Raw genomic sequence first — 71,038 nt, 5'->3', positions numbered from 1 at the left:
TTGATTGCCTATTAAATATCAATGGCTAATCCATCGCTTTTTGTTTTGAGACAAGAGAGCAATTTATCAGCTTTGACAGCTAATCCATAACTGCATGTGCTCAAAACCCATAGAGCTAGGAATTTATCAGTTAGTTTTAGGAATTTATCAAAAGCAGTGGCGAGTAAAGAACTTAGGTATGAAATTTTCTTCCTAAAATAGCCAGTATTTCCAATGAAATTTCTTCATATATTTAGACTAATAGCAAAAGCATACACTCAGAATATGTCCAAAACAGATGCAGCATCTGCAAAGGGGCACTCATATGTAGCTGTCGTGCTATCATACATCTAATATCCTCTTTTGAGAACTAGTCTTAAGGGGGGAGCCTGCATTAGAGGCTTCAAAAAATCGATTTTTGTTTTTTGCATAAATGTCTTCCCAAACTATCCAAGAATGTGTCCTCAAAATTTCAGAAGCAAATTCAAAATATTTTCGGAGTTACAGAAGAAATTGTGAGCAAGCGTCGAACAGGAATACGAGCGTATATATTCCCTGGCTGCGTCGGTTTGAGCAAAGCTATATTTAGCATTTAAGTTCAGTTTTAATTTGTTTTTCGACACGTGCATATCTTGAAATCATGCAGAGCTATCCAAAAGGGAACAAATCTTCAAGTGAACGGACTGGAAAACCACGGAAGCGCAGATTCCACGGCAATCAGTTTCATAATAATTCGTCATCGGACGATGGAGAAGCTAATGCTAGCCGATTTCTCGGTTTTTTATTTTTACGATTTTTCCTAATTGGCGGGAAAGATAGGGAAAAATTTAAACGTCCTATCGAAACGAAATAACATTGATTGTATTCGGAATTAAATTCTCTTCTAGTTGAATCTAAAAAACCTTAAGAAAGTTATGATAAACCCAATTTTTAAACAATCTAAAGTGAATTTGTTTTTTTCAAAAAAAATGAATTTTTTTTTGGTTAGCGAAAAATTGTTGAATTTCTCACTTTTTGTCTAATTTTCTTGGTTTAACTAGAAGCTATACTATACTCAATTAAAAATTTTTTTGGGTTTTTGGTTTCAGATGAAAAGTGCGACCTGCATCTTTCACGCCGCACGACTTATGCACACTCGAGGCGCCTCGGCAAAATGCTTGTACCAGGCATAATATGACATATGTTTTAATGAAAAAAGTTGAGAAGACTGCTGAAATATATAACAATAAAACCTGGAAGTTTCGCTTCAATCGAATATTTCTTTCCTTCCCAAAAAAATTCGCGAAAAAATCGATTTTTTTAATCCTTAAAGTAGGCTCCCCCCTTAAATAAAGCAATAAACGATAATTGAGTTACGCACCCTGATTAAGTAGCTCAGCAAGCAAGGAAAAACTTCACAAATTATTATGAGGGACTCTTAAGTGGCAGAGTATTATATAAGTACCAGTATCTTCACGTAAGATAGAGAGTCAATTGAAGGCGCTCTATGAACAAGTAGATCGATATCGCCTTATATCCTAGACATTGTTGGAAAATCAAGAAACTTTTTCCGGAAGGTCCAGATATAAAACACAAATAAATCACTGAGCTTGTTGGCGTAACATATACGGCTGTTCTGAAGACTTTCCATGCTAAGCTGTCTATGGCTATGGTCCAAGAATGATAGAAACAAGATTGCGCTCTGACGTCATGTTTGCCAAGTTGTGTAGTGTTGCCAACCACTTGCTCTTCACAATAAATTTAGTGCTTTTTTATAACCAAAATGCAAAAACTTTTAAGTTTGGTAGTTGTTTCTTTTTGTTTTTAATTTAAAGCTACTGAAACTGTAAGTTAAAAAAAACTGTATTATTAAGCAAAAGAATGTTAAAAAAGGTCACTCTGAGAAGATTTTAGTGCTAATGCAAATTTGTTTATTTATATAAAGTTTGATAGGTTGAAAGTGGAAATTTAATATTTTGCTCCTTTTCTTCTTTTAAGTTAATGCAAGAATATTAAATGTTCTTCTCACAACTCTTCTTAACATTGAAAGCCTTTTTACACATTTTAAAAAGCGTTTGAATTTACTGAATGCGAATTAAAGCCATAGTGGTGTAATCATTTCTTCCGGTCCTCATTCCTTTTAGAGACATTGGGCATCAAGAGGTGTATTCATAGTAAAAATAAACAAAAAAATACTAGAAAATACTGAAAAACCATAACTTGCATAACCTGAAATATAGTAAGAAAGTCGTTATCTTAACAAAAGCGTTCCACTTAACAAAAAACCCATAAATTAAATTGTACATAAGCATAACACATTTATTTAAAGAAGGGGACATTTTAAAAACAATTGGTCACGCATACAAAGTTCTTTAAGTAATTCAATAAAATCTTGGTATTTTATTTTCTTTAAATGGTGATTTTAGTGCATTTTTATATCCAAAGCTAGGCAACACTGCATTAGCGAGAGAGAGAATTGACTGCTGGATGCAGAAGAACACCAACAACAACTGCAATCGCGGGCAATGCCACCAGATGTTAAAAAAAAGTAAAACTAAATAAAACTGAGTAAATTATTCAACTAATTTTAAAAAAATGCATATTTTATAAAATTATAAAAATTTCTTTTAATTAGAACAGGCTAGAAAAATGACATGAAGAGAGAACTAAAACTCCAAGACTAAATAACAGAAAAAAATATGCTAAATCAAGTTACGAAAATGGTAATCTGGCCAAACTGGTGCTAAAACCACGTAACTCTTTGTCAAATTCGCTGAGAGCAAAGTAACGGTACCACGATAGGCGTCATCTCATTATTCTTTCCATTATGGCTATGGTCAGTATAGGATGAGTGTTGAGCCAAGAATGCTAACATCAGTTGAGAACCAACAGCATGGCAAATGTTCTGGCATGATTTTACACCTGTATAGCAAAAAAGGCGTGCATTTACGAACCGAATTATTATTGAAAATAAGACTGAAAATCATATCTAAGATATAAATTGAACCAGAAGTATACGAAGTAGAAAAAAGTTGTCTTAGAAGTTCAAAGGGTCAGAATTAGCTGAAATAAATAGCTAGTTTTTTCCTCTTTTTTTATTTTATTTTATTTTTTGATGCGATAAAGAAAGGATATCCATATTATGGTAGGCCTCTGGAGACAATCTCTCAAGGGACATGGAAGCATTTTCGGGCAGATATCGCCGTATTTCTCCGAACTTCGAACAGATCTCTCTATCCGCAAACTAGAGTTTGAGGGTCGTGCTAGAGCAATCTTTCCAAATAGGCAGGATTGGATCGAGGGGAAAATCTGCACCGAAGCTTGCACCTCTGTCTTCACTGACGGTTTCAAGATGGAATTGGGGGTCGGAGAAGGGGTTTTCTCTAAATCAGCCAATTTATCTATCTCCTTTAAACTGCCGAACACTGCTAGTGTTTTTCAATCAGAAGTCTTTGCGGTCCTGTAGGCATGCAAAATGCTAAGGAACGCGGGAGTGAGGGAGATATTAACATTTTCTCCGAGTCAAGTCAAGTCAAGGACTGGCCTCAGAGGCCTCCTACCCGGTCATCGGCATCCCCTTGACAGTTGTTAAAGGGGAACTGCACAAATTATTTCTCAGGAAAGCGCAGAAAAGATGGAGCTCCATTTCTTCATGTGCTATTTCGAAAACCCTTTGGCTCCAATACGATATACGAAGAACTCAGAAAGTTCTTTGGACTCCTCGCCATTCAATTTCCAAACTCGTAGCTGTGTTTACCGGTCACTGTACGATCGGCACACACGCAGGAGCTCCCAGTGACCTTAGTCTTCTAGCTGCCACACCCGGACACTTACAGAGAAAATATGCTCAACAGTCTCCTTCTCTCAAAGGTCCCCACAGCTTTTGCAATGAGGATTAAATGGTAACCCTAGCTTTTCCGAGTGTGTGCCGATCGTCCAGTGAGCGGTAAACATAGCTAAGAGTATGGAAATTGAATGGCGAGGAGTCTAAAGAACTTTCTGAGCCCTTCGTATATTCTACTGGGGCCAAAGGGTTTTCGAAATAGCACATGAAGAAATGGAGCTTCATCTTTTCTGCGCTTTCCTGAGAAATAATTTGTGCAGTTCTCCTTTCAAAACTGTCAAGGAGATGCCGATGACCGATTAGGAGGTCTCTGAGGCCAATTCAATCCCCTTCCTAGCAAGGTCATCAGCAATTTCATTTCCTTCTATGTTCCTATGTCCTGGAATCATGATCAGAGAAGTGTTACCTGCACACCCAGAGATTTGATCTCTTCTTTACAGGAGTTTACTAATTTCGTTCTGCGTCCTCAGAGCCTTAGTCGCGGCTTGCCTATCGGAAAAAATGTTAATATCTCCCTCGCTCCCGCGTTCCCTAAGCACCCTCCCCAGTTTAGTTATATTGTAGCCCTTCCGAAAAGCTTCCCACCAAACCACGCATCCATACGTTAAAATTGGCAAAGTCACTGCGTTGTACATCCACGACCTGTGGCTTGAGTCCCCATTTTTACCGAACATAGATTTGCAGTAGTAGAAAGCTATACGGTCTTCTTTACTTGATTTTCAATGTGCAGCTTCCAATAGAGTTCGGAGTCAAGCATCATTCCAAGATACCTAACTTCCGTGAAAGGGGGAGAACGTGAATATTTAGTCTGGTAAGTCCAAAGTGGGGAGGTGGTAAATAGCACCAGCTCCGTTTTATCAGAGTTGACTCGGAGGCCACAAGTGGCAGCCCAGCGACTGAGTACAGCCAGTGACTTTTCCAAAATCTCAGCCATGACTGAGGGAAACGGTCCCGTCTAGTCCCTAGTGACTTTAGCTCCTCTGGCGACCGCATTAATTTCCCTGCAGGCAAGCAGGAACGAGACCCAGAAACAGATAGGTCTTTCGACCTCTAGTCTATCTAGCGCAGTGATAATTGATTCCGCTCTGATGTTATTAAAAGCACCTTCTATATCTATGAAGGTCGCTAAAGAGAATTGTTTGCCTTCCAGAGATTTTTCCATAGTCCCTACGACCTCGTGTAAGGCTGATTCCGTGGATTTCCCTTTCAGCGTACTGCGCTGGAGATAATTTGGTTTGGATGTGCTGTCGAATATGATAATCAATGAATCTTTCAAACACTGTGAGGATAAATGAGGTAAGACTTAAAGGCCTAAAGTCCTTGGTCGAGTCGTGACCCCCTCTCCCTGCCTTGGGTATGAAAACCACCCTCGTTTTCTTCCAGTCGGTGGGAACGTGATTAAGAGCGATACACGCCAAGTAGATTTCTTGCTGAACAGGAACCACCGAGGTACTTGTTTTCTGAAGCATCGCAGGCAAGATAAAGGAGACTGTTTTGCTAAAAACCTCTCTCAAGATTTTGTTATCAAATCAAAATCTCCTGGTTACGTTTTAATAACAGCAAAAAAGAGAGTTTGCTGTAAAAAACTGAAATTTTTCTCACCCAACTCTCCAATACAATCATACTGAAAGGATTTGGGACTCTCAAATAGTCAAGATTTTAAAACCAAGGAAGAACTCAAATGATTCCATGTCATACCCCCGATAAGTTTACTCGCGATTATCTCCGAACTAAGGGAAGTCTTATTTCTTAAAATATTATCCCTCTTAATTAAGAAAAGTCAGTTGATTTAGTTTTTGTAAGCTCCAGCGTAGTATTGTATCATTACTATGTATACTCCGGATGCCATTCAACCTCCAGTCTTAATTAGTATTTGCGGTGATAACGTTTGGACTCCACTTTTTCTTATTTTCTAGTAGGGTTTATATAGCAAATTTAAGTAAAAACTTAATGAGTCAGAATATGTCTCCAAATCATCACTCACAACCCATTCTTGCATAACAGATATTTCTCTGGCAGTTTCTGTAGACGATCGATTAGCTACCCCTGCCTCCTTTCCTGAAGCCACTAATTACGTAAAAGGAAACTCAGAAAACTAATTTTCACCGGAAACCACTTATTATTTCCCCTGCTACCACCTACGTTACCAACGGTTGCCATTGTTGCCAGGGAACTAAGTATTTCTTGTCGCTTATTCGCACTCAACACAACAAACGTGCGCTCTGTGCTCTCGAGTGGTCAAATTACAGGCTTTTCTGCACAAAAATGGAAAATTCAAAGTGCCATTTAATTAGTTTTTTGCTATTATTTCATTGGAAACACTTTAAAGCATAGACAGGCGCATTTTTTATGCAAAGTATAAGTTACCTCTACACAGCACTTAACTAAAGCCATTTGATCCAATTCTTGATACAAAAGTGCGGTGGTGTGAGTTCAGTATTGCTGGCTCTACTTTAAATGCGTGCTTGTTGGTAATAATCTAAAGGCATAAAATTCAAAACTACTTAAATAGATAAGCAGCTATGTTTTTAATGTGTTGCTATAATTAAAAAAAAATTAGCTTACATAACTTCAAACAGATTCGATTGGTTAGAATACAACTTCAAACTGTAATTTTTGAATGTTTCTATTTTTTTACAATTTTTACTCAGTTGACGGCTTTACCATAGGTTAGGTTAGGTGAAGTGGCTGTCCTACGACGCACCTAGGCCAGTTAGAGGCCCCTTGTGATACCACCGGAACTGTCCTATCCTACTTAACTTGGTCCTCTCTAAACCATTGTGTGGCCTTTAAAAAGCTAGCTATACTAGATAGTTTGAGATTTGCAACATCTGCAATGCTGTCCAGAAAAGCGAAACCGAGCAATCTCCACCGCCTTCTACACAGAGCCATGCACCCGCATAGAAGGTGTTCGATTGTCTCTACCTCCTCTATATCTTGACAGCTTCTACAGTAGTCATTAGATGGTGCCCCTAATCTACTGGCATGTCTTCCTATTAGACAGTGCCCAGATAGGACACCTACTACAATCCTTAGATCCCTCCTGCCTAACTTAAGTAGACTCTTAGTGCGACCCATGTTCCATTCGGGCCACGCTAGCCTACTTATAGCGCAGGTGTTTAACTGCCTCCAGTTGGAGTTAGCAGCACTAATGGTGTATCTGTCTATCAAAAGTTTACATGTTGCCAAGGGCATAGGTATGTCAAGCCTGTCCTGACTAATTTGGAGCGAGGAGCCTAATCTAGCTAACTCATCTGCCTTACAGTTACCTATAATGTTACTGTGTCCTGGCACCCAGAGTAGATTAATATAAAAGTACTGTGCAAGTGTTGTTAATAATTTGTAACACTCCTTTACTGTCTTAGACGAGTGTTTGCTTGATAGAAGCGATTTCAGAGCTGCCTGACTATCGGAATAAATGAAGATATCTCTAACAGTGACTACGCTTTTATTTAGCATTAAAAGGCTTTCTGAGATTGCCAGGATTTCGGCCTGGAATACGCTACAATGATCAGGTAAGCGAAAGGATAAATTGGCGAAAATAGTTTCCGAATATACACCACCTCCCACTTGATCATTGAGTTTTGAGCCGTCCGTATATATACTAACCCCGTTTTCGTTGTTTGTTAACCCATTCACCCATTCCTCTCTGGATGGAAAATGGACTGTATAAGGCCTGTCTAGGTATGTATTCACCGAGTCACAAAAGTCGGTGGTATTAGGAATACCTGAAAACATCCCAAGTATGCGCGAGTGTCCCCATTTGTTTGTCTTGAGCATCGATGATTCCCTCAATCTTAGAGCCGCTTTGGCGGCCAGTTGTCTACAATATAGGTCAATTGGTAATAGATGCAACATAACGCTTAGAGACGAAGTTGGCGTTGTTTTGAGCGCCCCAGTAATACTGAGGCTTGCCGCCCTCTGAATACTATCTAGTTTCTTAATGGAAGTTTTCTTATCAAGGGATGGCCACCAGACCAGGACTCCGTAGGTCATAATTGGTCTGGCAATGGCCGTATATAGCCAGTGAACTATTTTGGGGGCTAATCCCCATTTTAAGCCTACAGTTCTCTTACAGGAATAAAGCGCCGTAGCAGCCTTCTTTATTCTTTCCTGAACATTCAGCTTCCATGAAAGTTTCCTGTCAAGGGTTAAACCTAAGTACCTGGCCTTTTCACCGACCAGCAAAAGAGTTCCGTTGAGTGTCAGAGGCCGACAGTCGGGAATTTTATATTTCCTTGTAAACAACACTAGTTCCGTTTTGGCCGCATTCAGGCTCAAACCACATGTTTTGGCCCAAGTATCCACATATTTTAAGGTTCTATGCATTAGACTGCAGAGGGTGTCTGGAAACTTCCCCCTTATTAATATAGCTACATCGTCCGCGTAGGCCACAACCTTAATTCTCCTCTCCTCCAGATCCAACAACAACTTGTTCATTGCTAGATTCCACAGAAGAGGAGAAAGTACCCCGCCTTGAGGAGTACCTCTACAGACAGATCTGCGCATCACCGAAGAGCCCAACGTCGAGTTCACGAACCTGCTCGTAAGCAACTGCTCAATGAAATTCACAAAGGTTCCGGAAATGCGCAGGTCTGACAGCGTGTTCGTTATGACCTTAGGCAGGATATTGTTAAAAGCTCCTTCGATATCTAAAAAGGCTGCCAGTGTATAATCTTTAACTTCAAATGAGCTTTCAATTGATGTGACCAGTGAGTTTAGGGCCGTCTCTGTAGATTTTCCTTTACAGTAGGCATGTTGCGATTTGGACAGACGTGAGTGGGGTATGCTGTTCCTGATAACCGAGTCAATCAGCTTTTCTAATGTTTTCAGTAGAAAAGATGATAGACTAATCGGTCTGAAGTCCTTAGGTTTGGTATGCGAGCTTCTACCTGCCTTCGGGATAAAAATGACCTTAACCTCCCTCCATGCTGAGGGAGTGTGATTTAACGGAAGAGTACTTTTGAAAATGGTTACTAACCACCTTGTGATATGAGCCAGAGGCTGCTGAAGTTGTGCCGGTATTATCCCATCAGGGCCTGGCGATTTATACGGCTTAAAATTTCCTATAGCCCAAGTAATATTAGTTCCATTGATTATGTCTGAGATATCTGAGCTAATCACAAATTCTGATACTCTGGGGTTGCAAGTTCGGGTAGGACCCGAGTTATAGACTTCAGAGCTCCCCGGAAAGTGGGTATCTAATAGTAAACTTAGCGACTCCTTGGTAGAAGTCGTCCAGCCGTTGTCTGGCTTCTGTAAAAAGCCAATAGATGTCGTTGATCTATCCAAGACCTTTCTTAAGCGAGAAGCTTCCGCTGTAGTTTCTATATCCTCACAGAACGACCTCCATGAAGATCTTTTTGCTTTCCTCAACTCTTTTTTATAGACTTTGAGTTGCTCATAACAGAAGTCCCAATCGTCTTCCAAATTAGAGTATTTCGCCTTATTAAATAGTGTTCTACATACACTCTTATGAAGGCTAAGTTCTGAGGACCACCATGGGGGTTTTGTCTTCCCCTTGTGCCTGACAAGAGGGCAAGACTTATTTAGCGCTTTACAACATGTTCCGGTAAACAAATTGACTAGCTTATCTAATTCTTCCTCGTTTTCTGGATAATAAGGGGGAATTTCGGGAAGATTTCTCTCCAACTCGTAATTATACACCTGCCAGTTGGTCCTCCTGTAATTCCTAAAACTAGTTGGTTGAGGGATTTCTTCTTCTAATATTAATTCAATATAGCGATGGTCTGAGAAGGAGTGCTTCTCTAATACTCTCCATTGAACCACCTTATCTATTAAACAATCTGAGACTAGGGTGATGTCAAGAACTTCCTGACGATTCCTGATTATAAAAGTAGGATCGTTCCCACGATTACATAACAGCAATTTAGTACATAAAATGTAATTGAAAAGTAACTCACCACGTTCGTTGATATCCGAACTTCCCCATACAGAGTGGTGTGCATTCACGTCACCACCCAGTATTAATCTGCATTTGGAGGCTTCGCTGTCCGATATTAAATCCACCAACAGTTGTGGTGGAACGGGTTCTTCGTGGGCCAAGTACATCGATGCCATACGAAATTCGATGTCAACTGCTTCCCAGCTTACCGTCGTGAAGTCTTCATTGCTATATTTTGGGATTAAGAAAACGTTAAGTTTAGATTTAGCTAATACGCATGTCCTACTTTTACCTGCACAGCTGGCAGCGTAAAGCTTATAGTGCGGAGCCCTCAATCCGCATATGCGCCCTTGTCTCACCCATGGCTCCTGAATGAGGACAATATCAGGATTTTCTGCCGCCATTAGTTCAACAAGGGCTGCTGTAGCTGCTTTACTGTGGTGCAGATTTATTTGAAGGAGCCTCATTGGTTACATCTGCGTCTACCTCCCCCAGGAGCTCTTTCTCCGATAATAGGTTGGCAAAGTCTTCTGTCAAATCCGCCCCAGAAGAAGCGTGTCCAATACTGTCGACATCGCCTATAGACTCTTTTTCGTGCACGCCCATCTCGCTAGACAAATCTTCATCATCAGCAAGCTGGCCTAACGTGTCGCTTCTGTATGTCCTGATTTTAATCTTACAGAAGCCATAATTGACTTCGCCATCGCTCTTCGCCAATGGCTCTAGTGAGTCCTCAGTCAGCAGTAACATGACTTGCATAGTGGCTCTTTTCGACTCCACCTCGGTGGTTGACTTCTCCTCAAAAGACTTGACAAATTTCCATTTGTCAGCTGGAAGATTAGGATTGCATGCTCTTAACAGCTGCATGATATCCTCAGGCTCTGATGGAGTAGTTGGTAACCAAACTCTTGCTCTTGGGCGAGACGGAATTTCCTTCTTCTCGACCACCGCCAGCTTGGCACCGGGATATACTTCGCCAACTTTAGAGATGGCAATCTTGTAAAGCTGCACCGACCTTTCGTCGTCGCAAGCAACTATCTTTATTTGACCCTGATACCACCCTGCATCTGTACAGGAAGGAGGAGGCCCAGGGTTGCTGGTCATAACCTCCATCGCTACTTTCGTCAGCGCAGCATTCACCCATTTCCACTGGTTCTTGGGGATTTTTCCTTCAGGGTCGTTTTCGTCTACAACGCCTATTATGATGCGGTTTTTTGCAACCTCCGCAAAAGACTTGTGTGGCGTGACATTGTGCAACCTTATTTTCTTTGCCTGCGAGCTGTCCCCCTCGGCTGACCTCTGACGCTTAGATATGTCCGGATGCACCGGACGCTCAATTTGGAAATTGGGTAGTACCGCCTTCGCCCACTCGATCGCCTCTTGCAACTCCTTAGTGAGTTCTTCCCCAGCTGGTGGCGTTGAGTGTATCCTAGTGAGTAACCTGGCCGCATTGCGCCTTTCCTGGTACCCAGCTTTTGCGGGTCGGAAATTTTTATTGTAGGCCATTTCTGGACCTGAGAACTGCTTTTAGCGCTGACTGAGGTCGCAGTCACCTCAGCTTGACGACCAACTTTCGGTTGTCGCAACAGTTGCTTGTTTGGCTGGACCAAATTACCAGCCGTAGATTTGTTAGCCACCAAATTTTGACTAGGCTTGGCCTCAGTCGCAACTGGGGCTGAAGAGAGGCTCGTCAAGGACGCTGCCCTTTTTGCAGAGCTGGAAGCTCCTTCCGGTCCTTTAGCGGAGGAACCGGTCTCCATAGAGTTTTTATTTTTAATTTTGCCAATATTCATTTTGGACCCACGAGTGTTGGAGAAGGAGAAGTCCGCCTACGCATAGCTCCAGGTACGTAGGTAAGGCTAGCTATTACGGAGGGCGCCAGGTATCCGTAAGCTCCGTTTACGACTGAGTTATTTTTGAAAAGGGCCCCCAGCCTGACAGATCCTCGGCACGGGTCGCATTACACCTTGATCCAGCCCTTTACCCCTCGACCATGCTAAAGATACTCCGAATGATGTTGTACTATTGAGGAGTAGCGAACACCAAACTTTGTATATTTAGCTTAGCTAAGTACCTCCTATTTCAGGACTACTGTGGTACCTATTATCAGCCGGCAAAATAAAAATATTATGAAATGTTGTTATTTTTTGTTACAGTCGCATAAACATGTCCCATACATGCACGTGGAACGCTACTGGAGTGACTGTCCTTGGCCGGATATAAATCCGTGTCGTTCCGGTAACGTAGAAACGACTGTCGTGGAAACAAATGAGATCGCTTCATTTTATTTTAAAGTGCGATTTGTTGCATTTAGGAATAAAGTATAAATACAAAAAATACTGATCAGGTGAAAATAGTCGTAACAAAAAAATTTATATAAGCTCTCAAAACAATTTTTATCTTATTTTCTTCTTTATTAAGCGCACTATGTTAAACGAAAACTTTATATCAATTCCCTTTGTTATAAACAAAATGGCGCTATTAAGAGTTGGTCCTCAGAAACTGCCGGCCGTTTTTAATTTCTTCTTAAAGTTCTAGCAATTGCCCAATATTTTTCAATGGTTGGCGATTGTGGACAGTTTGGTGAGTTACGGTCCTTTTGAACAACATTTACATCGTGGCTTTCATACCAGTTCATGGCAAGATGACTAAATTGGACCAGAACAGAACTGAACTTTATGTTGTTTTATGAATGCCTGCAAACATTTTTACCCCCACTCCTTCAAATAAATTTCTTGATTTATAGTCGTCATAGTAATGAACGTTTAGCTTTTCATACCATACTGGCAGATGGCTTGCCGAACCAAATATTTTTAACAGAACTTGGCCAACATTTTTAGCTGAAAGGCATCTGGGACTCCTCCTCTCTTCGTTGGAGTATAAAACTCAGCTCCCTGAATCTGCTTAAAGTCGGCTTTGCCATATGTTTCATCGTCCATAACCACACAGCCATACTTATGGATGCCTTGACTGTATAATTTTCGCGCACGTGTTTTATCACTCTTATTTTGTTTGTCATTTCGACTGGGTGCTACAATATTTTTACATGATCGTAAATCTTCACTTTTGCACTTCTTCTTGGGCGTATCCTTGCGACATACGGGCTTGTTTTGCAGCATCTTACCCGTTACCGAGTTATGGCCGACCTCACTAGCTCTCTCCAGGCGCCTCTGCTCCGCGCGCGCCTTCTCCAATTCTGTACACCAAGCGAGCATAGGATTTCCTCCTCCTGGTCTTTCCACCGAAGCAATGGTCTTCCTCTGCGTCGGCTCCCTTGGACTTCGCCCTCGAACACCTTCTTCATCCATACGCACGACATGCCCTAGCCAACGCAGGCGTTGGATGGCGATACGTTGAATTACGTCAATGTCGGCGTAGAGCTCATACAGCTTGTGGTTCATTCTCAACTTTTCTCTCGAACACCCCAAGAGCGGCTGCATCGCTTTGTGACACTACCCATGCCTCTGCACCATAAAGCAACAGGGGTATGATGAGCGTCTTGTAAAGTGTCAGTTTGGTCCTGCGAGAGAGGGCTCGGCTACTCAATTGCTTACTTAGCCCATAGTAACACCTATTAGCAAGAGTGATTCTCCGTTTGATCTCCAGGCTGATATCGTTGATGCTGTTAACGGTGGTATCAAGATAAATTAATTCTGGCACAACTTCGAAGGTATACTTGTCCGCAATGGCGTGCGCTCGTCGATAGCAGAAAACGCAGCGGTGACATCTCGTTTACAGCGGCCGATAATGTCAATGCCATCGGCGTACGCAAGGAGCTGGACACATTTGTAGAAAATAGTGTCATTACGATGAACACCTGCTTTTCGGAGCACCCCTTCCATTACGAAGTTGAAGAGGTTGCATGACAGTGCATCGCCTTGACTGAAACCTCGAACGGTATTGAATGGCTCGGAGAGTTTATTTCCTACCTTAACGGCGCTGGTTGTGTTGCTCAACGTCAATCTGGAAATCCGTATGAGCTTCGCTGGTATACCGAACTCAGACATGGTGGCGTACAGGACTATCGAACGCAGCCTTATAGTCGACGAAGAGATGATGGGTGTCGACTTACCACGTCTATCGATGGTGGACTTACCACGTCTGAAGCTGCACTGATAATGCCCGATCAGTGTGTTGGCAAACGGCTTAAGTCTTCCACATAGGACGCAAGACAGCTCCTTATAAGCGATGGTTAGAAACCTGATGCCCCGGTAGTTGGTGCAGATCGTCGGGTCACCCTTCTTCAGTACAGGACAAAGAACACTAAGATTCCAATCGTCGGGCATGCTTTCTGCTAGCCATATTCTGCAGATGAGCTGATGCATGCTCCCTATCAGCACATCGCCACCAGTCTTCAACAATTTAGCGGGCAAGTTTTGCAGCATCACAAAGTGAAATTTCAGCTTTTTTCGAAACAATGACACCACTCTTTGGATTTTGTATCCGACGTAAACCCTTTTTTTCTTCCATTGCCAGGCCTTCGTAACACCGACAAGGTTTCATTGAACTTTTTTAACACATAAGTTACCGTACTTGTTGGACATTTTCTTGCTTTTTGCATATAATTTTATCCGCAAGCTCACACTTAACCGAAGACATTTTGAAGAATACCTAGAAGTTTCAAAAAGTGAATACGCCAAATTATTAATGACAACAAACACTAGGAATGTGCATACTGAAATATTTTTTAGTTACAATAACTTTTACGCAAATGCTGAGTAAACACAATCGATTAGTTTTTTTCGTGTCCATTCTTTAGGACCCCTTTATCTAGTTTCCAAAGAAAGCAAATTGTTCGAATTTATTTGGAAAAACGCACAAAGGAATAAAAATTTAAGGACGCAATAAAATTGGCGGCCGCTGCAGCCGAATGGGTTGGTGTGTGACTACCATTCGGCTGTAGCGGCCGCGAATTCAGAGAGAACGTAGATTCGAATCTCGGTGAAGAAAATGTTTTTTCTAATAGCGGTCGCCCCTCGGCAGGCAATGGCAAACCTTCGAGTGTATTTCTGCCATGAAAAAGCTCCTCATAAAAACCATTTTCCGTTCGGAATCCGCTTGAAACTGTAGGTCCCTCTATTTAGGGAACAACATCAAGACGCACACCACAAATTAGAGGAAGAGCTCGGCCTAACACCCAAAAAGGGTGTACGCGCCAATTATATATTTATATATATTAATAAAATTTACATATCTATGTCCTGAAATCGTTCGTATTTCTTGGTTAGTTTCCCTTTTTTGCTATCGCAAATCGCATAGTTTCTAGTTGTATGCTTTTGTAGCCGAAAAATGAGTCATTTGACTTGGCGCATAGCCTCAAAACTCACTAAAGTAGGTATTTGGTGAAGAAGTTTAAACTGAACTCTATTAAGCACTTAGTTTTTTTTGTTTCAACTAACATCTTAGCTTAATAAACTCAAACTTAACAAATCATTTCAAACCTGAGTTGATGCAAATAATGACATTTTCTGTCAGAGCCTCTTCTCTAAAATTTTCAATTAATATTTACTTTACCTTCAATATTTACTTCACATATTCTATTATCAAGCTTCCATTTGTGCTTTTTCGTTGAATTATGTTCGCAATTAACAATTATTAAAAAACTCTCAATTAAGCCTGCGAAAGTGAAAATACATCTGGTTTGAAAATGCGACTCACAACAACTCCGCTATGAGTAATACACTCTAACAGGCAATTGTCAAACTTACTTACTCTATGAATTATATGAGAGAACTGCAAATTAAATTCTTCTCAGCTGTTAAGTAGCAAATTAAATATCAATATTGAGGTTTACGTGGTCCCTTACAAGGTGCATAAGTGACTTGCTAATGCAGTGGTTGGACACAAAAGTAGTTTGTGCATACATATACAAACATATATGGTATATAAACTCCATTGTGACTTGCAATTCACAGAGTAATGTGAAATTTTGTTTGTAAGTATGTTATGTTTCTAGAATACGTCGTTTAAGCGATTCTTAATTTAGTTACTCATACACACTGGCATGCGAATATAGGCAGTTAAGAAGGTGTAAATTGGAAATCTCTTCGTATTACTAATAAGTGATAATATAAATATATATATATATATTCCCCTCGTTCCTAGATAAAACATAGGGCCTCAATAAACATTTTAAAACTAGATTTATTTAACGCTAGGAAATTTACTGCTTGCAGCGCTTCTGCTTCCACTAGTCGCCTCCACGTGTTCGATGCTCTGCCGCATTAAGTAGTAATAATAATGGTTTATCAAAATTGGTGTGAAATAGTTTTTTAAAAGGCTATTATTCATTTATTTTAAAGAAGCAGAGGTATATTTACATAGCATAAGTACCCCCTATTCGGCAAAAAGAATTATTTTTCAACATCCTTTGCTTTCACCACAATAAACTTCATGCACAGTAAACTTTTTAATCTCATTCAAATATCAGCTCAGTCCATAAGTTCGTGCGTTTTTAAATATGGTTTTAAAATTAATAAAAAAGATGTTTAAAGTATTTATTAATCAATAATACATATATTTTCCTTCGTTATTTACAATGTCTTCCCAACGTTTAGGCAAATTTTTAATTACCTGCTCAAAAAATGTGTTGTCCTTGGAGCCAAAATACGCTTCGATATCCCTTTTTATAGCTTTTTTGAGGAGTAGTTCTTGTTACTCATATGGGATTGAAGTCCACGGGAAAGGTGATAATCACAAGGTGCAATATCCGGAGAGTATGGTGAATGCGGCATTAGCACCCATCCGAGCTCGTTCAGCTTGCCTTGCGGTATGAGGTCTTGCTTTGTCGTGGAGAAACAAAACTTTGGGTCTATTCACTAAAAACGGTCGATTTTTTTAAGTGCCTCATTCAGGTGGGATAGCTGATGGGAATAATAATCAGCAGTTATCGTCTGGTTAGGTTTCAGAAGTTCATAATAAGCAATACCGACCATATCCCACCGAATAGGCAGGAGAATTTTCTTGGGGTGAAGGCCATCTCTAGGGGTCGGTTCTGCTGTTTCATCTTTATCTAACCATTGGCGTTTGCAAACAGGACTAGTGTAAAGGACCCATTTTTCATCACCATCATTACGGTTCAAAAAACTTTCATTTTCAAGCCGTTGCAGCAGCTGCGAGCACACATTCACTCTCTGCTGAAGGACGGCGACGGAAAGTCTATGCGGAACCCATTCTCCCAGCTTTGAAACCTTTTCCCACTGAACCAGGTGCCTGTGAACTGTTCCATGCGTTGAATTTAACCTCTGAGCTATCATATCGACTGTCAAATTTGGCTCAGCTTCCACGAGTTCGAGCAAGGCGTCGGAGTTACAGACTTCAGGACGACCAGCGCGGGGGGCATCCTCCATGTCGCAGTTACCACATCGGAATTTTGAAAACCACTTTGGCGCAGTCCTTACACTCACGGTATCCTCTCCGCGAACAGTGTTTATTGCTGCAGTTGCAGTTGTTGCATTTTTATCACTTTTATAAAAAATAATTCATCTCGAAACCTTGAAAAGCAGAACTGGTTTCTGGATCATACATTTCAATATTCCGATATTTAATCTTGGGCACTTGTCAATGTTTTATATGGAAATCTTGTCAGGGAGAAGCAAATGCTCGGTTGACTGTAATAATAACAAATATATCTTGTACTTTGAGTTCGATTAAGTAAAGTTAAAAGGCCGTGCATGTAAGAGCCTATCTTCTTCCAAGCATACGTTTACAGGCATATAAAAGCAATTTCAGCTTTCCTTACCCGTTCTTCGACGTTTAATTTGGAGTCCAGAATTACCCCTAAGTCCTTTGCACTGGGTGAAAGTGAGAAGGTTTGTCCGTTAATGTTTGGTAGAGTAAAAGTTGGTACCTTATATCTAGTCGTAAATAGCATGAGTTTTGTTTTACGCGCGTTTAAATTTAGGCCACAGCCTTTAGCCCAAGAGTTAAGCTCGCCTAACGCCCTTTGGATGATCCCACTGATCGTATTGGGACACAGTCCTGATGCCATTAACACCACATCATCAGCGTACGCCACCACTTTTATCCCACCTCCATTAAATTTTATTAAGATTTTACTAATAACACATAACCAGAGGAGTAGAGATAATACTCCCCCTGTGGAGTGCCTTGTGGACTCTTTTTGTTATGTTGATATTACCCAAATAAGCTCTAATTATCCTGGTTTCTAGCATAGAAATGATCCAATTGCTAATACAATTTTCCACCCACAAGTCTATTAACGCCCGTTGGATAGCATCAGTGCTAACGTTATTAAATGCGCCTTCTATGTTAAGAAATGCTGTCATTGTGTACTATTTGCTTTCTAGAGACACTTCTATTGTTCGGATTACCTCGTGAAGCGCTGTATCCACCGATTTGCCTTTGAGGTAAGCATGTTGTGCAATTAATATACTCGCGCTCTCCAGCGAGCTTTTAATGTGTATGTCTTAAACGCCGTTCAAATGTTTTTAAAAGGAAGGACGATAGACTAATTGGCCTAAAGTTTTTCGCTGATTTATGTCCCCTTCTGCCTACCTTTGGTATGAATATGACTCTAACAGGTTTCCAGCTATTTAGACACGCTTTGAAAATTTTCATGCCTGTATTTTGGCGATTCGTCTAGATGGCAAGAAAGTATCGCCACTAAAGTTAAAAAGAGCAGATTCGACGTGTTTCAGGAATTCATATCATTGAAAGTGAAAAAGCCTGGTGAACCCAAGCAGTTAGAAGAAAGTGTGTTGATTTTATGCTGCCACCACTGTTGATGGGTCAGAATAGAGGTTTACTAGTTTGGGATTCAGCCAGTACTCACCGCGCTAAAGACATGCAAACCTTGCTGGGAGGAAGACTGATCAAATAATGATTCCAGCAGAAATGACTGGTTACCTCCAGACACTTGACATTGCAATAAATAAGCCATTCAAGGATCATTTGCGGATAGAAATCAATGAATATATTGAAAACCTAATAGTGAGAAATCATCGAGGTAATTTTGTGAAACCAGGCTTACAAGAAGTTGTGCTTTGGGTAAAAAAACAATTGGAAAAAAAAACTGATAATGATGTTTCCAATGCACTACGAATAGGCTACTTGGACAAGAAGTATTCATTTAACGATAGCTATATCGTAAGACATGAGAGATTCGGAACAATGATTCAACAAGAAATGGATTTGGAAGAAAATCAGAATATAATTCAGACGATGTTCCAGAAGAAGTTGACATGACTGTAATTGAATAAATTTAAATTTCTGTATACTGTGTAAATGGATATTAAATAAAGATACGTATATAAATATAAAGGGTGGTTAAGTTTTAAGGGCCGATGTTGATTGTGAATAAAATACATTTTTTTAGGAAATGATTGTCATTTCTCTTTATTATGATAATATTGGTATGGCTCAATTACGTATAGAACAAAATATCGGTCAACTGAACACCGTGGCCTCGACGGCACCCCTCCATCCGATGGTCCAAATTTTCAATGACGCTGAGCCATAATTGAGGTTCTATGCCGTTAATATGCCGAATTATCTCATTTTTTAACTCTTGAATTGTTGCTGGCTTATCGACGTACACCTTTGCTTTCAAATAACTCCAAAGAAAGAAGTCGAACGGTGTCAAATCACATGATCTTGGCGGCCAATTGACATCGCCGCGACGTGAGATTATTCGGTCATCAAATTTTTCGCGCAAAGGAGCCATTGTTTCGTTAGCTGTGTGACAAGTGGTACCGTCCTGTTGAAACCACATATCGTCCACATCCATATCTTCCAATTCGGGCCATAAAAAGTTCGTTATCATCTCACGATAGCGAACACTATTCACGCTAGCGAACACTATTCACGCTAACTGCCTGACCGGCCTCATTTTGGAAAAAATACGGCCTAATGCTGCCGCCGGCTCATAAACCGCACCAAATAGTCACTATTTGTGGGTGCATTGGTTTTTCGGCAATCACTCTTGGATTATCATTCGTCTCAAATGCGGCAATTCTGCTTATTGACGAATCCACTGAGGGGAAAATGTGCGTCCTCACTGAAGATGAAGTGAGCGATATGCATTTTGATTTGAACGCCCGTTTTCATAATAAGCCTGAACAACTTTAACGCTTTGCTCATGTATCTTTCCATGGTTGAAATTGAATTAGTCTGAAGTTAAAGAATGTCAAATAAAATGAAGAAAAAGCTTGATGTTTAGGTGTGGTTTACATTCAACATCGGCCCTTGAAATTTAACCACCTTTTAACTACTTTTATTTTTGCCCTTCCTGAAAATAAGCCCTGGCGCGTTTTTTGTACCCAAAAAGAAAGTAAGACAGTGTTTTATTTTCGGAAAAAGACAGTAACTACTTGATTAGAAAACTGGCTGACGATAAATGTCAAAAAAGAAATCAAGGTTAGCACTTTAGCTGTTTCAATAAGCAGCGTATCAAGGAGACATTTTTTGTATTTTTTTTTTTTTTGCTTATTTTAAGTATCTGATACAAAGACACAATTTTGAACTGTATGTTGTAAATGTTTTCATTGTTTTTCAAATGAATTTATTCTCGTAGGAAAACAAAATTTCTAATCTGATTTCTTTTCCACTTCCAGATCACTTCACAACGAGCTTGTGAGCCATAAATTTCCGAAAAAGTTCACATGCAATATGGCTTCAATGTGCGCGTGCAATCAACTAATGTCAATAAAACTCAGAAATAAAAAAAAGTCTACCAGTGTCAACGCGAAGATTGCGCTTTCCTTGCGAATGTTGAAATGTGATCAAATGAAATTGGGAAAACTCTCAACAAGGAAAGAAAAAAGTGTATGCGCAAAACACTTACAGACACCTCGCTGCAACGACTTATTTGTCAGTGTTAAGCCAACAACAAAAAATTCTGCCAAAACAAATATAGTAAAAATCGCATCAACAACACTAAGACAGTGCAGTTCACATTTTACGAGCTGTGAAAAACATGACACCGCGATAATACATGAAAAAGTGCACAGGTCCAAGTGAAGAAAACCAAAAAAACAAAGAAAAGGAAAAAGTGTAGGTGAAAGTAAAAGTAAAAGTAAAAGAGTGCGCGAAAAGTGTACTAACGAGCATCATTAAAACAGATTTTATATCACTTGAGTGGAAGAAAGAGTGACTATTAAAAGCGGGTGTGCGTGTATGTGTGTGCATCAACGACTTTTGATAGAGTATCCTTTCAACATACGTAAACAACAACTCAGCGGTGCTGAACATGCCGCAGTATCGTGCCAACCGAAATTCTTGTAGAAATTAATTGCGAAACCCACGCGCTTCCGTTCACTTCAGTGAAACGAATAATTGCTGAAAGCTACAAAACTAGCGTCGCCAGGTGACCAAAAGGGCAAACGCAGCCATAAGAAAAAATAAGGATATCAACAGAAATTAGTCACTAAATAAAAGAGTCAATAACAAAAACAACTAACAACTGAACCAAAAAAAAGTCACGAACAAAAATAAAGATTTTAACTACCACAAAAATAATTGTCAAATACAACCGACAGCACAGCACATTCCAATATCTGACGGCATTCTACACACAACTTCTACATTCGTCTTTCATATTTACTCGAAATCTTTACGCCAAAAATGTCCGAGTTTCGTTTCTTCTCGTTCACCGATTTCCAGTACCGTGCCAATGACTCAACTCTCTTCACCTTGCCCATAACGCTCTCGACGAAGAGCACACCTGCCGACAGCAATGAGATGTCCGATGACCTGAACGTTCCGTATATGGTTTTCGAGATATTGGTTGCCATTTTCGCTGTTGTCGGTAATTTGATGGTGATTGTTGTTTTCCGACGTGAACGCAAACTGCGACGACGTACAAATTATTATATTGTTTCGTTGGCTATAGCAGACTTACTCGTTGGCTCTTTGGGTGTGCCATTTGCAATATTGGCTTCGGTAGGATTGCCAAGAGATTTGTATACCTGTCTCTTCACTGTCTCTTTGTTGGTGGTGTTGTGCACAATTTCGATTTTCTGCTTGGTAGCCGTATCGGTGGATCGTTATTGGGCCATACTCTACCCAATGGCCTACTCGCGAAATGTACGGACGCGCACGGCAATTGGTGAGTGTTGATAACACAAATTTTATTTAAATTTGTTTCCAGCTAAATTTTTCTAATGCAATTACTAAAATTTGTATCTGATGAATGATGAAGGTGAAGGCTAGATAACCATGTAATATGTATGATAAGCAACTGCATGCCTGAGGAGCTGGCATGTCTGCTGAGGAACCAATTAGGGAGTTTCTCAGTGCAAGACGAGTATAGTAGTTCTCTTGCCTACTGGCGGCCTGCTCTCCGAAAGGTGGGCTACATGGCGAAGGCTTTTACATTCTATGTTGTAAGGTCGCAAGGTCCATCTGAATGTGGGTAAATCAGAGCTTCTACCGGGTATTTCATATTATATATTTATATTTTGAGACTTATCATAAAGTCTAGAAAAGAACAGTTGCCAGAGGAACCCCACAGGAGTCTTACAGTTACCGTGTAACCTAGACTTAAATGAATTGCATATTACCATGAACCAGAAAAGAATCAAGACAATTGCTTATGCGGACGATGTAGTCATCCTGATGGGAAGTTTCTCGCGACTATCAGCGGGATCATGCAATCAGTGTTAAGGAAACTATAAGTGGGCGATCTCAAAAGGTCGAATGGTTAACCCAGCCAAGACCGCACTAATTCTATTAACTAGAAGATACCGGGTGCGCTGAATAACTTTGCCATTTACCAACCGATCGACTTCAACATACATGTTTTCGATACGTCAATTCAGTACAATTTTAGGCATGGATCGCTTTACACCGAAAATAGTGACACTATTCATCGAAAATAGTCGTTCTATTGTTCTAACTCAACGCGCATATCGCAAAAAGTATCGCGGCAAACAGGCACCGTCTGACAATACTATTCGTCGTTTGGTGTCGAATTTTTTTGAGCACGGGACAGTCAACGACCAAGACGTTCCAATTAACTTGTTGAAGCAGTGAGGGAGATCGTTGCCCAGGAGCTACCAGTGTCGTATCCTCGTCCCGCTCAGCATTTTGGCGTCAGTGAAAACACAATGCGGCACATTTTAAAGGATGATTTAAATTTGTTTCCGTATAAAGTGCAATTAACACAAAGAATATTGCCGACAGACCATTCACGTCCCTTGGAATACGGCCAAACATTCGCTCGAATGGTTGACACTGAACCCAATTTTTGGAAGCAAATTTTAATGACTGACGAGGCTCATTTTAACCTCTGTGGCAGCGTGAATAAACAAAATAGCCGCATTTTGGGGAACAGAGAATCAACACGAGATCCATGAAACGCCATTGCAAGACCGGAAAGTAACTATTTGGGTCGGCATTTGTGCCAAAACCCTCATTGGGCCGAGAAAACGAAACGGTCGATGGAAACCGATATCAATGGATGTTGGCTCATTATGTCTGCCCGCAAAAGCGTAACAAAGGTTTAGACGGTTACTGGTTTCAACAAGACAGTGCGCCATGCCACACAGCGAATGCAACAATTGAATTTCTGCAACGAATATTTCCGGGACGTGTAGTGTCAAAAAGAGGCGACATCGTCTGGCCCCCCAGATCGCCTGACTTCGCTCTCACGACATCACAACACTACACTTTTCTGGCTCCGCGGCTACTCTGGAGGGGAAGGAAATGAAAGAGTGGATGAGTGTGCAAGGAAATGCTCTGAACTTGACCTTCAGCGAGTGGTAGAGGACATAAGTATTCCACTAAACGAACTGTATACTGCGACTAACTTGAGCAGAAACCAATAAAAGGCGGTCTCTGACTACTAACTGCATAATCTCCAAATCGCTCTGGCCAAAACTGAATCTTTAAAAGACAAAATGTTTGTTTCGATTCAACAGATCAACTATCAGCGTCCTCACAAGTGTTTTGGCAGATCACTGCCAGGAAACTTGCAAAATGTCTCATTGGAGAGGCTAGGTACCTTCTTAGAAAGATCTACTAATCTAAACACATCCTTCCCTTAGATATGTACAATACTTCACACTCCCTGTGACCTTTTGAAATTGCAAGTGTTTTTGCATGAATGAAATGAAAGGTAAGCTTTTAATTACGTAAAAGTAGCTATGCCCAAACTTTATATTACAGCGCGTAAAAATATGAAAAGAACTATTGTATTTTACCTTATCACCAAAAGAAACATATTTCGGGTGTCCAATGTCCTAAAAGGATTCACTCATTCATTCAGCAAGTTTATTTTCAGCACAACATCCATTTAGTTAATTAACAACAAATTTCGAGCAACAATTACAACGATTAGTTCCCTAGCTAATGTCGCGGCCACCATGCGAACACCCAACTCTCGCCATTCCCACACAAATGAGAATCATTTGTTTACTTAATTGAATTAAAGTAGATATTTTTACGTATGTTTGCGTGAGTTCGCGCGCGAAAATATTCATTTATCACGCTTTTCTTGTCCCATACGACTACGCTTTTATATATTTTGACACAAAACGCACGCGTCTTTCTTCCTGTTGTAGCACTGCAATACCAGCACCCTAAATATAGTGCATGTACAACAACAATAACGTGACGTGACAATAAACGTGACGCATATCATTTGTCTTTAGAAAATTTCAACGTCTTCATCGCGAAAACAAATAGTGAATGACAGAGTTGAGTGTGACAACAATTGAAAGGTCAATATGGCCTCTGGAGACGGTCAATCATTGTTGACAAGAACTTTATATGTGTGCGTGTCGGCCAAGGCGAATTTATTACAGGTGACAGCAAACACATATAAGTAAAACCCTACATGTATTTGTTGTTGCGTTTGGTGCAAGCATCATGTCAAAATCAGCAAGCAAATGTAAACATACGAATGTAAACATACCAATACATACAAACAAAGCATAACATTTTGACGTAAGCCATACCTACGGCGAAAAATTCAGCTGGGAGAATGCTGTCACCTTATTAATTCCACCTTGGTGTCGGCTGATTGACGCTAATATCTAAAATTTTTGATTTTCATCATTCAAAAGCCGACAACAAGTATGTGTGACACGACGACACCCGACTGCACTAACACACACAAAGCTCAGTCAAGCATGCTGTATCGTCTCCAGAGGCCAATAGATTTAGAATTCATGCAGAAAAAAATTGCTATACAAAGTAAGGCGCAAGGCGAATTGAATACTGGAGGTGGCGCTTTCCAAAATAGGTACTTTGTTTTTCGCGATTTTCACAAGTCTGACGTCAGGCTCCTTTCCAATATAAAACAAATGAACCGAACAAACAGAAGAAAGAGAAATTACGTGCTCGAAAAAATTCAGTGAATGGCTTAGTAATATTGTGATTTGTGAAATTTAAACTAAATAAACTAAGGAAAATGAAGTGCCGCGTGTTAAAGTGTGAGCGCACAAATTAATATAAAACCTCAAAATGCAGTTTGTTTGCGCTTTTATGTGGAAGACGACGTGGCAAGAAAGTGTATGTGGGTGCGTGTAATTTCCTCTTCACAAAGAATTAATTCCCCTTCTTTTTGTTTGTGTTTTCATGGAGCCCCTGACAACACAGCGAATTCGGCAGACGCAACCTTGTATTCTATCAGCCTTGCCTATTTTATAATATTTATTCAATAGGAAAAAGTGTACAACAGTTATCAAAAATCTTTTACTTAACCCCACAAACTATTTACAACATAAAAATAAAAATAGGCTGGAACCAAAATCTGCAAGTGAAGGACTACGGAAAATATCTCGCCGAGCCGAATGGCTTTTGTTAAGTAGCCGCAAACCCGCAGATTTCGACAAGAAATCTTGCTAGTGAACTTAGAGATGAGTGTGGGTGTGCAATTTTTCATAGAAAAGTCCACCAAGTTTTGTAAAAGTATAATTATAAAAGGCGATCAGTTTAGAGGTATCGGATTTTAAATTCAAATAAAACGACGAAAATTCAAATTCATTTGGCAATCTTTATTTTTTTTTATTTATTTATTTTTGTTTTGTGTAGAATCATTCATTTCTTTCAAATATTGGCCGAAACTGCACCCTAATTCAGGCATCCGTAAACACCAAATTTGAATGACTCGCTGGAGGACTTAGGTAGGTATTTCGTGAATAACTTTAGTTGTGAAGATTACGGGCTTTAATTTTCGGTATGAAAAAGTTTTGTTTGTTTGTTAACAGTAATAGAAGTCCCGCCAGTGTAGGGCATATCGCCGGTCATATTCGTCTAGCTCATCTAAAGGTAGGCGCAGGAAACATGCTGTTTCGACGGGTTAGGTCCAGAGTGAGAGGGGTGTTAGATGAGTCCGTTTTAGAGGGCTTGTGAAAAGGTGGTTAGTGTCGAGCGAGTCAAAAAGTCGTTTATCATGGTGCGATAGCGCTTGCCATTCACTGTTATATTAGAGCCAGCCTCGCCTTGGAAAAAATATGTGCCGATGAATCCTCCAGCCCATAGGCCGTACCAAACGGTTGTTTTCAATGGATGTAATGGCTGTTATTGTAGGGTTTCAGGTTGCTCTTCAGCCCAAATACGGAGAATTCCGCTTATTATGTAGCCATTAAGTCAAAAATGGGCCTCGTCGCTGAACGCCATAAGTTGGCCTGAGCGTGCGATGAAGACTTTTCACAGAGCGTCAATTTTCGTAATACAATTGTACGATTTGTAAACGTTGTTGGGGCGTAAGATTTTCCATGACGAAGTGTGAAGAATGAATACTGAAAAAACTACGTATTTAGTTTCACAGTAGTCACACGTGATCTGGAAAATGTACCTCCAATCTGATCACACCTTACTTCACGAGTTACTCGAAAGAAGTCTTTGCCCTCTGCACAGCATATTGAAAATCAGATATCTTTCGCTAGAACGTAAAATTTTACGAAGAGACTAAAACCATACTATACTACAACGATGGACCCAATAGGGGGTGAGGAAGCCATTAAAAGCACTGGAAAGACGGAATATTATACCGACAGTGAAATATGGCAAACTTTCAGTCATGGAGTGGAGAAGCTTGACTGTTGACAACGAACCTCAGTTTAAATTCCACCAGATCAATGATCCAAAACACAAACCATGTGGTCAGAATATAGCTTCTTTTTATTACAGTAAAGTACTAGATATACCAACCCAAAGCCCGGTAATTAATCCAATTGAAAAAGCTCGAATAGAGCTCAAAAGCATTATTTTCGGCTATCATGCTCAAAAATTGATTAATTCTGCTGCTTTGCTTGCACGTGCTTCGGCTCGTTTTCGATTTTTACCTATTCACAAAGATGGATCAAAGAACCTGTATCAAATTTTGTGTGAAAAACGAAATTAAGTGCGCAGATGCATTCCGAATGTTGACTGAGAATGTTGACGGAGAAACTACTTTGGACCAAAGCAACGTTTATCGGTGGTACAAAATGTTCTCAGAAGGCCGAGAAGATGTGAACGACGAAAAGCGTGCCGACGTGCCGGACGCCCGAGCACTTCAACAACAGACGAAAAAATCGATGAAGTGAAGAAAATGGTATTGGTCAATCTTCGAACCACTATTAGAGAAGTTGCTAAGGACCTAAACATATCGACTGGCTCGTGCCATTCGATTTTTTTCAATGATTTGGGCATGAGACGGGTCGCCGCAAAATTCGTACCAAAACTGCTTAATTTCGACCAAAAGCAGAATCGCATGAACATTGCTAATGAGATGTTGGACTCTGTCCGCGACGACCCAAATTTGCTCTAGAGGATCATAGCAGGTGCCGAATCGTGGGTTTATGGTTATCACGTGGAAACCAAAGCTCAATCATCTCAATTGAAGCTGCCGCACGAATCAAGACCGAAAAAAGCGCGCAAAGTTCGGTCGAATGTAAAAGTTTTGCTTACCGTTTTCTTCGTTTGCAGGGGCGTTGTGCATCATGAGTTTTTGCCACAGGGTAAAACGGTCAATAAGGAATATTACTTGCAAGATATGTGCAATTTGCGCGAAGCAATCCGCTAGAAACGCCCGGATTTGTGGAAAAACAAAAATTGGCTCTTGCATCACGATAACGCCCCTGCCCCTGCTCACACATCGTTGCTTGTGCGCGACTTTTTGGCGAAAAACAACACACTAATGATGCCACAGCCACCCTATTTCCCAGATCTGGCCCCCTGTGAATTTTTCTTGTTCCCAAAACTGAAGAGGCCCATGAAAGGACAACGCTACGCTGCGATTGCCGAGAGATGGAATCGAAGGAGGAGCTGAGCAAGATAAAAAAAAAATGATTTTTTGAAGAGCTTCGAAGATGGGAAAAAACGTTAGCACAAGTGCATAATAACTCATGGGGATTACTTTTACTTACATATTAAGGAATAAATAAATAATTTTTGAAAAAACACAAAATTCGTGATACTTTTTGAACACACCGCGGAAGTCAAATAAAACCAAAGATTGAAAGAAAACCATAAAAAAATATTGTATATTACATATTTTCCTAAGTAATGTGTGAATAAGTGAAAGAAAAGTTGATCAGTGACCGAAAATTAACCATCAAAGAGCTGGCAGAGGACTTCAACATTGCTTAAGGATTTCTTCAAGATATTATAGTTAATGAGCTGCAATGTTTCTCCCAAAGGACCTGAATTTCACGTAAAAAAGGGGCCGCGTTAATAGCGCCAAGAAAATGATTTCCAATACTGAATCTCGTCAAACGCATCATTGCTAGAGACGAGACATGCGTTTATGAAGGTAGATGCAATCCTGTCATCAGGCGATTGAGTGAAGAGCTCCGTATGAACCAAGACCAAAAGAAATACACCATTTTCAATCAAAAAGGAAAGCGATGCTCACGGCTTTTATGGATTACAAAGTTATTGTACACCACGAATTTTCGCTAGAATCTCCGACAGTTAATAACGACTATTATTTGTGCGTTAGAAGACGTTTACGTGAAGCAATTCGCCAAAAAAGAAAAGATTTGTAGGAAAACAACCCGAGGATTTTGCAACAAGATAGCGCACCGTCGCATAGCGCCATCATTATTCGTGAATGTTTGACCAAGAACGAAACCAATAACATCACATCCAACAGCCATCGGGTTCACTTGATATGGCTCCCTGTAATTTTTTTTTGCTCGAGTGGTCGAGCCAATAAACCGCTACGGGGAACGCGTTTTAACAGACGAAACGAAGTAATGAAAAAATCGAAAACGACACTGATGGCTATACCGAATATATAGTTTTAGAAAATGCTGGATTAATTGCAGGAATAAGTGCATTGCAGTTGATGAGGAGTACTTTGAAGAATTTTTATTTTGATTTTTCTGAATATATACCGAAAATCTTGGTCAAGCTGGTATTAACAAATTTAGGAAAAAATTGTGTAAAATTTGCTAGAAACAGGAGGCTTCTTTATAGGTGAAGCAACAGGTACAAAAAATATATCTTGGTAACACCGGAAAAGAGCTGCCAAAAATTACATTTGTTTGTGAAAATAGTGAGTTATACCAGTTTTATGAAGCTTAAGCCTGTGTTGTAGCCGGGAAATTGCCAGTTGATATTCACGCAAGAGAGCTTCGCCGCCTCTATAGCGAGCAAGGAGCTAAACCAACGGCAACAGAAAAAGCCGTCGAACGAGAGCGATCTATGTATGAGTGGCAAAGAAGATGGGAAGAGTCACTTAAAGGGCGCTGGACGTACAAGTTAATGCCACATCTCGAGCAGTGGGTAAAAAGAAAGCATGGTGAAACTGATTATTACCTTACGCAGATACTCACCGGTCATGGCTGCTTTATGGAATATCTCCACTGTTTTCAGCTGGGAGAAAACCCACTCTGCCCAAGCTGTCCTAATGCAATCGAAAGCACGGAACACGTGGCTTTTCATTGTGATCGCTTCGCACGAGAACGTGCAATACTTGAAAGGGTTTTGGGACACTCAGCTAGTCCTAATGACATCGTACAGGACATGTGCTCATCCAGTGCTAAATGGGTAGCGGTTCGAGCGTTTGCTGGAAAAATTATGATACGACTCCAATTCATGGAATGGGAGCGCAAGACCCAGCAACAGCAACTACAGTTGCAATTGCGAAATGGAGATGAACTATTTCCGGACAGAATGACGACAAACACAGACACTTGAGTGAATCACTCACAATAATATCAGACAGAAGACAAGACGATAGTTCGTAAAAACTGCGCTATCGCAAATTTTCCGATGTTCCATTTCCTCCAGAACCACGTATGAAAACAGTGGGGGGAGTGGATACCATCGCTGACGTAAGATCTCCATACGTCCACAAGAGAAGGACCTGGACCCAGGAACCTGGTTGTGTCAATAGACATAAACGCGGCTCCACCTTGATGAAATGTTTACAGCAGTCCCAGGGTGGAAATCAGCCGAGGAGGAGGAATGTTATAGTGTTAGTGGGAGCATGCCCCACATACCACTGGTGCGACGGCGCCTTTGATGATGTTTCTGACATTTTGATTTAAACCTGCTAAAAAAAAAAAAAAATAAAAAAAAGCCTGGTTTGTTGGTTGGTTGGTTGAAGTGAGGATTCAATCGGAATCCAACTAGCGCTTCCGCACCAACTTGTTTAATGTTATTTACAGCATGACCATATCCAAGTGTATACCTATGAAATGAGACTTTTTTTATTTTCAAACGTTTATTAACAGAAAATGGTTACAAATTTAATCTTCAAAATAATATCCCTAGCGATGGATTTTTCCCATCTCTCAGGCAATTTGTGGATGCCGCGCCATAAAAATTGGCGTCTTTGACCGCAAACCAATCATCGTGTCATTTTTGGGCCTCTTCAATGCAAACAAATGATAATCAGATAATCCACCAAGTCCCGGGACGCTCTTGTTCGATGTGGCGGTGCATTGTCATCAACAAAAATTACTTTGTGACGCCGATCGGCATATTCTGGGCTTTTTCGGTGTATAGCACTGTTCAAATCGGCCAATTGTCGTTGGTAGCGTGCACCGTCAACTGTTTCACCGTTGTTTTTGGCTTGTGGCCGGGCGGACCAAACGATCGTTTACGCTTGGGATTGAAGAAATACACCAACTTTTCATCACCCGTAACGATTCGATGCAAAAAAGACTTCCTTTTGAACAGGGAGGGCAGCATTTCACAAGTGGTTTTGCGATGTCCGCAAATCGTAGGTTGAAGACACGAAATTCGAAATTTTTACGAGCGACAAAAATGCATTGTTGTATGAAACGTAACAAACAATGAACTGAATATTGTTGACAGATGGAAAAAAAACAAGACATTTGGGAAGGTTTAAAAATACTCCTAGCGACATCTATGCACTAATAGCTAAAAGTCTCACTTCAAGATATATATCTAAACAAGACAGTTGTTCGAGACTCTCGAACAGTGGTTTGCCCAGGATTGATATTCTCTTCTTCCATAGGGTAGAGCAATTACAGAGGTCGCTAGCAGCCAATCGCACTCGATAACTCTATTGCTGCATTCACATGCAAAACCGTCAAGTGAGCAGAGCCCACAGATAGCGAGCAGAGAAGTGGCGTATCGAAGGCGCCTACTATTACCCTCAATGAATATTTAATTCAACATTTGCTAAAACTATTCCATTTACATATTTTTCGCTTTTGCTATAATTATTGGAAAAAAATGTTCTTGCTGAATTCTGAAAAAATTGTATGCTAAGCAACACTACAGTCTTTAAAAATTCATTTGCTAAGTGTTATTATTTGATCATAACTACATATATAACTGCTACTATCATTACGTTTCATAAAAAACAGAAACAGCAACAACACTGCTGTTAAGCCTATATAAATACATGTGAAATTGCTCTCAGGCAACGTTGGGGTCGAATGCGTTGCATGTAAATTCGCCGACTACTTACACATGCGATCTGAAGTGACTGGCACCAGTTCGACTGCTACGGCCCATTGAATGAATCAAGTGAACTAAAAATAGTTATTTCAATTAACACAAGCTCAATAATCTTTTCATAGCGCACGAACACTTTTACAAGCCCATGCGGCAGATGATTGTCCGTATGAGTTCGTATTGAAGTGGTGAACGCGCGCATTTACTTAATTTATGCAACTGTGGCAGCCATTAAATAGCATTGCGAAGCCACAATACAGAGACAGGGAGATATAATAAGTAGATGGAAATTTATGTGGATCAAATGGACAGGCGATAGTGGGCTCGTCTACGCAAGCAATGCTTTTATATACTAGTACTAGTACGCATGCACGAGTGTGTGTGTGTAAGACGTTTTGCTACCATATAATTTAGGGGGCTCGGTCGAATGCTGCCTTCTATGCCTTTTGCAGGAAGTACGCGCGCGTATTTATTAGCTATGCGTAAGAAACTGACACTTGTTGGGTGTATACATAGAACGTAGATGCCAGTTTAAGTTGCTTTTTACGTAATAGTCGCCCAGTAGTCCCTGAGTCGCTTAAGGGTCGCGGCTGTAATGCTGTATTTGTGCATTGGCTCACGTGATCTGCTGGCCAATTAGCGTACAGAACATCATTTATGGCTAGTTTATAGATTTACTACGAGGGTAGTTTGATAAATGCATAACTAATGAAAAAAAATAATAATTTTGCGGTTAAACTTGATTTATGCAATTTAATAGCTGGTTTCTTTTAAGCTCAGTAAAATGCTAAAAATCAGAAAAAGTACTCATTATCCTAGTTTACATCGTTTGGGGCGGCAGCCTAATCACCTACCCTGTCAGAAATCAAAAACAGATTAACGAAACCAAGGCAAGACTGAGTCTTGTCGAGGCCCTATGCTCCGGAGAGGTGTGAACAAGGGAAAAAATATCGTTTGGGGAAAAAGAAAGCCAATATTTTTGAGTAAAATTCAAAACTTTACTGAAACCTCTGTTGAACGCCTTTTTCTGTTGAGCATCCTGATCTGGCCTTTTTTCGTCGTGTTCGAGGATCCTTCTTAAAAAGTTATATCCCTAAATCAATAGAAAATTAAATTTTAGAAAGCTACCTGGAAGCTCAACTCGTTAACTACTATATATATTATATTAATAAAAATATGTTAAACTCAGAGCCAAATCCGAAAAAACCAGTCTGGCCGCATCTGGGTGCCCATCGGAGGGTTAAGATATTTCAGATTGTCCGATTTTGGTAAAATATTCACCGTTTTGTTTTATAATGTGTTGCAATTTAAAAAGGGTAGCTCAATATTACGTCAATCATAGAAATCTTGGCGAAAAACTCTAATAATCGATTTTCATAATCTCCTCTGAATAAAAAATTTATTATCACTCAGAAAGTTTTGCAATGAGAAAAAAGGTGGTAATCGCTTGGGACCAGGTCCGAATTATATGGTGGATGCATTAAAATGTCTCAACCAAGTTTTCGAAGGTTTTAACGAGTCGTTACAGACGTTCGTAGCCTTGCGTTGACCTGATGGAACACAACACCTCTTCTGCTGGCCAATGCTGGCCGTTTCAGGTCAAACGCTAGCCTCAAACGGTCCAGTTGTTGGCAGTAGAGATCTGAATCTTCTGTTTGGCTATACGAAAGCAACTCAAGTCCTATCAAATACACAGTAGAACCTTCCTAGCCATTAGTCCTGGTGTGACCACCGTTTGTATACTTCATTGAGCTACTTGACCACTATCGTTTACACACAATTTTGTCGTATGTGACCCATTTCTCAGTCCAAGTCACCATCCGTTTAAGAAATGGGTCAGTTTAATTCCGTCTGGCCAAGGCTCGCAGATGGTTATTCGATCCATCAGAAGCAATCCCTGTGGATTACCGTTCATACCTTGACTATCTTTTCCTAATACCAGATTTAGTTATTTTTAACTAAAAAACCTTTGAGATAAGTCAAGTGGTTTTGCTTTAAGTTAACTCAGGCATTCTGCTGTTAACCATAACTAGAATTAGAGATAGACTGGAGCTGAAATTACGAACATCCCACAGTTTTTAACGGACGTTGGCTAATACTGCGGAAGACGAGGCGATTAGTTGTATAAATCTTACTTTGGTATAGACATAGCGCAGCGAAGTGAAATACAGGTATCCAGGAAAGTACCAGTAATGGGATTTATGGATTCTTCAACATCCACCTGTCAAGCCCGAACATTTACAGAGAAAGTGCTCAACAGTCTCCTTCTTTGAAAAGTCCCAACCGGGATTAAATAGTAACTTTTCTACATGTGTGCCGATCGTCCAATGACCACAGCTACGTGTTTGGAAATTGAATAGCTTGGAGCCCCAGCACTTTCTGAATCTTGCGTCTAATGTACTGTGGCCAAAGGGTTTTCGAAATAACACATGAATAAATATAACTCCATATCTTCTGCGCTATCCTGAGAAATAAGTTGAGTAATTCTCCTTTAACAACAGTCAGGGGTATACCGATGACCTTATAGCCCATCAGAAGAGCTTTTGACCAAACTAGGCATCCATACGTTAAAATTGACAGAACCACTACGTTGTACCTCCAAAGAACGGCTGTCCCCAGTGGCTTAGATCCCCATGTTTTTCCGAACATAGATTTGCTGGAATCGAACGCTATACTGGCCCTCTTTACTTGATTTTCAAAGTGAAGGTTCCAATAGAGTTGGAAGTCAAACATCACTCGAAGATACCTAACTTTCGATGAAAACGATAGAACATTACTATTTAGGCTGGGAATTCTAAAGTGTGGAGGTTTATATTTTCTGGTAAATAACACCAGCTCCGTTCTATCAGAGTTTAGTCCGAAGCGGCAACTGGCCGCCAAGGGATTGGGTACAGCTAGTAACTTTTCCAAAATCTCAGCCATGACTTAGGGATACGGTTAAGATACTAGAGTTAAGATAAGATAAGATACCAGAGTTGACGGTTAAGATAAGAGTTGACTCTGAATCCGCAGCAAGCAGCCCAGCGACTGAGCACAGCCAGTGACTTTTCAAAATCTCAGACTGAAGGAAACGGTTAAGATACCATTAGGATCAAGTCATTGACATGCTACTACCTTAACACCACATTTATTTAACATTGTCAGAACTGCGTCAATAGCAACTAGCTAAAGGAAACGCGAAAAGATACCCCCCAGCGGCGTCTCCCTGTGCACAAATCTAGTGACTTTAGCGCCTGCTGCCACTGCATTAACTTCTTTAAAGCCAAGCAGGGACGAGATCCAGAGTCAGGGATGTTTTTCCACCTCGAGTTTATCTAACGCTCAATATACCTATATACAGGGTTGCCCATATTCGCCGGACCCATCTGGCAACCCTGTATCTTTTGACAGAGACGTCAGATCGCTTAATGACATACCGCGTTGGAAGCGTCAGTCCAAGCCGATTTTTACCATGGAACAGTACACGCCACGCGAGTGCTCCCAAATTGTTCATTGTTACATTCAACAAAAGAAGTCAAAAGAAGAAGAACAAAATCATCATGTCCGATGAGGCTCACTTCTTAATGAATGGGACGGTAAACAAGCAAAATTGCCGTATTTACGCCACTGAAAACCCTCACGAAATTCAAGAGGTACCTCTTTACGACGAAAAAGTCACTGTTTGGTGCGGCGTTAGTGCGAAAACGATTATTGGGCCGTTTTTCTTCGAAAATGAAGATGGTCAAGCTGTTACCGTCAATCAGGAGCGTTATTGCGATATGATAACCACTTTTGTGATACCAATTATTCGTCGAAAGCGTATGGCAATTCTGGTTTCAACAAGACGGCGCTCCACCACACACAGCTCGCACCACAATCGATTTTTTGAAGAAATTGTTTCCTCGTCGTTTGATGTCGAAAAATGGCGATTTTGACTGGCCACCGCGTTCGCCCGATTTAACGCCACCTGACTTCTTTTTGTGGGGATATGTAAAATCAAAGGTTTATATTAATAAGCCAAAGACCATAGAAGAGCTCAAGAATAACATCCGTGAGGAAATAGCCGCTATTCCAACCGAAATGTTAGCTAAAACTATGGAAAATGCTGCAAAACGGGCACAATACCCCGTACAGGCTCAAGGCGGCATTTGAGAGATATCATATTCAGAAAGTGATGTCAACAAATCTACTTGAACCAAATAAAATGATTATTATCGTCAACATCAAAAAAATTGTGTTTTTCTTTGATTTAAAAAAAAACACATGGGTCCGTCGAATATGGGCAACCCAGTATAGGTATATAATTGGCGCATGCACCCTTTTTGGGTGTTTGGCCGAGCTCCTCCTCCTATTTGTGGTGTGCGTCTTGATGTCGTTCCTCAACTGGAGAGACCTACAGTTTCAAGCCGACTCCGAACGACACATATTTTTTTATAAGGAGCTTTTTCATGGCAGAATTACACTCGGAGGTTTGCCATTGCCTACTGAGGGGCGACCACTATTGGAAAAAATGATTTTGTTCTTTCACCGAGATTCGAACCTACGTTCCGAATGGTAGTCACGCACCAACCCATTCGGCTACGGCGGCCGCAATAGGAATAGAAATAATTCGATTCGTTCAACAGTGATCTGATGTGTGTGCGTTTTACCACACTTATCTAATTGCCCTCGTCTGAAGAAATAATTTAGTTTTTACTTATTTACCTCATCTACGGCTTCATCCATGACGTTGTTGATTTCCTTGAGGAGGTCTTTCGTTCATTATTTCTTCCGTTATTTTGTGATATTCACCATTTTTTTGTTTTTTTATTTCTCATTATTCATGGAGTAATTGTTTTTCTTCACTTTTCACTTTCTTTGCAGTCATTATATCGATGTGTTGGGTCGCTGGCACAATTGTGGGCTTCCTGCCACTGTTTGGCTGGCACGTAAAGCCAGAAAATGAAGCGGATATGAGCTGCCATTTTGTCAAAGTAATGGACTACAATTATTTGGTATTTCTGTACTTTGCGACCATAATTACACCCGCGTTGCTAATGTTGGCCTTCTATACGCACATATATCGCGTCATCGTCAAACAGGTGGGTACTGAATGAAATTATAATATCAAATAAAAGTACAGTTATTTCAATAAACACGACTTTGAACGAACAATCTTTCGAAAAAGAAAAAACAAATATATTAGTTACTTAACAGTTTTTTGGGTTACTCTTTTACAGGTACGCCAAATAGTCACAATGAATCCGATGAGCGATAGTAGTCGTCGTAACTCCAACACGCAAGTTCAAATTGCGCACGGGCGCCCTTGTCATGGCGGCACAATGCTGCGCGTTTTAGGTGCTTCACGCAAGCGTGATGTGAAAGCTACACAGAATCTCTCCATTATTGTGCTATTCTTCATGATCTGCTGGTTTCCGCTCTACACCATCAATTGCATCAAAGCATTCTGCCCCGACTGTCAAGTGCCCGGCAAATTGACACTTTTCTGCATTATACTCTCACACCTGAACTCCGCCGGCAACCCGGTGTTGTATGCATATCACTTGAAGGATTTCAGATTGGCGTTAAAGAATTTATTACTGAAGATAATGGGCATTGAAATCGAACCACCAGTGGATCCAATGCATCGCTTCTCGCTGGCCAGTCAGCATCGGCTACAATCCATCGATGCTAGCATGAGGCATACACTGCAGCCACGTATTTATATTGGTAGGTAACTGTAAAAAAAGTGAAGAATACTTCGCCATTACTAGAGCAATTTATTATTTGCAATTTTTCCTTAGATTCGCCCATTTGGCTGCGTCAACAACAACAGTCACTGAAGAGCTCACAATTAGCGCCTAAATGCGGTGTTATAACGCCCTGTCTGAACAACATACACCACACGGTGGCCGCTGTAGCCTCCGTGCCCACCGATATTGGACGCGATATGTGGAACATAATGGAGGCTTCCAGTGGCGCCGAATTAGAGGATGTCAATTACGAATTTCCCATAGAAAGAAGCTCGAATACACCGCCCACCCCCGCGTCACAGCAACAGCGGCGCGGCTCTTCACTGGATCATGTCAGCATACCTGTCTACTCCTACAACAATAGCAACTACTACACTAATCCCGACGAATCCGAATTGGATGAAGTCTTCCTGCCAAGCATACAAAATAGCAGCGGCAACAATAGTGTGGAGAACGTGCGACCAAATGGCCACTTGATGAACGCTCAAACAAGTGAAGTTATCGCTTGCCCGTTACGGCAAAAATTACGCTCGGATGACACAGACTATCAAGGCAATGTTGGCGTGTTAGGCAATCAGTGCACACTCACCGACTCTTCATATAGCGATTATGATATACAAAAGCAAAGCGCTGGTCACACGCCACCAGCCAAGGGTAAATTGCTGACAACAACGCAGCTACGGCGGCTATCCCAACTAGATGCTGCTGAGCTAGGGCATATCTGCAACACAGCTGGTCGAATAGTTAATAGCATTGGCGAGACAAGCGTCACTGGCATAGGTTCCTGCTCGCGATCTACTTCCAGTTTATCGGGGCTCAGTAATTCGGGCGCTTATGTCGTTGAAAAGGACACTAGCCCGCTCTCGCCACGCCGGAAGCGTAAATTCAAAAAAGCTCAACGTATGTCCATGAACTTCAATAAGGCGGCTGGTTCCACCAGCAGCAATAAGATGGTGAGCGTAAATAAAAATAGTCGGTCATTTTCCTGCACCAGCGAGTCATCGTCGACGCCCACCACCACAGAGGTGGCGAAGAGCACGCAAACAGAATGCGCGCCAACAAACACACATTCCAACAGCAGCGCCAGCAATGGCAAAACTGCGTTGAAAACCCATAACCATCATAGTAAGTCACACAATAAAAATAATAATAATTATAATAGTAGTAATAATAAAAGCAGTAAGAATAATAATAACGAGCAAAAATTAAATTGTCATGCGACAGAGCGGCAGCCACATACAATACACAGTTGTGGGCACGACACGTTCAGTCGGTTGCGCGCTGTCAGTCAACTCATCCTCCCGCCCATCGTCAAGCATTCGAGCCTCTTTCAATTATTCCAACCAAGCGTATCCAGTGCGGATAATGCAATGGCAAACACTACGAATACAACTACAACGCCAACAACGTTGACTGAAGTATTGTCGCAAGCGTCCAGCAACACCACTACAATAGTCAGTGCAAGCGCTACAACAACGACAGCAATATCAACGGCTCCAAATGCAATCTCTTCCAGCATGGTCAACACTGCAACCACGCCCACAGCTACGGCCGACGCTGCAACGCCACATTCGACTGCCGCGTCGCGGATCGCATCCGTTGACGAGTCAATTAAGACAACAGTTACCGATTTAACCGATCCAACGCCAACGCCGCAGTCAAAAGCACAGCCACCGCCTCCAGCGCTAGATACGAGATTGGGTTGAAGCGAGGCGAGTAGTAGAGGAGAAGAGGAGGAGGACTGACAAGCCAGTTGCGCTGGCGTTTGTTTTCATTTTTTCTACTTTATTTTTATGATTTTTTATCGATAAGTGATTATTACATAGTTGGAGTTAAACAGTAGTTAGATATTTATGGTAGTATGTGTATCGTATTTATGTATGTTTATGTGTATGTACGACTAATTGCATTATTATTTTTAGTTGCAAACGAATACTCATTCTAAGTGTACCAGCAATTTTTGTACATATTTACCTACTTATATACTAAAAATATATTAAATGTATTTGTATGCATGTCTTTAGTTTGAGTTTGATTGCAAAGGGCACTTGATTCCAAACTAAACAAAAGGCTTTTAAATGACATTCACTTTCAAACGATGTCTGTCTGTGTGTTAATATTCTACTTTTAAATGTAAAAATAAAAAATAAAAAATATTATATAAAATGCTTTTGCCGCCCAATCTGAAATAGGAATTGAATGCAGCTCAGCAAAAGTTGGAAAACATATCCGCAAGCAAAAATGGCAAAGTTTAGCAGTATATGGAGCTAATGTTTTAAATCCAATAACTGTCAATTTAAAAATTAAAAATAAATATTTTTGAAAACATTAAACTTATGTTTTATTATTATTATTGATTCTTCTTCTTCTTAATTGGCGCGATAACCGCTTACGCGATTTTGGCTGAGTTTAACAAAGCGCGCCAGTCGTTTCGCTAACCGGCGCCAATTGGACACACCAAGTGAAGCCAAGTCCTCCACCCGGTCTTTCCACCACAGAGGAGGCCTTCCTTTTCCTCTGCTACCACCAACTGGTACCGCATCGAATACTTTCAAAGCCGGAACGTTTGTATCCATTCGGACAACATGACCCAGCCAACTTAGCCGCTGGAGCTTTATTCGCTGCGCTATGTCTATGTTATCGTAAAGCTCATACAGCTCATCGTTCCATCGCCTGCGATATTCGCCGTTGCCAACGTGCAAAGGTCCAGATATCTTACGCAGAATCTTTCTCTCAAACACTCCAAGCGTCGCTTCATCGGATGTTGTCATCGTCCAAGCTTCTGCGCCATACGTTAGGACGGGCATGATTAGAGCCTTGTAGAGTGTTATATTAGTTTCGTTCGTCGAGAGAGGACTTTACTGCTCAGTTGCCTACTTAGTCCAAAGTAGCACTTGTTGGCAAGAGAGATTCTACGTTGGATTGCAAGGCTGACATTGTTATCGGTGTTAATGCTGGTTCCCAAAATATATGAAGTCTTTTACAACCTCGAAATTATAACTGTCTACAGTGACGTGGGTGCCGATACGCGAGTGCGCCGACTGTTTGTTTGAAGACAGGAGGTACTTCGTTTTGTACTCGTTCACCACCAGACCCATTCACTTTGCCTCTTTATCCAGTTTGGAGAAGGCAGAACTAACAGCGCGGTTCTTAAGGCCGATAATGTCAATATCATCGGCATATGCCAACAATTGTACGCTCTTATAAAATATTGTGCCTGAGCGATTAAGTTCTGTGGCTCGTACGATGCTCTCCAACATCAGGTTAAAGAAGTCGCACGACAGCGAGTCACCCTGTCTGACACCTCGTTTGGTATCAAACGGCTCGGAGAGGTCCTTCCCAATTCTGACGGCGCTGCTGGTGTTGAGCAACGTCATCTTGCAAAGCCGTATCATTTTTGTGGGGATACCAAATTCAGACATCGCGTCATATAGATAACTCCTTTTCGTACTGTCGAATGCAGCTTTGAAATCGACGAAAAAATGGTGTGTGTCGATTCTCCTTTCATGGGTATTTTCAAAGATTTGACGTATTGTAAATATTTGGTCGATGGTAGACTTTCCAGGTCTAAAGCCACACTGATAAAGTCCACTCAGTTGATTTATTTTATTGGCTGTTTGTGCACTGCGACCTGAATAGATCCATTGTGCAGCCATGTAGCTTACTCAAACAGTTTTAGGCTGTTAATAAATCCTAAAACTGCTGTAGGCTTCATTTCTACCAGGAGGTTTGGATTTATAGCCCCATTTCCCAGGTAATTTAGTCTGCGTCGTGCCACTGCTGGGCAGTCGCATAGAACGTGTTCTACTGTTTCTCGTGCCTCTTTGCAGAGTCTACAGGAATCGTTTTCTATCGCACCTATCTTTTTCATGTGATAATTAAGTTCACAGTGCCCGGTTAGTAGTTCACTGTAAAGTTTTATGTCCTTTCTGCTTAGGTTAAAGATTGCTTCTGACTTTATCCGTTCTGGATCTATGAGTCTTTTCGATTGCCGCATGCCCGATTGCGCTCTCCAGTAATCGATTGGGCCTCGTTGTTCCTGCTCACGCAGAAAGGCACTTTTGAAGCTGTTATTTATCCCGCAGAAAGGTTCAGGACCTATGAAGGAAGTGTTCACAACAAAATTTCTTGATGCTAAGGTGTTGAGAATTTTAAATCATTCCCAAACCAACCTTGATTGGAATGAGAAGCTATCCAGCGATTTTAGAGCTGCTTGACTGTCAGCGAGAATATTAATATTGGCACCGCGCGTTCCTCTCCGTAGACATTCTCTGGCACACAGCTCTAAGGCGTGGACCTCCGCCTGGAAAATGGAAGTGGTTTTCCCCATTGCAGCTGCTTTTTGGAAATGTGGTCCCCCAATTCCAGCCCCGGCACTACCGTCTTCCATTTTGGACCCATCAGTAAACCACGCCTGTGCGCCCTGTTTTACGAATATTTCATTGTTTCTCCACGCTAAGCCGTCACTAATGACCACTTTAAATTTCTTGAAGAATTCTAGTTTCCTTTCGATCTTGTCGTGAACTGTCAGGCACGGTGAGTTCCGGATTGAACCCAGAATCCTTACATCTCCTGTAAGATTGCCTTCTTTGAGATGGAATACATTAGGAAGCCTTAGAGCTGCACTGACTGCCGTAACTTTGACTACAAGATAGAGTGGAATGAGTCCAGTGACCATTCCCAAAGCCGCTGTGGAGCATGTTCGCATTGCTCCCGTCACGCTCTGTATACCTTGTTAAGTGTTGTCTCAGTCTTAGTTTGGTCTACTTTTGGCCACCACACCATACTTTTGGCCACTCTTGGATTATCAGTCGCCCAAATGCGGCAATTCTGCTTATTGACGAATCCACTGAGGTGAAAATGTGCCTCATCACTGAATCACGAAGTGAGCGATATGCATTTTGATTTGTACGACCGTTTTCATAATAAGCCTGAATAAATTTAACGCGTTGCTCGATTGTGTATCTTTCCATGGTTCAAATTGAGTTAGTCTGAAATTGAAAAATGTTAAATGAAATGCAGAAAAAAACTTGACGTTTAGGTGTGGTTCACATTCAACATCGGTCTTTGAAATTTAACCACCCTTTAGTATACTTTATTTAACAATTTCCGGAAAACTAGTATTATATTTTAATTTTTTAACAGAGACAAATAATTCAATTGTCTTTATATTTACTGGAAATATAATATTTTATTTGAGAAAAACTCCTCAAAAGAAAATACATTTTCAAACATCATTACAAAGAATTTTTTTGGTAGAAATTAATTTACTTGAGGTGATTTGTACATCGCTCGATTTTCATAATTAAAATTGGTAAGAGCAATTCCGACGGTAAACTTATGGTGTGTTCATAGAAAGTTTCCGCCTGTATTCATAATTTTATTTTAATACTTATTTATTTTATTGAATAAAAATAGTTTAAAAATGCCTTACTATTAAACTGGTACCGAAAAACCGGCCCGAAGATAAAATCAGTAAAAAAGTTCTATGGCGATACAATTTTTTACTGTGGTGAGAAAATTTTACATACGTATATACTGCATGGTGAAAAGATTTTTAGAGGTGTAGTACCTAGCAGACCGTTACTCGGCTCTGACGTAGAATCCAAAGTTCCTCTAAAATTTCTTTTTTTTCCTATCGTCCTTGAAATTGCTGTGCCTACTTCTTACTTTTTACTGTTGGACATTAAGAACAAGCAGCGCGTTTTAAGCTCAAAAATGCAGCAATTCTATATAAAATATATGTCTTTGCTGATATCAATTCTTATGAAACTAAAATGCATGTATTTCTTCGACATTTAAGGTATGGTATTAAAAAACACGCCAAAACCGTTAGAGCTCATATTTTCTTTGTTTGCTTAAGGAGTTACATGGGTTTCGTGGGTTCAAAAAATCGATTTTTTTTGGCTTATTAATTTCTACAACATCTCAAAAATAGTATCCTATATTTTCAAGTCGATCCGAATAATAGTTACGGAGATACAGCCTTTGGAAGGTGTGCGTTCGAAACCACTTTTATTGTTACTCAAAACTTTAAACGCGTTTTTCTCAGAACCGTGTTTTCAAAGTCGGTTGTCAAATGTTCTCGAAAACTACTCAACCGATCTTGATGAAATTTTACAGAGAGATACAATTTACTCTTGCTTGAACGAAGGATTTTTTTTTAATTACAACTACAGGGTGGCTGATGAAAGCCGCTACCAAAAAAAAATTGAATAACTTTTTTTCTTTTTAAGTTATCTGTTCCATTTTTGTTTTAATTTGCAGATTGATCTTTAAAATTTATTAAAATGGATAACTGGGATACGCAAACAAGAATTTGGATAGTCCGCCGCTATCACGCACTGGAGTCCGTAGTTTAGGTGCAGAGAGAGTACAGGCGGATGTTTGGCGGCGATCCCCCGAGCAGATGGACCATAATGAGACTGGTGAATAATTTTGCTGAGCAAGGAACAGTCACAAGAAGGCCTTATCATCGAAACCCACCAGTTCGGACGGAGGAAACGATCGCTGCTGTAGCTGCAGCTATACAAAGCAATCCAAGGGTTTCAACAAGAAGCTTATCTGCTCAACTTGGTGTCAGCCGACAGTCTTTGCAAACAATAATGCACAAAGATTTAGACTTATTTCCCTACAAAATTCAAATGGTTAACAAACTGAATGCAACAGACTTGCCGGTTCGCTTGGAATTTTGCCAGAAGATCCTGCAAATGGTGGAAGAAGACCAAAACATGTTAAACTGCCTTTTCATGTCTGATGAGGCCCATTTCGATTTAAACGGCAATGTGAACAAACAAAATTGTCGAATATGGAGTACTTCTAACCCACAGATACTCCACGAGACGGAATTGCATCCTCTTCGCGTGACAGTGTGGTGTGCGGTTTCTTCACGCTGTATTGTCGGGCCTTATTTTTTTGAAGAAAATGGTCACACCGTTACGGTTACTGGAGACCGTTATTTGAAAATGCTGAAAGAATTTTTCTATCCAGAACTACGCCGAAAGAGAATTCCTTTCAACTCTGTGTGGTTTCAACAAGATGGGGCAATGTCTCACATAGCCCAGACTGTTATGACAGAGTTGCGACGAAAATTTCCCAATAAACTGATTTCAAGAAACTCCGAATTTCGTTGGCCCCCCAGGTCGCCTGACCTTACTGCACCTGACTTTTTCTTGTGGGGTTTATGTAAACAAGAAGTTTATAAAACAAAGCCAACAAATTTGGATGAACTAAAACAATCCATTCGGGCAACAATTGCGGCTATTCCTGTCGCAACTCTCAAAGCAGCAATGAAAAACTTTTTACTAAGATGCCGCACTTGTGTCAACGAGCATGGGGGGCATTTAAATTCAATTATTTTTAAAACTAGTTAAGCTACATTTAATAAAATTTAATGACCTTCAACTTGAAAAAAAAATAAATGAATTCCATACACTAAAAAAAAAGTTATTTGAGTTTCTTAATGTAGCAAAATTCATCAGCCACCCTGTATTTAAAAAAAAAAAAACCGAACGCAAATTTTACCGAAATTTTCTTTTTTTTGGAAAAATGGATGCCAAAACTTCAATTTTTACTTTTTTTCTTTCCTTCGTTCAAGCACGAGCTTATGGCCTTAGCTAAAACATTTATTTTTGTTTTTTCATTTTCGATGATTCTTTCAGGAGTTATGCTGACAACGCGGATGCACCATTTTTTCGAGGGGTCGCCGGAAATGACGTCGCAATGTAGGAGTTTTAATATTTTTTTTTTTTTTTAATTTCAGAAATTATTCTTTAAATATGTATCTATAAGACAGAAAAAAGTTTGAATTAAATAAATAATTTTTTACATAGAAAAAAAATATTGAAAATAGGCCTTTTTTACCCGACGAAACCCATATAACCCCTTAATATGGACTCGCTTTGGTTATATTCTGAATTTTGAGGTAGGTTCGTTGTAATTTTGTTATATATTTATTTGCCCTCTGAACTGTCAATCTTTGTTTTTGAGTTTTTGGCAAACTGGGGGCTATTAAAGTGCCTAACTACAGACCTTTTAAAAAAATTTTGAATTTTATCACGATACTTAATTCTATTGTGAATAGGTGCATACGTTTTGACAGCTACAGCTGTAGCAGCTTCATCCAACTGTCAAAACAAACCTAAATTCACGTGTGCCACAAGCGACTATTACACGCCGCTTTTGATAATTTTGTTTTTATTCAATTAAATTAAAAAATTTTGAATAACTACGCCGGAGTACCATCAAATGTCTTCCTCATTCTTCCTGAAAAAAGAGCCTAAGGCGAACAAAAAACGAAAAGTAAGCAAAATACTATGAACAGTGCCAACAATTTATCACTGATTTCTTCCCTTCACTTTCGGTTGTAGCTTTCAAAGGAACCACGCTCAACTGGTGGCAAAAAGGGATTTAGTAAAAAACAACCAACAAACGCCGCACCACCTTCACGTAAACGACCCCAAAAAGAGGATGAAGAAATCGCAAGTGATGATGATTTCGGGAGTGGCCTCGACGGCGAAGGGGGTGCAACAAATTTGGTATTCTCATCGGATGAGGTGGAGGAGGAGACTCCACAAGACAAACGCTTGCGTTTAGCAAAACAATACCTAGAAGAGATAGAAAAACAGGAAGCGGAACGTGCAGAAGATCGGGAAATACACGACCATGTTGCCCAACGCCTCCAATCCGAATACCTTGATAGTGTGGGTAAATTGCGACGAAACATAGCTGCCTCCATTGAAGACTACGATGCGGAAAACGTCGTTGTGCTTAAGCACAAAAAGCAACATTTGCCAATGTGCGCGTTAGTCGTTTCACCAGATGGTAAATACGTGTTTAGTGGCGCTAAAACACAATTCGTGCTGAAGTGGAGCATACAGGGGCAAGTGAAACTAGTAGGTTCTTTTAATGTGCAAGCGCACACAGAAGATGTGGAGAGTGATACACGGCGTCGTTCACATGTCACAGCGATTTGCTTATCGAGCGACATGAAGTACCTAGCATTGGCTGAAGGGGGTCGAAACATACAAATATGGTGTCCAAAAGAACTGAAACACTTAAAAACGTTTAAGGGGCACAGAGATGTGGTTACCGCGCTAGTGTTTCGCAAGGACACACATGAGTTGTATTCAGGATCGAAGGATAGATCGGTAAAAATTTGGTCGCTCGACGAAATGGCATATGTAGAGAGCCTGTAAGGAGATTAGAAACTAGAAAATCTGTATATGTTTGTTAATTTATAGTTTATTGCAGATTTGGCCATCAGGCGCCTATTACGGGCATAGACGCACTTAGTCGCGAACGCGCCATTACCTCGGGTGGCATCGATTGCTCGTTGCGCATATGGAAAATCACCGAAGAATCGCAACTGATTTACAATGGGCATCAAAATGGCATTGAATGCGTCAAGTACATAAATGACGAAAATTTCGTATCTGGCGGCGAAGATGGGTAGGAACTAAAATATTTATTTCTTTTTGTTTTCAGTAATTTAATTACCCACAAATTATTTTCACTCAGTTCACTTTGCCTATGGAGCGCACTGAAAAAGAAATCGTTATGCAAAGAAGCGCTGGCGCATGGCAATCAAAGCAATGGCGAGGCCAATTGGATTACAGCGGTGGCTTGTGTGGTAAATACGGACTTATTGGCGTCAGGTAACGTAATTTTAGTAAAATAGGAGAAAATTTGTATACATTCTAGTCCATTATACGAAAATGAAATAACCTTTCATGTTGAAACCGGTTTAAAATGGGTAACTTTTATATTTTAGGTTCCTGCGATGGTTACATTCGCTTATGGCAGTCGCTGGACAATTCGCGTAAGCTAAAGCAAATTTTAGCAATACCCATGCCAGGCTTCATAAATGCCTTAGCGTTTAATAGCAATGGCACAAAATTGTTTGCAGCGGTTGGACAGGAGCACCGATTAGGTCGTTGGTGGCGCATCAAGGAGGCGAAAAATAAAATAGTCATAATTGATTTAATAACAAGTACGGCAAAGACAAGTTGAATTTAATTAAGGAAATGCAGCCCGAAAACGCGCTTTTGTAAATTTAGGCGTTTAGACACTTGCTTTACTTGCAAACAAAGCATATTGTTTTTATAATGTTTATGTCAATACTAAAGTTTAAAAGTTAAGTTAGAAAAACGTGGATTATTACAAATAAATAATTTTGTAAAAATAAGTTCTTTGGAATGCATCGTGGAAATCTTAACTAAAGCTAAAGTAAAGAAATCACATATTAATTATTATCACCCACCACATCGACTATGGTTGCCACTAGACGCCGTGAATGCTCCACAGCGCAAGTTGCTGTCACTAAGCCTAAATGTATACAGAATAGTTCGTAGCATTTAACTTTGCCTGGTGTGACCTTTGGAAAACATACTTCAGCAAGCTGTTGGTAATAGTCGGCGGCAAGTAAACCGGGTTCGAATGGTGGCTTGAAGGCATTACTGGACGATCCTGAACTAACTATAAGCTGATGCAGATCGATTAATTTCATAGAACCACCAGCTTGATCTTCGAACCAAAGAAAATATGAATAGTTGAATACTTTGTCTTTCCACATAACAGTTGAGTGTCCCTTCTTCAAGTATTTGCGGGAGAGTTCAATCATCGACCATAAACTCTTTTTCGAAACCAACTGGTTGGCGCGCAAATCGGGCGCAATCATGAGACCAGTTGTCCTATTGACATACACAAAATGGATGAGCCCTTTAAAATATTAAAAAATATAATATTAATATCGCCACACTTGGTTTATATATTAAATTGTACCTGGAAAATCTTCCAAATAGGCTTCAATAGAGATGTTGCGCTCAGCTTTTACAGCTAGAAACTCTGTAATTTCGAGCATCTTTCCCTCAACTGCTGAAGCCACTTCTGGTAACTGGTCCAAAGCAATACCTGAACTGTCACAGCACGTTAGTGTGAAAAGCTGTTTTAGTTCATCCATGAATGCCGGTACGTTGGACTCAATTCGCACTAATAATTCTCGTTCGACAGCACGAAAAAAGTCGCCGTACATCTTCTTTAAGTTCTCCCATTTGGCAATGAATTTTTTCAACGAAGTATCCAATTCGTCACCTTTTAACTTGGAACGCTTGAGCGCATCCAATGTTTGTTTAACAAATGACTCTAAACTCTCATATGTCGGCTTCATTGCATCCGAGTCGCCTTGTATTTGCAAGGTTATGATTTTTTGTAGTACGAAGAAGGTATCGTACATGCTGCTTGCCACTTGTAGATTTGCATACTCGATCACCTGCACCAATAACACACCCTTTACTAGTTGAGACAGGTGCGCAATACAGGGCACACATCCTGAATTGGGATCATAAGAAGCACCCTTTAAAAATACAGCAACTGACCGATTAAGTGATCGATGATTACGTTGCAAAGAGCGCGCAAGCAAAGTAAGAAATATCAAATCGGATGGACTCAAAGCAAGCGCTTGCTTTGATGTAGCGGAAGAAACAAATTTGTGTGAAGCAAAAAGTAGAGCATGAGTACGTTGATGTCCCAGGTCACGCAAACATTCCAATGCACCATCGAGCGCAGTGCTTACAACGCGCTTAAGTTCAGTGTTAATAAGCAATCGCGGCAATGCCTCCACCAGCATAGTTTGCTCCTCATCCCACAAATGCTCTTCGTAACTTTCGAGGCAAGTTGATAGTAGTTCCTCCTGTACGGTGCTAGCTTGCGTAGCGAATAAGTTTGCTCCGTACAAGTGGCGTGTCAGTGCAATAGCTACGCCCAGGTGTCGCTTGAGTATGTCAACTGGGCGTTGACCGATTTTCACAAACGAATATCCCAGCAGATCGCCAAAGGCGAAGTTAAGTCCATTGTCGCATTGAAAACTTGAATACGTATTGTCAAATTGGCAATGCATAATGCGTTGGGAGTTAATGATAGGACTGAAAATTTGTAAAATGATATTCCCGTCTATGGATGCCGCAGTTGCGTTCTCGGGAAAAAGATCAGCGTTCTTAGCAAAGAAATGTTCAGCCAATGCTGTATTAAGCTGCTGGAAAACAACATCATTGGCACTGTTGAAGACAATTAAGCCGTTCATGTTGCTTTATGTTTATTTTCAAAAATTTTAATAAAAGTCAACTCAATTTGTGTTCATTGCACTGATAAAAATGTATAGAGAAATTGTACAAACAGCTGTTTTTGAACTGTACATAACCGTACACTGGGTTGCCAGGTCTTTGGCGTGGTAAAATAGCTCACTTAGTCCGTTAAACCGTGATTTCCTATTAAAAACCTTCATATATCGAAATGATTTGTAAGAATTGATTTTACGAGTATTACAATTTTAATGAATAAGTGAATTTTTAAGTTGTTCCCCCCAATGAACTACCATCATTTCCAAGTAAATGATGAATGATGCAAGTGCACTTATGTCCAGCATGTTATAAAACATGGCCAAGGGCCAACGCAATGTTTTGCGTTTCGTTGAATATGCAGAAAGCATTTATCCATTGCGTCGACGCCTCCTTTGTTTGCATTGTAATCAAGGATGTATTCCGGCTTGTTTTTCTTTTCAGCTACAATTGAATTTGTCAAAGGTGTGCTGGCAAGTATTATAACTGATCTGCCTCTTTTTGGAACATAAGATACCAAAGAAAACTTTCCATCGAGAAACCCGAAAATGGAAGATTCTTCAGTACGATTGCGGTCAGCCTTCATTTCATATGGTACAAACATTTTATTTTGACGAACAGTACCAAGAATAGCAAGACCTTTGGACATTAAATACTTTCCCAAGTTTAGCGATGTAAAAAAATTGTCACAAATAATATCCTTCCGGTGTTCTCCCAATGGCATACTAACCTTTGCACAACACCTTCACCTACGTTATTTGCTCGACCAGTATTTGAGTTTTTTCCAGTATATATTTCACTTTTGAGTGGATAGAACGACTTAGCATCGCATAGTTCGACCGCGATAAGCAAATAATTGTGCATCCACAGTCATTTCTCCAGATGTTTGGTAATATTTGCGCAGATTTGCGTTCATTTGTGTCCACAATTCAGATATTGCAGCAGCCTTATCGGCTTCTAGCCTAACTGCTCTTGTACGCTCGCTGTCAAATCTAATGAATCGAACAATTTCTTTGAAGCGTGACTTAGGCATTACTGCTCGATAAAAGCAAATGCTTTCTTGGCTCCATAGCACATCCACATCTTCGTCATTTGATTTATTTACACCTGCTGGTAACACAAGACCTATAAATGCCTATAAATGCTCTTAGTTTAATTTCTCCCAGATTCTTTTATCTCCAGTGCAGTTTTTCTCGTTCCAAGTCTCATAGGCTTTTCGTGCTTTTTCATTCATATCTACTAGAATTTGTTGAAGCATTGATGGAGTGAATATCAACTCAAAGACGTCAGACTCAATTAGACCCTGAGTAGCCCGAGTTGGACCCACAACAGTGCTCCGAAATACATTATGGCTACTTACGCGAACAGCTTGGCCAGGAAAGTTCTTAAGCCCTGCAGTTTGATCTTTAGCGATCAACGCATCATGCCGTTGGGTAATGGGCGGTTCGCCTGAATCAAAATCATCCTCGAAATCTGCTTCGAATATTGCACCCTCTTCTTGCTCATCATTGCGAATGTCGTCCTCTTCAATAATTAATTCACTTTCAGCGTCGGATTCTTCTGTATTGATACCAATCAAACCACCAGCGCCAATATCGTTCGGGTTGGCAAATTTTCCATGCGTGTACACATACACATACACACACACAAACGTACTTCGGTAACTAAGCGAAGCGACAGTTATAAAAAATCGTGTTGCGACAAGCTGAAGTCAACTATAAAATATTATTTTGCATACATTTTATATGGTTACTACAAATGTAGTAAGCCGGCCGCAAGATGATGTTTTTTTCAAGTAGGGTCTAGAGGTCAGGCAAATAGTAGGTCGATTGTTATTATACTCTTAATTGACTTTGATTTGATAATCAGGAAGCTACTAAAAAATTCGGGCATTGTTGTTGCGGAAAATTTTTTTTATCTCACTTTTTTTCACTATTTACTACAAATCTAGTAAGCCGGGCACATGAAGGTTATAAGAGTTTTCCAATAACAGGTGTTATTTTGAATAGGATTGCGCTATCGCGATTTGATTAACTATTTTTTATACTCGAATTTGGGTGGTATTGATCTGGACAACGTTTATTTTCAACAAGGCGGCGCTGCGTGCCACAAAAACAACGAAAGCATTGATCTTGTACGGGAAAAGTTTCCGGACCGTGTTATCTCTCGAAGAGGTAATCAGAGTTGACCACCGATATCTTGTGATTTAACACCTTGTGACTTTTTTCTTTGGGGCCACGTGAAAGGAAAGGTCTACGTCAACAGCCCAGGCTCAATTCAAAACCTCAAAGATGGAATTCGTGAGGCTATCGAGGACATAGGGCAGCTACTTTGCAATTCGGTTATGGAAAACTTCATGGATATTGTCCGGTAAGCGTGGCCGTGGTGGTCATTTAACTAATTATAATGAAATAAACATCCGATCATTTATATTAAAGAATGACACTTTTCTTTGAATATCAAAATAACACCTCTTATTGGAAAACCCTTAAGCTTATATTATATTTAATTTCTCACGGCGGTGTTAATCGGGATTTCTTTAATCGTTATTTTTGACCCAAAAAATCCATACGTCATCACGTGAACGTTAAAACGTCAAAATCAGCACAAGCATCAATTGCGAATGGGTAAGAAATAGTCCGAAAAGAAGAAGAACGATGTGCACAAGTGGCTGGTGTTAAATTACGATTCTCTCGGTTAATCCACTCCAAAATACAATTTTACGCATTTCGTAATTCTTCCAATTTAACATGAGCAAGTTAACACTAGACCACACCTTGCAAGGACATAAAGGTCGAATCTGGGGTGTAGCATGGCATCCGAAGGGTAACGCATTTGCTTCTTGCGGCGAAGATAAAACGATACGAATTTGGTCGTTATCGGGAAACTCCTGGACTACAAAGACTATACTATCTGATGGACATAAGCGCACAATACGTGAAATTAGTTGGTCACCATGTGGCCAGTACTTAACCTCGGCTAGCTTCGATGGCACCACAGCGATATGGTCAAAAACGACAGGTATGCAAAAAAAATTCGTATGGCAAAAAAAGTTTACTTCAACATGATTGGTGTTATTTTTCATTTCAGGAGAATTCGAATGTATCGCTACTCTGGAAGGGCATGAAAACGAGGTGAAAAGTGTTTGTTGGTCACATTCAGGGCATCTTTTGGCGACCTGTTCTCGTGACAAGTCAGTGTGGATATGGGAATTAGCTGGTGAAGACGAGTTCGATTGTGCTGCCGTACTTAATTCGCATAATCAAGATGTTAAGCGAGTGGTGTGGCATCCAAAAAAAGAAATATTGGCATCCGCGTCCTACGATAACACGATAAAGATGTATGCTGAAAATGCTGCAGACAACGATTGGTATAGCACCGCAACATTGGATTCGCACACCAGTACTGTATGGAGCATCGATTTCGACACAGATGGCGAACGTTTGGTTTCTTGCAGTGACGACAAAACGTTAAAAATCTGGCGAGCTTACCATCTTGGAAATGAGGAAGGCATTTACACGCCCGATAAAGAAACTGTATGGAAATGTGTGTGCACAATTTCTGGTGAACACTCGCGAGCAATTTATGACGTTTCATGGTGTAAAAAAACCGGATTAATTGCCACCGCATGTGGAGATGACGCGATACGCATATTTAAGGAAGACGCAAACTCGCAAAAGAACGAACCAACATTTTCAATGATCACATCAGAAGATAAAGCGCACTTGCAAGATGTGAATGCGGTTAAATGGAATCCAGCTCAAGAAGGACAATTGATTTCCTGCAGCGACGACGGTACAATAAAGATATGGAAATTTATTGAGTAAATGATAAGGAATTCTAAATAGAAAAATATTTAGGAGATGTACTTTATTTTATTTAATAAATATAAATTTTATGGTTCTCATTCTCGGCATGAATATTACTTTGTAAGAAATGGTTCATGTAAAGTTTTGTACAGTTTCGAGGCCTTTCGCGGTCCAAGACCAATTACAAGCGACAGACGTTCTTCACTAGCATTTATAAGATTTTCCAACTTGCCAAAATTCTGCAAAAGTGATACTGCATCCGTTTTATTCACAGGCTTGATGTTTGTCAATGCAGAAACCAACTAAAAGTAAACATTTTACTTACTCGAACATATGGAAATGCATAACAGAAAATCTAAAATAACCTTTTGATGTGGACTTGATTCAACACGTTCCATAATCCACTCTGGCGATCGTTTCTCAAATTGCTTATAAGTTTCTATGATTTTTCCTGCTTCTTCGGCACTCCACGCCAGCATCAGCGTCAAATCAGTTAGCAGGCTAATACGTGTTAGATTTTTCAACGCTGAATGTGGTTCCTGCGAGTAGTTAAATATGACTAAGCTAATTTCAAAACTTATATGAGTACTTACAGGCGCATCTATTTGTACCAGTAATACACGCAATTCATATTGTTTTCCCAATTCCTTAAGTCTCTGGCAGATATAATCGGGATTTAAAGTGTGATATTTTAGTGAAATGTAAAGTATACAAGAAGTACGTCCCACTACGTAATCCGGTATTATATCATCACGAAATTCTATTGGAATGTTGACGATTGATTTAAGCACCGGGTTACCACGCTGTTTAGGATTTACCAGAATACAGTGGGGGTTCGATGCAGTTTTTGGCAATGGCGCTGTAGTGGTTGCTGCGGTGATGTTACTTGCCGGTGCAGCCATGTTTCCAGCTGGTGTCGGTGTTTGCTGTTTCTCATGCTTGGGTATTTTCGGTGCACTTGGAACCTCAAGGTTTAAGAGTAAAGAGTCAAAAGAGTCGTTCACATCATCGTCGTCCATTTTGTTGACTCTCTCTTAATTGAGTCACCTTCTGTTTTAGTCTTGATTGTGGAATGATGTCCCAAAAATTCCACAAACAAAGATTATTGTAAGAGAGAATGGTTTCGCGCCTTTCCAGATTCTACTCCAATATACGTAAACAAGAATTTAGCGACCTTTACATGAAAAGCTAAACAAATTGCGTATTTCACCCGGTGATAGCAACAGCTGATGTAAGACGCAGTCAAGGCGAAATCGTTTTTTGTGTTTGTTGAACAGCTGATTGGGGTTTTTCGTCTTGTACATTAGGATGTAAGCATAAAATAAACTCCAAACATTAAAATCTTAAAAAGAAAGTGAGATATATGCATGGAAATTTTTTTTGGAAAAATTTTGTAAGAAATTAAAATACAAAAGGCACCAATCGAGAAATCAGAACAGTTGATGTCGTCTAAATAGTTTGCACATGAAACCTAATGACACAGCAATTTAAAAGCATGATTGATAACTGCATTCGCGCTGTATATGAACATTTCGAAATAATTTGAGCGCGACAAATAAATGGATTTTCTTTTACTTTGCCTTCATGGACAGACCTATTTATATATGTATATCCGTTCATACGTATAATTATAATAAGTTAGTCATCGCTGTTTTACCATATTTATTTAAAAGTTTTACCTTACGTATTTAAAAATATTTAATTTATTTTCATAAAGGTTCATTGACTCACACACATACACTTTTGCTCTCAACAACATGGGCCAACAACCTGCTGCAACCTATGTACATTCACTCCACATACATATCTACTAAATAAATCTATGTAGTTTAACACGACAACCTGGTGCTTTCCAAAAATTGCATAAATTGGTGAGTAAAGTAACAATTTTATTTCCATTATTTCTTGATGTTAGTCAAAAACTATACCCATGTACACACATCAGTATATAGTACATATATGTAAATACAGGTATTTATTTATATGCGCGAGTATGTTGCTGTTTTCATGCGCGGATGTGCACAGTTTAACACCTATTATGAATGAAAACGACACGGCGCAATCAAATTTACAATCAGCAATCCAATGGCAAATCAGTGGAAATCAGCGCCGAGCGGAAACTATTAAAAAAGTATACAAAAGCGTTGCCGCAATGTTTGTGACAGTTAATTTTCAGTGATTTTTTGCATTTGCATGTATTTGCATACGTATATGCACGTGTAAGCCAGCCCTGCAGAGAAAACCACGACGCCAGACTGGTTGACTTCTCATGAATTTAGCACCATGACTAGGTGGGACAACTTTTTTCTTTTATATAGTAACTGGGTTTATGTACGATTGCATAAAAAATATGTCATAGCCGCAAGTACAGTTAGAAACAGTGATTTTTGCACTTTTGAAATTGAGCGTTTTTTGTTTTTTGAATGGCAGCGTTTGAAATCGCTTTCAGGGCGTTTGACAGAGCTCCTCCTCCTATTTGTAGAGAGTGTCTTTGTGTTGTTCCACAAATGATGAGTCCTACAGTTTCGAATGGCAGGTTTTTCCATGACAGAAATACTCTCGTAGATTTGGCATTGCCTGTCATCGCTATTAGAAAAACACTTTTTCTATTATTTTGGTTTTTCATGCACGGAAATTCAAATTGGTTCAAAAAATGGAATATAGAAATTAATGGCGAAAAAACAATTCAAGTCAATTACACGAACAGAAAGGTAACCTCAATAAAGGTAGGCTCAATAAAGATTGGAAAACGCTGACATTCACCGCGACTTAAATATCGACAGAGTTGACGAAGCCATACAAATTGCGAACATAAGCAGACTCCTGACACACACAAATCCGACGATGCGGAAGCTTCCTGCTGAAAAAAAAACACCAGTCTAACGGTTAGACGCGATAGAAGTGAAACCTTCCGTAAAACAAACTGAGAGAGAATAAGACGAAAGCAGCATTAGGAGCAAGATAATTATAGGTTCATTATAATATTGCTATAAAGTTCATATTTTATTTTCTTCATTTTATTATTATTCATCCTCAATGTTTTCAATTTCAACAAATGATACGAGTGGCTTATGATAGCTAACATATGATACAAATGCTTTGGTTTCGATGTTGTCAACATGTCTTTGTAATACCGCGTCAATGGTTGTTTTTGATCGTGTTGTCGATTCAGTGCGATTGTTACACATTTTTAAATTGAATGTTGTATTGAGAACGTCAATTAAAGGAACCGCTGTGTCCAATGCAAAATTTACGTTAAAATCACCACTTAAAATCATTGGAACTTTATTGTAATCTTTTCTAAGTATCCGCGATACTTCTGGTGTATACTTTATTAAATTTTCGTGAATGAATTCCGTGATGCTATTTATTGATTTTTTTTCTGTCGATATTCACGACACTTTTCTGCATTATTTTTCGGCATAATTGCGGTAAATATTTAAAAATGAAAATATTTACGAATATAAAAATACACACGCGGTTGCTATTATGAGCGTCCCCAGCAAAACCTGCGTGACCGAAACTCTAACACAATTACATTTTTTTGAATGTTACAAACACATATGCACGCAGGTTTTGCTGGGGCGTGACCGAAACTCTAACACAATTACACATATGCACTCGTATTTGTTTGAAAATCGACTTTGGTTCTCCGTCACCTTTGGAAAATGTATAAACAGTAAGCAAACTTTATTCATATATTTTTCCTCATTTTTGCATCAGTAAAATTAAACAAACGCCGTAGCCGAATGGGTTGGTGCGTGACTACTATTCAGAATTCACAGAGAGAACGTCAGTTCGAATCTCGGCGAAAACACCAAAATTAAGGGGGTAGTATGGTATTTTTTTTTTTTTTTTCATTTTTTTTTTTTTTTTTTTAATTATTCTATAACATCTTAAGATTATTGTGTGAAAGTTTGAAGTGCATTAGAGTAAAATTGACAAAGACACAAAGGATTAAGTATCTACCTCTCCAACCGGATTTCACAATCTTCACAAATCTTTAAACGCGTTTTTCTCACACTTGCCTTTTTTACGGTCGGTGTCCACTGTAGATTCATATCTACTGCACCGATTCTTTTCAAATTTGGTTTTTTTGTTTCTTTACTTTATTCACGAGGTAATGACGTCGAGTTTTTTTTTTTTTAAATTTTGTCATATTTTAAAACAACAAAGTTTTCAAGTTTTTTTTATGAAAAATCGGTGTTTTGACTTCAAAGCGCTTTAAAAAATTAAAAAAAAAAAAAAAAAAAAAAAATTCGACGTTGTTACCTGCGAAACTTTATTAGCTGATGAAATCAATTTGGTTTTTTGATTTTAGTTCATCCAGTAATGAGTTCTGAGGGACACCGCAATAAAACTTTTTTATGAGACGTCCGCGAAGATTCGCTGCCACCAACTCATTTCTTCATAAAAATCAATGAAAATTTCACACAATATTCTTTAAATATGACTTTATAATGAAGTAATTTTAAAATTTTGAATAAATCAACTGTGTCGACAAAAAAAATTTCGAAAAATATGCTTGTTTTACACCGAATTAACCATACTACCCCCTTAAGGAAAACTATTTTTCTAATAGCGCTCACCCCTCAGCAGGCAATGGCAAAACACCGAGTGTATTTCTGCCATGAAAAAAAGCTCCTCATAAACATATCATAAAATAAAAAAATAAAATAACTGTATAAAAAAATTTTTTTTCTTGTGATTCGAACCAAGGATTTTGGATCGGAAGCTCACATTGCTAGCCGCTCGGCTATCGCGCCATGCTGTCGGCGCTGGCCTAAAAGTTATTTAGTTCGTCGCTACGTGTATATGTAATATTCGTAGCCAAGAGTGTCGCTTTTTTCGTTTCACTTTTTCTCAAATCACTCCCAACGATTCTAAAGAAGTTTTCACTTCAAAAAACTCAATAAGAAGAGACTTAAACGAAAAACACCAACAGACCTCTTGTATAGGGTTATTCAATAGGTGCGCTTCAACTTTTTCCCGATAGGGAGGGCGAACGACGCAATATTTTTTATTTTTCGCTTGTCATTTGTAAACTTCATTAGTATACATTTCATCATGGAACGCTATACACTTGAGCAACGATTGCAAATCGTGCAAATTTTTTATGAAAATAATCGTTCTGTTGCTGTTACTTTAAGAGCATTACGGCCATTTTACGGTCCATTTAACAAGCCGTCCCGTTTTGGGGTTATGTGAAGTCATTGGTCTACAGTAACAAGCCGGCGAGGATTTGTGAACTCAGAGCCAATATTGAACGCGAAATTGCTGGAATTTCGGCCGATTTATGCAAAAGAGTGGTCGAAAATTGGGTTCAACGATTGGACTTCGTAAAACGTGCACGCGGTGGTCATGCAAAAGAAATCAAATTTCATACTTAAATGTATATGTTCAAACTCGATAATAAAAAAAAAATTAGTTAAAGAAGTCAAACCGTTTGTGTTTTATTCAAAAAAGTTCAAAAGTTGAAGCGCTCTTACTGAAAAACCCTATAATATAATAATAAGAAATATGCTTATGTAATTATCTGAATTATTATAGTAAATATTTTACAAGTGAACTACATATTAATAAATGATCCTGAAGAGCAATGGCCTTACAGTGTCACTTAACTATTCAAATATTGTTAAAGCAAATTACTTATTGTTAATATAGACAGATGTAATATTTTTTGGAAGCAAAAAAAAAAAAAATGCACGGAAATTCGAACCTCCACACCAAGTGAAACCAAGTCCTTATCCACCTGATCTTTCCAACGCAAAGGAGGCCTTCTTCTTGCTCTACTCGCACCAGCTGGTACCCATCGAATGCTTTCTGAGCCGGCGCCTTTGTATCCAGTCGGACGGCAAGACTCAGCCAATATAGCCGCTGGAAATTTATTCGCTGGGCTACGTCCAAGTCGTCGTACAGCTCATACTGCTCTTTGCTCCATCGCCTGCGATACTCGCAGTCGCCAACATGCAAAGCTCAAACAATTTTCCGCAGCTCATTTTCTCAAACACTGCAAGAGACGCCTCATCGTCCAAGTTTCGGTCTCTATAATACTAGCTAACCTTAATGCTTGGTGCATTTCAATTTATCGAATTAAAAAAATATCTTGTTTTGCATACAACTTTAACTAGTAATTCGCAACTAGAACAATTCTGGCCCTACTCGAACTAGTATGACTTTTCCCTTCAAACATCCACCCAGTTACGCAATTCATGAATTAGGATGTTTGGTGAGTAGTTCAGTGTTTCACTGCATTTATTTTGTACACTCATGTATGTATGTATGTATTTTTCTGCACGAATGCAAGCACTACACACTTTGATTTTATTACATATCATTTTTTTCCATAAAATTTGCATACAATTAATTTATGATTGTCTGACAGAATGCTATACTGTTATTTCTTCAGATTTATTCTTCTTTATTTTTTATCTATTCTTGTAACTTTGTGCTCATGCTGCGTCAAATGCAAGTCGCGTAGGAAATTTTAGTAAATTATTACTGCAAAGGTTTAAAAATTTGAAATTTTCGACTGGCTCAAACTTTGACTCCGGATACATTACAAATAAATTGGATAGTGACTTTTTTTGGTAACTTATGCTAATTTTGGTTAGAAAATGACAAATAACGCACCACTCCACCCTATCACAACACCCTCTAACAAGATAATGATGAGACCTCGAGCTGTGTTTGTAAGTGCAAAATATCTCTATCAATAGCTTCTAACGTCTGGTAAAAATCAGATTTTTTTTCAGAAAATTAAGCAGGTAATTGAAACCAAAAAAATGTGTGGTGAACCGAGATAAATTTCTTAGGAAACTCTACATATCAACAAGGTAAAAGTGATTTCGACATGTTAATCTTTTTTCAGTGCTACTGAAATGCCAGTTCGTAAACCTTTACAATTCACAAATTAAATTTTTTCATTTTAATTTCAAATTGTAAGCTGCGGGTCTGATTTGAATTTATAAAATGAAAAGAAATCATGAATGGCAAGAGCCATGCACAGAGAGAGAGAGATAATAGGCTTGTGCGTTATTTTATGCCTCCCAATTGTCAAGTCAAGCGGCAACATTGGACAAACAATTGCGGTGTTTCAACCCCTGCGAGAGGACTGTCCTAGTAGCGCTGGAGCTGAAGAATGCTTTCGACATAGTCAGCCATTCCACGCTAGTAAATGATATTCTGCAGTTGACCTTCCCTGACGAGACTGAAGAGGTGGTCCGCGAATTATCTGAGTGGCCGGCATTCGTCAGTCCATTTTCGAGATCACAACTCAAAAGGAGAAAGGCAATGCTTTTCAACTTCTACACCTCGAAGCTCCCCAATCGGCAGAGGAAGTCTCCTACGCTGACGATTGTTCGATAAATTCACTAAATCCACGACGATCCTCTTTACCAACTGGATGAAGGAGGGCAAACTGCAGCTAAAGGTGAAAGGTAAAATGTTGGGCGTCACCTTCGATAGTTTGTTCTCCTTTTCCGCCCACAAAGACTAATTTGCGGCAAAGATTAAGAAATGTTGTTGGCGACATTGAAAGCATTTGGCCGGCCGGTTTTGAGTTGCGCTGCATCCGGTTTGGTCACCAGGAATCAGTGATACCCAGTGCGCAAAACTCGAGATCTGTCAAAATACTACAATTAGGACAGCTACGGAATGCCTCCTAATGTCGCCCCTTCACACCTTCACGTAGAAACCTCGCTCTGGTTTAAGGAGCACAGAAAAATGATCAGAAAACAATTTCTACCGAAGTTATAACCTCTGCATACATTTAGAGTCTCAAACACATCCCAGGCATGTCAAGAGGCATATATTCAACTACACTGACGATATCCAGAATAAAACACAACTACAACTACTGATCTACAGATTTACTCGTAAGCCGACTTCGACCTGCAGATATTTTTTATGAGGATCTTTTTCGTTGCAGAAATACACTCGCAATGGCAAATTTGCCTGCTGAGGAGCAACCACTAGTAGAAAAAGCTTTTTCTTAATTTTGTTGTTTCATGGAGATTGGAACTTTGTTCACTCCTCTCGGGAGTATAGGGCCTCGACAAGACTTAGTCTTGCGTTGGCTTCGTTAATCTGCTTTTGATTTCTGACAGGGTAGGGGATTAGCCTGCCGCTACCAGTACTAAGTAGTAGGAATACCCACCCGTCGTTGCTTAGGAACAACGCCTTCTTACTGCTTAGAGCGCCATCTGTGTTTGATATTTTTCTGGCAGAAGGATCGCACAGATGGTTGAGGACTTCGCTAAATTTGGTGTGCCTGCGATATTACCGCGGTCGCCCGCTTCCTCTTACTGGCGCCCCTGATGCAATATGTAACTGTGTGTTTTTCTTTGTTTTTTGCTTGTTTTAACAGCCACAATGCCAATAATGCGCAGACTATTGTGCGGAAGTAAGGATGGAAACGATAAGTTTTTGGGGTTATAGAATGGAATAGGAGGAATTTTTTTTTCGAAACAGGGGAAGTGGGTAAATTTGGAGAAGGGCGAGGACCGTGCTTTACCCACATCCTCTGGGATGGCAGGTTAGTGCATTTACGCTAGACTACAGAGGCCGGAGATTGGAACCTACGTACACCGAAATCCGAATGATAGTCACGCAACAACTATGGCGGCCGCCATGAAAACCAAAGATTTTTATACTTATAAATAAAGAAGAATAAAATTTTGAATACATTTTTCATTGTCTTGGACATTTTGTTGGTGTGGATGTTGTTAGTGCCTGTTTAAGTTTGATGTGATTTATGTTTAGTTTTATGATGCAAATTTATTGCATTAAGATATTTTTTACCAGGAAAGCCAACTTATGATAAAGAAACAAAAAATTATCCACAGAGACTGGATGATCTGGTTTTGGGTTAAAAAAATCATTAATTATTTATAAGGCAGTGCTATCAAGTCAATTCAATACTGAACCGCTGCAAATTGTAAAAATGTTTTTAAAGTTAAAAATACTAAATTCATTACTACATATGACTCGCTGCTTTTTAGAAGGTTGGTGTTAAATAACTTTTGATATCCGCGGTCAAAAGTTTTTAGTTATTTTTCAAAAATCTATATTTCATAAGTTTCAAAGTCGCTGTGCCGCATAAGAGTGAGCTTTTCACAATTTCCTACCAGTCTTAAAAAAATGTATTTATTATAAAAGAGTCACAAACAACGTAGCAAAATTTTATTTGCCGTAATGCACAACAAAATAAAACATATAATATAAAAAAAGCTCCACAATGTCTCAAAGGCAACGGCAACAGAAAAAAACAACAACAAAAAACTACAAATAGTTTGCATACCAAACTAAACTGACATTAATGAAAATCTGTATCTGTATCAGACGCCTCTCACTTTTATTTGCCGCAACCGAAGCAACAATCATTTGTTTAGGCATTAAAAGCGCTAGTTCATAGACACATTTACAAATATATGCACATACAGGCATATCTAGATACATAATTATGTGCGAGCATGTGTGTATGTATGTGTGTATGTAGTAAAGCGGCGTCCAACAAACAAGCCAGACAGTTCAAGTTGTTTGGTAAACTAAACCACTAAGCTGCGATTCAAATTTGCAAGCGATCGCTGCAAGTTGTCCAAGTCGCGTCAATACGCTCCTCCGGCCATTCAGTTGTTCGCGAGCGTTTAAACCAGTTGGACGGACCCACTTAAATTGTTTTGAAATTTTTATACTTCATTGCGAATATTTGTTCCTATTTGTCGTATTTATTGCATTTAAGTTGTGTGCAAGACCGAACAAAGCAAAAAAAAAAAAAACACAAAAAAAATTAAAAGAAAAGAAAATCTAAAGTAAAACAACGAAAATTACATGCAATAAAAAGACACTCACAGAAGGCATTCAATTGAAGGCAACCATACAAATAAATAAACATAAATAAAAGAAACCTTCATAATGACAAAAAAGCTAACTAGCTTCAACTACAAGTTAGCTTTTGTTTGGCTAACTTTTGTGTTGTTGCTGTTGCAGTGTTGTGGCTGTGCACTGGGTTCGCCGATGTTGTACAAGAAAAATCCGCAAGACAAATATGAAGCAGGTGATGACGCTTGTTGATTTTTCTGTTTTTGGTTTTTGGGTTTTGGTTTTCAGTGAAATATTTTTGTATTGTTTTTAAGTAGCGAATTTTCTCTATTTAAAATCATTCTTTCTTAACCCTTCACTTCATGAATTAATAAGGCGTTGAAAAAAAATTGTTGTTTCATGGTGGAAATAGCTTTATTTAATTATCAATAAGACATATTTAAAGAAAAAAAAAAAAAAATTAAAATGAAAAAAAAAAAATAAAATAAATAATTGGCGCGTACACTTCTGTTAGGTTCTTGGCCGAGCTCCTCCTCCTATTTGTGGTGTGCGTGTTGATGTTGTTCCACAAATGGAGGGACCTACAGTTTCAAGCCGACTCCGAACGGCAGATATTTTTATGAGGAGCTTTTTCATGACAGAAACATACTCGGAGGTTTGCCATTGCCTGCCGAGGGTCGACCGCTATTAGAAAAATGTTTTTTTTTTATTAATTTTGCTTTCACCGAAATTCGAACCAACGATCTCTCTGTGAATTCCGAATGGTAATCACGCACCAACCCATTCGGCTACGGTGGCCGCCGATTAAAAAATTAAAATAACTATAGTTTTATATTTCGGTTCTTTTTGAAACCATGCATAAAAACTAAAAGGTGATGTTTTAAGAGCTATAGAAAGTTTTATTTAAATCGATTGTACAGCCCGTATAACTTAATGTTTGAAGATTATTTCATGCAAATGTTGACCGCGACTGCGCTTCAAATGGTCCATCCGCTTAGTCCAATTTTGGCATACTCTTTCCAATGTTTCGGCCGCAATCTCACATATAAATGCTTTAATGTTATCTTCCAATGCGTTAATTGAAGCTGCCTTGCCTGAATAGACATGAGCTTTAACATAGCCCCACAAAAAATAATCTAAAGGCGTTATATCGCACGATCTGTGTGGCCAATTGACAGGTCCCGAACGTGAAATAAAATGTTCACCGAACTCGCCTCTCAACAAGTCCATTGTTACGCGTGCTGTGTGGCATGTGGTACCGTCTTGCTGAAACTACATGTCATGCAAGTCAAGCTCTTGCATTTTGGGCAAAACAAAGTTGGATATCATTTCACGGTAGCGCTCACCATTCACAGTTACGTTACGATTCGCAGCATCTTTGAAGAAGTACGGTCCAATGATACCTCCAGCACATAAACCGCACCAAACTGTGACCTTTTCTGGATACATTGGTAGCTCTTGCAATTCTTCTGGCTGATCGTCACTCCAAAATCGACAATTCTGCTTATTTACGTACCCATTGATCCAAAAATGAGCTTCGTCGCTGCACACAATTTTTCGATAAAAAAGTGGATCTTCGGCCAACTTTCCAAGAGCGCATTCACCAAAAATCACACCTAAATCCTTTCGCAAAATTTTCCACGTTGTTGAGTAACAAAGGTCAAATTGTTGCGAACGGCGACGAATCGATGATTGATGGCCATCATTAACACTGGCCGACACAGCTGCGATATTTTCTTCAGTTCGCACTCTACGTAAGCGTTTTGGTGGTTTGATGTCCAATAATGTAAATTTGGTTCTAAATTTAGTCACAATAGCTCGATTAGCCACTTCAGTGGGTCGATTAAACTGACCATAAAATGGAAGAAGCGCGCGATAAACTTTCGTAACAGAACACGCATTTTTAATAGGACTATGAATAAGTTCGTGCGGTTTTTTTTCGAAATTTGAAACTTTATTGACGTAAAATGGTTACAAATTTAATATTCAAAATATTGTCCATCGCTTACTACTACTTTTTCCCATCTTTCTGGCAGTTCACGGATTCCCTTTGTGAAAAATTCGGTCGGTTTTGCCGCAATCCACGAATCGATCCATTTTTTGACTTCATCGTAATTACGGAAGTGCTGGTCAGCCAGGCCATGTTGCATCGATCGGAAGAGATAGTAATCGGATGGCGCAAGGTCTGGACTATACAGCGGGTGGGGTAGGACATCCCATTTGAGCGTTTCTAAGTATGTTTTGACCACTTGTGCAACATGTGGCCGAGCATTGTCATGTTGCAAAATAACTTTGTCGTGTGTATCGGCGTATTGCGGCCGTTTTTCTCGCAGTGCTCGGCTCAAACGCATCAATTGTCGTCGGTAGACATCCCCCGTAATCGTTTCATTCGGTTTCAGTAGCTCATAATACACAACACCCAGCTGGTCCCACCAGATACACAGCATAACCTTCAGGCCATGAATATTCTGCGCCGACGTCGATGTTGAAGCATGGCCAGGGTATCCATACGTTGCCCGACGTTTTGGATTGTCGTAATGGACCCACTTTTCATCGCCAGTCACAATTCGATGCAAAAAACCCTTTCTTTTGTGCCGTTGAAGCAGTTGTTCGCATGCCATAAAACGGCGTTCAACGTCTCTTGGCTTCAATTCATACGGCACCCAATGGCCTACCTTTCGGATCATTCCCATGGCTTTTAAACGTTTGGAAATGGTTGATTGATCAACTCCCAAAGTTTTTGCAACCTCTTCTTGCGTTTGAGCCGGATCTTGATCGAGCAATTCCTCCAATTCGGTATCCATGAACTTTGGCGGCGCACCCTCGCGTTCTTCGTCTTCCAAGCCAAAATCACCACTTTTAAAGCGTGCAAACCACTTCTGGCACGTTCGCTCAGATAGAGCATGCTCACCATAAACTTCCACCAAGATACGATGACTTTCGGCTGCTTTTTTCTTCATATTAAAATAATGAAGAAGAATTCCCCGCAAAAACACATTATTTGGCACGAAATTCGACATTTTCAGGTGTGGTAAAAATATTGTTGTTTACGCTTCAAATAAAAAACTTATACTGACGTTTGTGCCTTACGACAGTAGCTCTCCAATGAATGTTTGGAAATGTGGATCGATGGAATAATAATCAAGTTACGCCATCTGTTGTAAAACCGCACGAACTTATAAATAGACCTTATAATAAAATTCAATGAAGATGTTTGACAGTGAAACAAAACACGAAACGTGTGTCAGCTGTTTAAACCAACTGTTTAAAAAGATAATAGCTAAAAAATAACCCGTTATTTAAAAAATTTCTTACATGCAAGTATGTACAAAACTACGAGACGCAATTACTGAATACACCGTGTAGTCTTCATCGTTGTTGCGTATAGCCGGGCATCTTCTTCATGCTTTGAACCAGTTTTCTTCCGTAGCTCATCGCCAAACAGGACTAGATTTTGCGAAATTGACGCAGGAGTTGCTTTAAATCATGGACTAACCTTCCGGCAAGATGCATTTTCATAGTTCCCCACACATTTCCAATGGGGTTGGCGTCTGGGGACTGGGAAGGCCAGTCCAATACTGTGACGCCATTTTCGTGTTTTGTTGTTTCTCAATGTGTTTTTCTGAGAGCAGTCGTTTTGTTGATGTGGGACGCTAGGATATGTTCGCTTCCTTCAGTCCACGTTCGATGGTGTTGATACTCGATACAACTATTCCATTTCTAGCAAAAATTTATCGTGTTTGGCGTAGTCACAAAGAAGGGTCCCGCTTAAAAAGTTGGACGATCACTTTATCCTGCTTTTTTGTCGTCACTCGCTTCAAGCCGCGCTCGGAAAAGTCATCAACATTTTTGTACACCTTATACCGCTGATTCCACATTGCAACAAACTTTTTTGATTTTCTAATCACTTTTGTAGCCGCGGCGTAAGATAAGGGCCGAACCTTTCGAATGCGTGCATAAAAATACCGCCTTAAAAGGCTTTGCGTACTTCTCACTCATTTTTTTTTTGTTGCGTTTACGGGAAAGTTTCAAACGATACTAACCTGAGTTAGCACTGACGTCGTAGCCCTTAAGTGGGACTATTACGCAGCAAAAAGCAGAACGAAATATGTTCGGAGGTATACGACTGTGGGCAAAAAGTAAGATGAATTTATTTGTCAAACTTCGCGGGATTAAAATTTCGCTTTAGTTATTTTTTCCATGAGTTGGCAGCACTGTTAATAACATTTGGGCCTACTTTCATGTGAATGTCATTATCACTAATATATTTACGCCTGTGTTTACCAAACGACCAAGAGTGCATTTTTCAATTTTTACAATGTCTGATTTGATTGAGCAGAGAAGGGCCATCAAATTTTGTTTGCGGAATGAAATTTCGGCTGCGGAAACGTTTAGCATGTTGCAGAAGGCATTTGGTGATTCGACCATGTCGCAGAAAAATGTTTATAAGTGGTACAAAGACTTCAAAGAGGGTCGAAAACGTGTTGATGACTTAGAGCGCTCCGGACGGCCATCGACGTCAACAGATGACCAACACGTCAATAAAGTGAAGGAGTTAGTGCTCAAAAATCGTCGGTTGACTGTTAAAGACCTTACTGATATGATCGGAATATCAGAAGGATCTGTGAAAACCATTTTGAAAGACCATTTGGGCCTACGAAAAGTCAAATCTCGTTTGGTACTGAAAACTCTCAATTTTTTGGAATAAAGTCGTCGCGTTGAAGTGTGTGAGACAATGCTTTCAGACTATCAGGACAAGCTCAAATGCATCATTACGGGAGATGAGACTTGGATTTATGCTTACGACCTTGAAGCAACCGACTAATCAAGCGAATATTGTGCTAAAGGCGAGGCCAGACCGAAAAGAGCACGTCAAAGTCGATCAAAAATAAAGGTCATGATTATAGGTTTTTTCGATTTTCGTGGTGTGGTGCACTATGAATTCCTTCCACCTGGCCAGACTGTTAATAAGGAATATTATTTGAGCGTTATGCGTCGTTTACGTGAAGCAATTCGTCTAAAAAGACCAGAATTATGGGCCAACAACTCTTGGTTTTTGCATCACGATAATGCACCGTCTCACACTGCACTCGTTCTTCGTGACCATTTCGCCAAAAACTCCACGCATATCGTTCCGCAACCACCGTATTCGCCTGATTTGGCTCCGTGTGACTTCTGGCTATTCCCAAAACTCAAGAGACCACACCGGGGAATGCGTTTCGAGTCGATTGAGGAGATAAAAGCTGAATCGAAGAAGGCGCTGATAGCTATACCGGAAATGGCCTATTTGGCATGTTTCGGGGATTGGAAAAATCGTTGGCATAAGTGTATTTCATCGAGAGGGGATTATTTTGAAGGGGATGAAATTGATTTACAAGAATAAATAAAGATTTTTCATTTTACAACCAAATTCACCTTACTTTTTGCCCACAGTAGTATATATATATATATTGTGAGATAAATAAAATAAAAAGTTTGTTTTCAATAAAAAAATATTATTCTAATTATATTATTTTACTATTATTTTTTTATTATTATTTTTTTATTCAATCAGTGTCTGCTGGTTACTAAAAAACTAAGTGGCAATCGCCTTATTAAAAAACTTTCCAAATTAATTTATGAAGTAGTTTTTTTGCTTTGTGGAATAGTTACTTAAAAATTTCAACATTTCAAGTAAAACTTTTAAATAATCAGAAGTTGCAATATTTTATTGTAATCCCAAATACGATTTAACTCATACTTTCAAATTTGTCCTCTATTTTTAACCAGATCTTGTACCCGTCTCCTCAACTGTCATACCGCTCACAGTGCTCGAGGTCAGCTATGGACTAGGCGGCAAACCCAGTGAGGAGTACAAGCAGGCTTATCTGAAGAAACTGCGCAAGAAGGTGCAACTTAAGCAACATTTAAAGCAGCAGCAGCCACAACAACACGATGATGATGATGCTGAAATAGCAGATCCCGATACGCTCATAACAAGTGAGTGAAATAGAAGAGAATGAAAAGAAGCAAATAGCCAAGTGTTTATAATTAAAACTAGTAAAGTTATGGGTAGTAAAATAGATTGACTATAAATTAGTGGTAAAATTTAGATATCGAACGGCCAACGGGTACACTTGTTATAAAGTTGTTTAGTTTACGCTATAAAATCCCATTTCACAACGAATACAACGAGCATAAAGTTCGAAGTGTGCATATACTCGTATGTATGAGACCGCTTTGTTTGATGACAGGGCGTATGCGTGACATTGAAATGGGAGCACTTGTTCATGGAATATGCCCACGCAGCGTCTGCTCATGATAAAAAAGAACAAGAGCATGTACAAGCTGCATGAAGAAAAAAGAAAAAACGATATTAAAAGCGATTGCGAGTTTTTGAAATAGAGTAATAAAATGAAGTGAAATAAAAAGTCGGCGCTGCTGCTGACTGCAAAAAGCAGTAGTTAAACAGGTTCGCAATGTTTTGTGCTAGCTGAGCGACGTAGTTTTGCTTCATTTTGCTAAAAAGCATATAAATTCGATATTTTCTTTAAATACTGGCATACACTGGTTTTGATCAAATTTTTTTTTTTGCATTTTTTTGGCGCATTGATTTTTGTGACTCTGACGGTAAAATTCGCACACAAGTTGCAGTTAAGTGGTGTTTGCAAATGCCCAAACATGTGTTTGTGTGCGTATGGCTTAAAATATGCTTTCATAGTCAAAACTTATGTATTTTGGTGGTATTTTTTTGTTACTCATTTTCCATTACTACTTTTCCTATTACAGAAATATTTTCATCTCCCAGCTTAATTTTAATATTTTTGCCTCTTTTATGCAGTCAAAAAGAAACATAACGACACCAACAAAGCCAAAGTCAAGGGCATCTAAGGCAATTGAAGATGACAACGAAGGCAGTTAGCGCGCAGGGGCCAGGGCTATGCTTGAAATGACATTTACTAATATATCGGCAGTGATAACAACAACACCAACAACAAACACAACAACGAAAAGCAGCGAAAACCACATAAATAACGGTAGAAAAGATGACAGCAATCAATGCTGAAATAATTGCAAAGCTACGCTGGATGGCTAGCTGGCGTTGTGCACTCAGCCGGCTTTTGGCGCCAAGGCGTACAGATTTAGAGTGCATTGCTTGCTGCTTCGAGTAATCTGTTTTTAGCAGTCAATAATGATGTCACTACGTTTTAGCACGATTTTAGTGTATGGAATAATAGCGATAAAAAAGAGAAAAAGTGGTTGCTTGCTTGCTTGCTGTCAACCTGCTCCAGCTGTGAGTCAACGCATCACTAACCAATTTTAGTTGCTTTTGCTTACTTGGTGATGTTTTTGGACATCATAATTTTCGCTGTCACTGCCACATACGCACACACCCACTCCCACACACAAATGTATATACTAACACGCATACTTACTCAATATTTTAATCCATTGATATTCACTTGGCTTCTACTAGGCAGCAAGAAAATATTTTATATGTACATATGTATGAATCTACATGTGTACATATGTAGATAATGCAATGTATTGAAATCACTTAAAGCAAGAACAAATTCGATATAAAACCTTTGAAAAGCGTAAAAAAATCCAAATTAATTATTTTGTCTCATTTGTGAAATTTTATACGGGCTTTAATTAGACCGCCATTCTATGTATGTATGTATATATGTACGTAAATAATTGTATATATGTATAATACTTTATTTTTACCATATTTGTAACTGTTATGTATACACAAAGCAATGTATATATCAATTTGTTTTTCTATCTAATAAATGCTTGCATTCAAATATACGCATTTTTTTGCCAAAATTGTGTTGTCTTTTTTGACATTGATCCATGGGATATTGCACGAAAAAAGAGGGCATTTGACATTTCTTTAACTAACGAGTTATTTAGTAAATGTGGCAGACATTGGTTTTTTTTTTTTGCTTTTTTTTGTTTTTGCAAGAGCATAAATGGCAAGAGACTTTAAGTGGATTTTGGCTCGGCATGGGATTCTGCGTATTTGTTAATCAATTAACTTTTTGGGTAGACAAGTTGCCTTA

General features: G+C 39.6%; 6 protein-coding genes across 7 annotated transcripts; 4 read left to right on the top strand and 2 right to left on the bottom strand.

The window, feature by feature from the left end:
• The first annotated feature begins 18,032 nt into the window (after positions 1 to 18,032).
• LOC128857431 (uncharacterized) lies at positions 18,033 to 39,550 on the top strand. Of its 2 annotated transcripts, XM_054093189.1 has the most exons (6): positions 18,033 to 18,076; positions 20,282 to 21,774; positions 36,378 to 36,595; positions 36,734 to 37,223; positions 37,298 to 38,371; positions 38,471 to 39,550. In XM_054093189.1, the coding sequence occupies exons 2-6, from the start codon at positions 21,291 to 21,293 to the stop codon at positions 38,950 to 38,952; spliced, it is 2,748 nt and encodes a 915-aa protein (XP_053949164.1). In that variant the 5' UTR covers positions 18,033 to 18,076; positions 20,282 to 21,290; the 3' UTR covers positions 38,953 to 39,550. The 2 variants fall into 2 exon arrangements, with proteins under 2 accessions (XP_053949164.1, XP_053949163.1); XM_054093188.1 differs by having other exon boundaries at positions 18,034 to 18,076; positions 37,298 to 39,550.
• Positions 39,551 to 45,365: 5,815 nt separating this feature from the next.
• On the top strand, positions 45,366 to 47,257 carry LOC128857433 (U3 small nucleolar RNA-interacting protein 2). Its single transcript, XM_054093191.1, has 5 exons — positions 45,366 to 45,547; positions 45,616 to 46,439; positions 46,499 to 46,696; positions 46,766 to 46,902; positions 47,019 to 47,257. The coding sequence occupies exons 1-5, from the start codon at positions 45,494 to 45,496 to the stop codon at positions 47,255 to 47,257; spliced, it is 1,452 nt and encodes a 483-aa protein (XP_053949166.1). The 5' UTR covers positions 45,366 to 45,493.
• On the bottom strand, positions 47,223 to 49,416 carry LOC128857432 (uncharacterized). Its single transcript, XM_054093190.1, has 2 exons — positions 48,029 to 49,416; positions 47,223 to 47,965 (listed from the first exon to the last, which is right to left on the bottom strand). Exons 1-2 carry the CDS (start codon positions 49,323 to 49,325, stop codon positions 47,490 to 47,492), a joined length of 1,773 nt encoding a protein of 590 aa, XP_053949165.1. The 5' UTR covers positions 49,326 to 49,416; the 3' UTR covers positions 47,223 to 47,489.
• Positions 49,417 to 51,988: 2,572 nt separating this feature from the next.
• Positions 51,989 to 53,268, top strand: LOC128857424 (probable cytosolic iron-sulfur protein assembly protein Ciao1). The gene is made up of 2 exons (XM_054093183.1): positions 51,989 to 52,380; positions 52,450 to 53,268. The coding sequence occupies exons 1-2, from the start codon at positions 52,110 to 52,112 to the stop codon at positions 53,184 to 53,186; spliced, it is 1,008 nt and encodes a 335-aa protein (XP_053949158.1). The 5' UTR covers positions 51,989 to 52,109; the 3' UTR covers positions 53,187 to 53,268.
• LOC128857425 (DNA excision repair protein ERCC-1) lies at positions 53,219 to 54,411 on the bottom strand. The gene is made up of 3 exons (XM_054093184.1): positions 53,762 to 54,411; positions 53,534 to 53,707; positions 53,219 to 53,470 (listed from the first exon to the last, which is right to left on the bottom strand). The coding sequence occupies exons 1-3, from the start codon at positions 54,185 to 54,187 to the stop codon at positions 53,282 to 53,284; spliced, it is 789 nt and encodes a 262-aa protein (XP_053949159.1). The 5' UTR covers positions 54,188 to 54,411; the 3' UTR covers positions 53,219 to 53,281.
• Positions 54,412 to 62,787: 8,376 nt separating this feature from the next.
• LOC128857419 (uncharacterized) lies at positions 62,788 to 70,780 on the top strand. The gene is made up of 3 exons (XM_054093178.1): positions 62,788 to 63,225; positions 68,760 to 68,969; positions 69,811 to 70,780. Exons 1-3 carry the CDS (start codon positions 63,084 to 63,086, stop codon positions 69,858 to 69,860), a joined length of 402 nt encoding a protein of 133 aa, XP_053949153.1. The 5' UTR covers positions 62,788 to 63,083; the 3' UTR covers positions 69,861 to 70,780.
• The last annotated feature ends 258 nt before the right edge of the window (positions 70,781 to 71,038 follow it).

The sequence above is a fragment of the Anastrepha ludens genome, chromosome 3 (genome assembly GCF_028408465.1).
Source record: "Anastrepha ludens isolate Willacy chromosome 3, idAnaLude1.1, whole genome shotgun sequence".
In the NCBI taxonomy this organism is placed as follows: domain Eukaryota; kingdom Metazoa; phylum Arthropoda; class Insecta; order Diptera; family Tephritidae; genus Anastrepha; species Anastrepha ludens.
The sequence above is the reverse complement of the archived record's forward strand: the minus strand, read 5'-3'. Positions and strand labels throughout refer to the sequence as shown.

Excerpts from the sequence above, each read along its gene's own strand:
- LOC128857431 (XM_054093188.1), top strand. The coding sequence starts at position 21,291 with ATGTCCGAGTTTCGTTTCTTCTCGTTCACCGATTTCCAGTACCGTGCC. Across the intron at positions 36,596-36,733 it reads ATCGCGTCATCGTCAAACAG|GTACGCCAAATAGTCACAAT; the intron begins GTGGGTACTGAA and ends ACTCTTTTACAG. Across the intron at positions 37,224-37,297 it reads GCAGCCACGTATTTATATTG|ATTCGCCCATTTGGCTGCGT; the intron begins GTAGGTAACTGT and ends ATTTTTCCTTAG.
- LOC128857424 (XM_054093183.1), top strand. The coding sequence starts at position 52,110 with ATGAGCAAGTTAACACTAGACCACACCTTGCAAGGACATAAAGGTCGA. Across the intron at positions 52,381-52,449 it reads GATATGGTCAAAAACGACAG|GAGAATTCGAATGTATCGCT; the intron begins GTATGCAAAAAA and ends TTTTCATTTCAG.
- LOC128857425 (XM_054093184.1), bottom strand. The coding sequence starts at position 54,187 with ATGGACGACGATGATGTGAACGACTCTTTTGACTCTTTACTCTTAAAC. Across the intron at positions 53,708-53,761 it reads TGGTACAAATAGATGCGCCT|GAACCACATTCAGCGTTGAA; the intron begins GTAAGTACTCAT and ends AACTACTCGCAG. Across the intron at positions 53,471-53,533 it reads AATCAAGTCCACATCAAAAG|TTGGTTTCTGCATTGACAAA; the intron begins GTTATTTTAGAT and ends GTTTACTTTTAG.
- LOC128857419 (XM_054093178.1), top strand. The coding sequence starts at position 63,084 with ATGACAAAAAAGCTAACTAGCTTCAACTACAAGTTAGCTTTTGTTTGG. Across the intron at positions 63,226-68,759 it reads GCAAGACAAATATGAAGCAG|ATCTTGTACCCGTCTCCTCA; the intron begins GTGATGACGCTT and ends ATTTTTAACCAG. Across the intron at positions 68,970-69,810 it reads TCCCGATACGCTCATAACAA|TCAAAAAGAAACATAACGAC; the intron begins GTGAGTGAAATA and ends TCTTTTATGCAG.
- LOC128857433 (XM_054093191.1), top strand. The coding sequence starts at position 45,494 with ATGTCTTCCTCATTCTTCCTGAAAAAAGAGCCTAAGGCGAACAAAAAA. Across the intron at positions 45,548-45,615 it reads AGGCGAACAAAAAACGAAAA|CTTTCAAAGGAACCACGCTC; the intron begins GTAAGCAAAATA and ends TTTCGGTTGTAG. Across the intron at positions 46,903-47,018 it reads TACGGACTTATTGGCGTCAG|GTTCCTGCGATGGTTACATT; the intron begins GTAACGTAATTT and ends TTTATATTTTAG.
- LOC128857432 (XM_054093190.1), bottom strand. The coding sequence starts at position 49,325 with ATGAACGGCTTAATTGTCTTCAACAGTGCCAATGATGTTGTTTTCCAG. Across the intron at positions 47,966-48,028 it reads CTATTTGGAAGATTTTCCAG|GGCTCATCCATTTTGTGTAT; the intron begins GTACAATTTAAT and ends AATATTTTAAAG.